Source organism: Miniopterus natalensis, chromosome 2 (assembly GCF_054644295.1).
Source record: "Miniopterus natalensis isolate mMinNat1 chromosome 2, mMinNat1.hap1, whole genome shotgun sequence".
Lineage (NCBI taxonomy): Eukaryota > Metazoa > Chordata > Mammalia > Chiroptera > Miniopteridae > Miniopterus > Miniopterus natalensis.
The window spans coordinates 123,195,567-123,250,591 of record NC_142082.1 but is presented as its reverse complement, the minus strand read 5'-3'; the positions used below and the strand labels follow the sequence as shown (position 1 = coordinate 123,250,591).

Genomic DNA, 55,025 nt, shown 5'->3' with positions numbered 1-55,025 from the left:
ATTTTCAATAACATCTATATCCCAAAGACTCCCAAATTAATATCCAACTACTTGTTGCCAAAGAATAAAACACAGGCTACCAAAGTTTTTTTAAAAAATACTAACATGCCAGGCAAGGGAACATGAAGACATTCACTGAGTGGTTCACTAGATCACAGAAAGCAGGTTTCGCAGTGCGTTTGCTAATAAAAAATGGAAAAATAGTGCTATAAATAGGATGGAGTCCATAAGTTTACATACGATGGGTTAAAAAAAATCCCTGGATGGAATTTGTTCAGTAAGGGTCTGGAGTCACTTAGAGTTCATGGTTTTTTAACAGCTTTAGCTGGTTAAAACGGTTGTAGTGAAAACAGCCTTGAGCCGTTTGATGTATTCCAGGCCAGTATTACCGTAAACTGAAAATTTCTCTTTCACCCTTATCTACTGTACTGTTTGGATGTCTAATGAGAACTCAGATATATGTGCTCCAAGCTTATCTCCTCACCCTGATCACCTGCAGCCCCCTTCTCGGTCGATGGCAATCCCATCTGTACGATTGTTCAGGCCAAAAACCTTGGAGCAGTATTGCCCTTAAAACAAGCCAGGAGAGCCCTTACCCAGAGCCCTGAGCTTTAGAAAAGTCAAAATGACATATCGGTCTGAGCTCACTCATTCTAGACCATACTCTGGGTACTCAGGATTCCAAAGGCCCTGCCTAAATGGCCTCGACTAGTCCAGAGTATGCATTATGTCACCAGTGTGTGCACCGGTGTGGAAGGAGGTGAATTTTGAACATGCAGCCTAGGGTGTCCACACAAACGTGCAGGAGACCTGCTGCCATACAATTCAGAGCCAGGGATGGGAAAAGAAGGAAGGTGAGGATGAGCTCTACTTGCAAGTGACGTTCTGGCACTGGGCTTTAAGAATCTGAAATTCAAACCTGACCCTGCAGGTAATTATGGAGGTGTATTTGTCAAGATAGGAGAATTGGATGCATTTTCATTTAACAGACTTTTAAATATTTAACCATTGGTGTGTCTCCATTGTACTCTTGCCCCAGAATTGCAAATGTTTAGAAGCATGCCTGCCTTGCAATTATCTTTTACTCATTTCTCTTGATATCAACAAATTGCCAGGAGATCCCATCAGTTAAGTCTTCAAACTACATCTGTATATCATTAATTTTGTTCTTTACCACCCTGATCCAAATCACCATTCTCTCTCTCCTGAATTACTGCAATGGGCTCCTAACTTGTCTCCCAGATCCTAACACTGTTGTCTTATAATCCGTTTTTCACACAGCAGTCAGGGTCATCCTAATCATTTTTTTCAAGTCTTTGCTCAAATCTCCCCTCAAATGAGGCCTATCCTAATCACTCTAAAAATTGCAACCACTCAATTCTCCTTAATTTCCCCCATAGCATGTATTACCTCCTAACATACTGCTGAGTTATGTCTATTGCTTATTTCTGTTCCCCTTACTATAGAATGTAAGTTCTTCAAGAGGGCAAGGATCATTGCTTTGATGTATCCCAATCACCTAGAACAATTCTTAGTACACAGTGGGGACTCAACATATGTAGAAATTTTAAATTGAATCAGAAGCCCTTACCATAAAATCAGTATCTTCACGTTTTCAACAGATTTTTCATAATGCATCCTACTTCAAAATTTTTTCAAACTGTCAAAGACTTCATGAAAAAAAACCCAAAACTTGCCATACCAATATGTATTTGGTATATTTTTTAAATGGATAACTCCTACACATGCTAGGCCCCTCTCTGAATTTAAATGCTATTTATTCTATAGATGCTATCTAAAATAAGTCCTACAAAACTTTCCTTTTCAAAGCCACATGCAATTTAATATTGTGATAGGTATTTATATAAATTATCATCCTATTGGTGTCTAGTAAGAGTAATCAAAGGATGAGAAACACAGTGAGGGAATGGAATTGGGTAGCAATTTCTCTTAGCAATTAAATGGCCAAATACTTGCTTAAAAATCCATTAATTAATACTGGCTTAAAAACATCTGATTCCATAGAACTTGAAAAGTTATTAGAAGTGCTTACTTTCATTTATAACTTGATTATATCATAAAAATCTTTAATCTACAAACTTACCAATTTTCAGTAAAATCTTATAGCAGATTATTATTAAAGATATGGATACAACAAAGTTCAAGTATCTTTCAAAAAATAGTTAAAAGCCAAATAATCTACAAAAATATCAAGTTACCCTCAGTGCATAAATGCCCACAATCAGACTGCAATTTAGACTACTTAGCCATTCATTTCATTTTAAATATTCACTAGAAATCCATCATAAAGATTATAATTTCCAAATGGCCAAGCTGAAAGGTTAAATGTTCTCTCCAACTGAATACTATCCAGACTTCTTAGGTGCATTGGCTTAGCACTTTCTTTTTGCCTCACTAGTTGATAAACTGATGCCTCCTAGTGATCAATTTGTATAACACAGCTTAGAGCAAGTCGGAATCGTGTTTAATGCTCTCTTCAAGTGTTTTCAAACTGTTATTACAACCCGTTTGTAGACCAAGCACTGTTAATTAGCCGTCTCTGTCCTTTCTATTCTGCCAATAGCCTAATTCACATTCTCATTTCTGTCATTTATGCTCTTGTAATAGCCCAACCACTGGATTCCACACTATCCTATATGTTCTGTTGCTACCAGTTCTATTCCTGAAATAAGACAGAGGACTTTCATTTGCCCCCCACTGTATGAGAGCATACCCTGGCATGGACACTCCCCCCACCCCCCAACCCCCACCCAGAACAACTCCAGGTATACTTTTACAACTTGGACTCCCCTTCCACTCAACCCTGAGTTTGTGCTCTTTGCTTTCCCAAATCCTCTGTAACATTTTGTTCTTCAAAGTCCAGTTCAAATCCCACCTCTTAGGTTTCTTTTGACTGAGTTAATTCCTTCCGATTCATAGTCCACTACTTTGAATCTGATTAGTAGTTAACGTCTTGGAAAACAGTGTTTTCATCGTTGTGCCTAGTGGCATGGAAGATCACGCTGCAGATTGCTGATGCTGATTGACAGCACTTAAGGTGAAGGAGACGAAATGTTAGTTCTGGCTGGAAATATATTGTGTTACTCAAAAACAGGGCAGGCAGGCTGAATAGACATTGTATCGAAGATGGTCAACAAATAACAGCTCCGGGAGTCTGGTGATGCTTTATTTGTTAGGGTAATATTAGCTTTGAAGTGACAAATGAAAATGAGCAGATAAAATGGAACAGGGTTTTGGCTCTCTCCTTTTGGCCCTAAGTTCAGCCACATAGACGATGTTACCTGTGAGCAAGGGGGAAAGTAGCCCAATGAAGGCGATGAAGAACCAATACCATGGCGTCTCAATACTATTACTCAAAAGTATTGATATTCTTGACTTATGGGTCTTCAGGGGTGGCAGTAGAGAACACCAGGTATTCCAGTGACTGACAGTGGAAGCCCTGAACTTAAGTTTTAAATTTACTTAAGAGCATTGCCCTGGCTGAATAGCATCCAAGCCTTCGCCCTCCATTACGAGCCCCAAGGCATCTAATATCCTTTCCGAAATCTTCTACTCAAATAGGTAAATGCTCCTGTTGTTCGCAACCCAGATACCTGGTGGCTAGCCGCTTGGGCAAATCTCTCCACTTAGGAACTAGGTCCCAAGGCCCTCTCCCCCTTGCAGCCTTCTATTACAGCACATTGCACAGTCAGAGAACAGACTGTTCCACTTAATCATTACTCACATCTGGGAGAAAAATCAGTAAATGAACAAGGCCCTTTTCTTGGCGCTAGAGGAAGAAAAGTAGAGGCAGTGAGTATAGATGATTCTTTCCGAAGGTTGGAGGACAAAGGAAGACAGGTGGTATGATAAACTTGCCTGGGTGCTACAGATGGCAAGTTTACTGTAGAAGAGGAACTGAAGCTTGCAGACCAGGATTGGAGGGTGGTGTCACAGGTGATGGGGTAACTGACCAAGGACCGAAGAATGAAAGGGATGAAAGAATTCTATCGGGCAGCCAGGCCCCAGAAGGCAGAGGGATGCTTTTACCAGAGAGCGCCCAGGAGACCTGTTTATGGCAAGCTTCCACAGTCACTGAAACTATCAGAAAAAGCAAATCCCGGGGTTAAAGGCAACAACAAAATCGCCGCACAATTCGTAACAACAAACGACCTTATTTAAATAAATCATTATTAGAGTAACTATTGGCACCTTTACCAGGTCAGAAACTGGAACTATTTCTTTTTTTAATTGAGATCACATTTACATGTATGCTTAGGTCACTGTCCCAACCTCCTTTGTAATGTGCACGGTTCTAGGAAAGGTATGCAAGATAAAGTGAAAAGCCTTGCCTGAAAACTAGGACTCCAGTCAGAAAGCATCCTTTGGGTTGTGTAACTCAATTACCTTTCCAGGGCTCATTTACTTATTTCTGGAATGGAGCTATTTGCCTCATGTGTTCCAGGATATATATCCTTGACCAAACAATCCTTTTGAAACCTGAAGCTCTTCAGCATATGTGGCCAATGCGGCTGTCACCCCAGCCTCCGTTCTCCAATTCCTAGCAAACTTGGCTTCAGCTCGAGGTCCAGTTCTACATTTACAGCTTTTTGGGTAACCAATCCCAAGCTCCTCTTTAAAGATGGTTGGATGCCAGGAGTCTTTTGCTTATTTTCACCCCACCTGCTGCTAGAATCTGGACATTATGCAGCATTTCAGACAGCAAACCAACTTTACCAAAGGAAGTCATGTGTCAAGGACAACAAAATGGAGGATGGAAGCCTTTTTTTTCCCTGATAGCTCTGGTCTCTAAAATATTTGATATTCTGAAATCTCTACCTTAAAGTGCCTATTTAACCACTACTTGTGCACAAGAAGGTGCAGGAATCTCTCCTAGCAGGGAGGAGCCCAGGCAGAGGTCATATACTGGTTCCAACACAGACCAACTTGTGGCATTGTTAAAGTTATTTAACTTCTGCCCTGCCTGGGTGGCTCAGTTGGTTGGAGGGTCATCTCATACACCAAAAAGGCTGCGGGTTTGCCCGGCCGGGTGTGGCTCAGTGGTTAAGCATCGACCTAGGATCCAGGCGATCAGGGTTCGATTCCCGGTCAGGGCACATGCCTGGGTTGCGGGCTGCAGCCGATCAATGACTCTCTCATCAGTGATGTTTCTCTCTCTCTCTCCCTCTCCCTTCCTCTCTCTGAAATCAATAAAGATATATTTAAAAAAAAAAAAAAGGCTGCGGGTTTGATTCCTGGCCAGGGCAAGTACGGGAGGCACCAGATTGATGTTTCTCCCTCCCTACTCCCTTCCTCCCTTCCTCTCTCTCTGAAATCAATGAAAACATATCCTCAGGTGAAGATTTTTAAAAAAAGTTATTTAACTTCTATCCTTATAAAGAGGGAATAATTTACCACCTATAAACAAGTATGAAGATTAAATAAGGGATTACTTCTATTGTGTTAAATGATTAAATACACATGGGTCTTTCAAAATGTTAAGATTTATAATGCTATAAAAGCAGAAGTCCCACCTATAGTTTAAAATATAGAGTATAGCAATGAAGTTTTTCTCTGAACCCCTCACTGTATATTACACCTCTCAGAAATCTGTACTTAATGGTCATCTTATACTTACCATTTGAGGTTCCCTTACTAATCAAACCTGGTATTTTTATGATTCACAGTAATTACATGTACAACAAATTCAAATGATTCCAATATGATAAAGCAGAACATTTTTCTCTGTAAACAGGCATACAACATATATTTTGTGATGTCTCTGGTTGTTTTGGAAAACAATTGTAGCTTTTGGTGTATCAACACTATTGTAACTAACAGTATTTTCCAAAAAAGACAATTTGTGGCCACTAGAAGATTCCAGTTCGCTTTTCCAAAATCTTATCATTCCTCCAGTGCCAGAGTCCCCTCCCATTAAACTTTGGTGGGTTTGTGACTGACTCTATAACCAATACAGTACAGAAGTGATGACTTCTCAGGGCAGGTCACAAAAAAGATACACTTTTGCCTAACTCTTGGAAACCAGCCATTGTCCTGTGAGGAAATGTCTAGATAGTTTCGGCCACATCCCAGATGAAGTTTCATTTAACATCAACCACCTATACATGAAGAGCCTTCAGATGATTCCATCCGCTCCCCTTCAAAAGCTGCCCCTGCTGATGCTAAGCAGAAATGAACTATCCAAGTGGTCAGTAAAACAAATCTTGTCAATGCTTTAAGTTTTGGTAGTGCTTTTGTTATGAAATACTAGGTAACTGCAACAACTATTGATGATACTGTCCACATTGTAGTCCCATTGAGTTTATGAACAGTATTCAGCCTAGCTCAGTTTTATTGGTGGTCTCAATAAAAGTGACTCAGTATGTAGGAATGTGACAACTACAAAGGACCTTGGAGTCTTGGTTGACTTATGAAATTGAACTAATGAGAATCAATCATTTAACTTTCTACATGGCCCCATGCAGTGTTATGGCTGGTACACTGGAAAGAGTGCAGATAAATCCTAAGTAATCTTCACATACTGGAAGTTAGGAAATCCAATAGTGAGCATGTATCCCTAGAGTACTTCTTGAATTGGTAGAAACGGTTCAGAACTAAAGACCCAAAAAGAGTGGGCATTAATTCAATGAAACAATGACTATGTTGAACTAATGATATGCACGACTGGTTGCAGAAAGTAAATGAAAAGGCAGCCAAGCAGAGCTGAAACAGTGCCAATGCAGGATAGGCTGGGTTGTTGCTGCCCCAGTTGCTCTAAAGGTCCTAAGTCCACTCACCAAGAACAGATCCAGCCTCTAGTTTTGAAACATGTATTGACTGGCCTGATCTAAGTCTAAAGCCACATGTGATCTCAAGAGAGACACTTCTCATTGTCCACCCCTAAATAGTCCAAGCCCAATATCCAGGGCTCCAGGTAGATGTTAGGAATGTACATGATAGGCTGACAAATTACAACTTCACTTAGTTTTACCCTAAATCATTTCCAGATTCAGCCAAAGGCAAAATAAAGCAGCATATGAAAACATGTATTTAAAAAAAAAGATTCTTAACTTTAGCGATAGAAATTTATTTTCAATTTCTTTTTACAACATCAAAAACCTTCAAAATGTTTAAGCAGTCTTAATCTCAGTGTTGTTTTGTACACCAAGTATGGCACCTCTTAGCCAGGAGTGATCTTACTTTTAGAACCAAAAAACAGCCCTCCCCCACTGCTTCTGAAATTAACTGCCAACATCAATTTAAAAGGCGATCCCAACCACAAACTCAAGTTTGTTAGAAATCACTTACTAAACTGCTCATTATGTATATATCATGTTCTAAGTACTATCCAAGTACTAGTATGTTCTCAGTGCTAACCAATCTTTCACAACTTATCAAAACATTGAGCCTGAATAAACAAGAGATGGACTCTAAAGGCTATTTAACTATTCTACTACCCAATGTATGAACTACCGTATTCCCATGTTCGTTAAATATGTATGGTCAGTCATTTGTTTAGGGGCTACAAGGTTAGTCATAAAATTAATTTTTTCCATTTTTTACTCATAATTTATTAACATAGAGCAACCTCATCTATAATCCCCAATTGAATCAGCTATCATCACCTATTTGAAGGTAGTTCTGGAGTGGGGCAAGGTTAGGAATCCCATTGTGTTGCAATAACTTTGAAGTATTCAGTGTGTGTTTAGTTTTTTATATAGTTTCTCAGTCTGTCGAAACAAGTACATCCCAGAAATCAGTACACCCAGCACACAGACTTGGTTTCTAAATACCATTCCTCATTAAAAGGTACCAGAGATCCTTGGAGAAATAGCCAGTTCCAGGACAGGGACAGAAAAAGCCTAAGATAAGCCCCCAGGCCTGGTGAGCTGAAGTATGTGAGTGCTCAGTTGATGCAAGACACACCAAAGGTGCAGGGGAACCAGCTTGGAAATACCACTGGTCAAATACCACTGGGATGATTTAAGCACCAAAATGAATTGTGATTGCAAAGTAAGATTTCCTAATTTTGATTAATTGTACTGTGATTCTCTAAGAATGTATCCAGTACCAAGAAAACACTGCATTTAGAGGGTAAGAGGGCATGTTTACAACTGTGTTAAAAAAACTATGCATGTTCAAGAATATAAATTTATGTAGCAAAATCAATATATGATTTGATTAAAGAACAAGAATTCTTTCAACTATGTTAGGAAAAAAGTTGAAACATTGATAAATGCCATGCCAACTTCCCCCCAAATCCTGGAATTTGACTTCATTGCAGATAACCCTGAATCCAATTTTTGTTTTTTTAAGGAAATTTGCTCTTTTGACAGGGTAGCTAGCCCAGAGGCCACTAGCAAAATGTCCTTATATTTTAGTTTAAAAATTACCTTCATGGAAGATAATTTCACTTTTGAAATACTTAGGTGGTTTTCAGTTTTAATCCTTTAAAGGCTGTCTTCCACGGCTTGGCTCCTTTTATCTCCATCCATTCCTTCAACACTCTGAATTGTCCTTCATTTATTTCTTCCAGTATCTTCACCTGAGCTGTTCTCTGTGCAGAGGCTCCGTTCCTCGCTACACAAATTCCTACTCATCCTTGAAATCATAGTTAAAAGCTCCCACACAAGTTTTGAGTAATCTGGCAGAAACTATTTTACCATCCATGAAAAGTTCAGAGCCACAACTGCCTAATTTCATTATAAATGACAAAATTATGTGTATTAGTATCAACTCTTACTGAGGCTCTGTCAGCTTCTGGCCCCTTTATTTTCCATCACTTGTCCACAGATCCTCGTTTTTGCTCTTAAGTTTAAAATATGTGAAGATCTAAAAGCACTGCTTTTATTTTAAGCAACATTTTATCCCAAGTTTCAAAATTAAACAACTGCATTAAGGACTTATTTCCTGCTGGCAATTTATTATTTCTAAATCGTTATATTCCATTTCTCATTTATTTTATACTTAAACACAAGATACAAAGCACGCTGTATTTTTTTAATATAATTAGCTGAATACATCAACCAAAATTTCTCATGGATAAACACTTATCCTTCAATAATTTCACACTCCAACAAAGATGTTTCCATTTCTCTGAAGTCACATAAGTGGTCCTTAATCAGTCCAAGAATTTGGCTAAAATTTTAACCAAGTTATAGTTTAATAACTGAACTTTTAAACCAGTAAACAAAAGTTACCACTATACAGCTAAAATTTAATCTGTTAATTTCACCACTTAATTTTCAGCTATTAGGGACTTAGTGCTTTAAGTAGCAAATTACCTAAATTATGAGTACATACTTTCAAAACAAAAACCCAGTTTACAATTACCAATACAGGCAGATTTAAAAAAACAAAACACTAAATTCACATTTTTCTTTCCCAAGGTTCCTAAAGAACGCATGCTTCCTCAGCTATCCATTTATTCTGTACACTTAACATCTGGTTTAAACAGTCTAAAAAATAGAAAATATAAAGGCTAAAATTTTTGTAAGATTAACCATAAAATGGACTCATTCTATACCATGCTCTGAAACCAAGTATTCAAAGAATACTTTGGTATTAAATAATTTAACACTCCTGTGAGGTACGGTGCTTCCCATAGAGTAACTCAAAGTTTTGTGTTTCTAACCATGGGAATAGCCTACAACTCAAACAAGCCCACAAATTCAGCCTTAAAAGCAGCAGTGCCATAAAGTCAATCCAGTTATCTTAAGAGGACTTATATACCAATTAATGTCATTAACCTATTCACAGAATAATGAAAAGACTTCTTCAAAGCCAATGGCTCCTTTTCAGGTGTATTTGTTATTAAATCAGCTAAAAAGGAAGCACATTTTTCTAAAGCACTACTCTTAAGCCAATTCCATACAATTAAGATATTTTTGTCACAGAAGTACTAATACTGCTTCAGTGAACTAGATAAAAGAATTCGGAGTAATTCCCTAAGTTTAATTTTCAGACATCCATGTTAAACTAAAAACTAATTGACTTATGGGGCTGTTGTTTTCTGTTTACTTACCAATTTGAATGACCGTAAAACGTCAAAAAATGTTTTCAAAGTATTACTTTATAGATGATCATATTGGGTTTTACCATTTATAGAGAGGAAAAATGAGAACTTGGCAACCTGAGCTAGAGAAAACTATAAACTGAAAACTTGGAAGTATCTCAAAAATGTCTATAGTTAATTCAGTAAAATCTGTAGTACTGTGGAATTCCTTTCTAGTCTTCTAATAACAAACTCTGTTCAGCAGGGTTTGGGAGGCTGCTCATAATTTAAAATTACACAAATTTACAAGCCACCATGGTCTAAGCACAGACTAGCCAACTCTAAACATCTCTACTCTCTATTCTTACAAAAAAAGTAGTTATGTTTATTTAAAAACCACCCAAAACATCACCAGTACATTTTATAAAATTAAATGCAAATTTTATTAAGGACTTCCAATTACATGTTTCAAATTTCTTGAATGGAATAGAACCATTTTGGAACTGGAGAAATGGCATAGATGAACACTGATATCCCCTGAAACCCCAATTTTATTAAGAGAACAATTCCCCTGCAAACCACATTAAACCACATTACCCTTATATAACAAGATGAAATAGTATCTATCCCTCACTTTGGCAATAGCTATTTCCTAAAGAAAAAAAGAAAATAGTGGTTTTGCTACTTTAAAGTTCATTAAAAATGGGATCCTATCTTTAGATTAACATTTTTTAAAGTTCAGCTTTGTTAAAATGAGTTATGGGTACCAAAAAATATTAGTACAGAATGTCTAATCAAAGCAACCAAAATCATTTTGAAAATGAAGAGGAAAAACATTAAGGTGTTTTCATGGCATTTTCCCCCCTATAAACTATTGCAATTGGTTAAGGATTTCCAGTAGTTAATTAAAATCTCAGGAGCGAAATAGATAGTACTATACAAATAACAAAATGTATTCACATTCCAAGACTTTAATACTAAATTTTCAAAATGGAAGCTCTTATCACTTCTAAAAATGAACCTAATGTTATTTTATTACAAGCAGAAACTCTTAACTACTCTCCAATTACAATCCAATTAGTCCGCCTTGCCAAAACTTTTAAGTTCACCACAAAAAATTAACAGTAATTAGCCGGAGGTACTTTAAATGTGGCTCTACAATCTCAGATTTAATGGCACCTCCCCTCCCTCAATGCATCTTACTTCTATTTTAGTACCATGATCTCTATGGTCATAACTAAAATACCCAAAAACAATCCTTGGACCTTTTGAAATAGTTGGTTATCCATCCACTTCTATTAAAAAAGGAGCCACAATAAGAGCATTGCCTGACCAGATCCCAAGTAAAGTACTTAACTTTTGTCTTCCGGTTTATTTATCAAATCATGGCAGAATAAAAGGCCGAATATACTTGTGGTGCAAATAGGTCCAACTTTTTAAGCTTTTAATAAGGTTGAGAAGCATTTCATATACTTTAACTTAATATGCCTAACACATGTGAGGTAGTTAAGTAAACAGTACTACCCATTTTAATACATAGTAAACAGAAGCATGGGTAAACAACATACTCATACTTTAAACAATAAGAATTGGAATTAACCAGAGGTTTGGGGCCCTCTCATTCTAACCACAAAGAAAACTAAACTTAACTTAAACTTTCTTTAAAAAAAAAAAAAAAAAAATTACATCATTTGTCTTTGTTTTATTTGCACTTTCTCATTAGATGCAGTACACTGCTTCCAAAGTTGGCACCCTTTCCTTCAATATGATGATAACTGGGTACAATACTTAATTCAAGCTAGGGCTCCACTTCTGCCTGAATTAGTACAAAATTATAAGACATTATCTTGTAAGAATTAAAATTATATTTGACATTTTTTATTTTAGACTGCAAAAACAAAAACAAGGAAGCAAACAAACAACAAAAAACTTGAAATGAACTTGTCAAATGATGAATATTCATCCTTTCCAGGGAAGCAGAAGGTAGACCCTACCACAAAGAAGAGATGCTTAGTTAATGGAGGTTAAATGTAAAAGTACAGTTAAAAAAATAAAGCTTAGCTTCTGAAAATACTGTTTTATTCACCTCCCTGTGGTAACCAATAACCATATAATTGAGTTAGGATTCTTTATAGTTAACTATGTCATCCAAAATATTAAAAATCCATCGAACAATCTAAATTAATGAATGTGGTCTTACTGGAAATTCTTAACCATAGACTTGTCTTAACCAGTTTGTTTTTTAAAATGATGAATTGTTTTAGTTAGTATAGGCACTGCATTTCTAAAACAAAGTAATGAAAGGCAAAACTAGTGGAAGCAAACTTAAATCCACTTAAGTATCGGATGAAAAAATATTTTGGTTCTTCAGGAAAAAAATTAGCAAAACAAAAAATCTGTTTCATTTAACAGTTCTGTTTATTTTCATAGCTGTATCTAATAGTTACATGATAAAAATACCCCAGAAGAACCAAACTACGTAGCAATGAATGAAAATGTGTGAGAGAATTGCTGCATTCAACATATCTGGCAGAAAAACTAAAGTTAAAATGCTAGGTAGAACAAAATTGTCTTTAAAATATCAATTCCTTTCCTTTTAAAAAAATTACTGAGTCTACCAAGAAAATACAAAAACATAAGGCTGTAAGTAAATAATAGTTGTGTTTAGGCTATTACAGTGCAGGTTATCCTCAAGGCCACATACATCCTGCTTCACTGCTGCTTGCACTCTGCTGGGTTTTGATCCTTCTGTTAAAGGAAAACAACAAGTCAATCTATCTTTTTCTACCTGCGTCAGTTAATTTCTCATTAGTAATTCACTACCTTATCACATTATCTCACCGCTGTCAAAATTTTTGCCAAATTAAAGAAAGGGTATAGCAATGATAACAAATTACTTATTCAAACATTAGCAGATCACAAAAATGCTAAAATAAAATACCAAGTTTACATTGTAGAATTCCATAAAATGAGACAGTGAACCATAATCTTGAAAAATTAAATAACCAAACAATTTATGTTGGTTATATTACCCATTATTTTTGCCTTTTTATAAATCAGTTACAAAAATACTAATGCCATTAATAATCTAGCTGTTAGGAGTAAATCATACCTGTCAGAATATTTAATTTGATTTTTAACTATTCCCTCTTATCTGGCTCACTAGGTTAAAGTATCTGCTGGATATTTTGTACTATTTAGCAAATAAATGAATTAAAGAGAAACCAGAGTTTCAAATGAATCCTGATAAAATGTACAATGTGTTTTGTAAGAAAATAAAGGCCCTTACTAACCCTGATGTGACAAATTCCTGGACTCAGATGAAGAAGAGAGGTAGTTAGAAGAACCTAACAAACAGTACTTTCCCCTATTCCCAAGCACTCCTGCATTCAGGTGATTTAAAAGCTGACCTTTGTTTATAAGCTTTCCTTTAGAGGGAAAACAACATAAAACCACAAGCTGTAATTTCAAAAGCTTCTAAAAAACTATAAAAACTAAAAATAAAAAATGTACATGATATTTTGACATTAAAATAGAATCCTACAGCTTACTTAGCCCAAAACTATGAAAAAAATAAATAAGGTCAGAACCAAAAGCAGAAGTTTCTTAAGAGAGATGTATTGGAATTATGTGCACTGCTGAAATGCCATAGTCAATAGGCTAGACATTGATAGACAAAATTAAACTTTATATTGAGATACACCAACTCTTATTTAACCTGCCTTAAATTTAACAGGAAACAGCACTAATTTTGCTCACCTTTGAGTCATAGTCTGGATCATTTTCTTCATCTTCTTCTTCCCCTTCCTATATTAAAGTTCAAAATGCATCCATGAAGTAGGTACATAGTAGCAAGAAATGGCTCATAATGTAGGAAGAATTTAATACAAGTTACTCTATAAGTCAATAGAATTTCATTACAGAGTTTGGTGACAATGCAATTTAATCTGAAAGCTTCTAATAAGAAAAATTTCCCAACACAACTTGAGACATCCAGACAGCTTTTATTGAAAAGATTTACTGCAGCCAACGTGGAAAAAGTTTACTGCAGCTTTTGACTTCTTCAAAGAGCTGATAACCCTGCAGCAGAACAGAATTATTTGAAATAAAAAAAATGTTCTGAGTTTTGCAATTTATTTATTGAAACCTTATACATACATTGTTTGGCTGTAGATTCTAAAATCATAATTTTTCCAAAAATGTTTTTATCCCATATCACAGAATAATGATTATAGCAAAGGAATACATAAGTCATTCAATTTGCTTCTCAATGTGTTAAACAGAGTATTATTTGCTCATTTGGTAAACATTACCTCATCCGCTTCTTCACCTTCTTCGTCATACTAAAAAAGGAAAAAAGGGTCAAGTTTGATGAATCTAACAGATTTTTGAGAATAGCATTATTTACATCCATCACTGTACACACTAATAACTAAAGAGAGGAAAAATACTTTCCCCTAAAGTGACTGATTATAAGTTAAAACAAGAACAATAGCTGTAGGAATCACTCAGCTCAGTGCCACTATATAAACCTGACAATTTCAAAAATTAGAGCACAGTACAGTTGTGGATGAAGTGTGATCAGACAGCTATTAGTGTAAATATTACTTTCCTGTACTGATGTGTGGAACATACTGCACAAAAAGTCTATTTGAATTATTGCCATTTAGCAATAAAAGACACCCAAACCTTTGAAGGCAGCCTAATTTTACCTTAATCTTTACTTAATATTCCTTGGAATAAAAATTCTGTGCTTCCTAATATTGTTATCTTAAGCAGTAAAAAAGTTCTTGGTATGTTTTATTTGGTCAAAGACGAGCATAATAGATCTACAGTACTAACCAAACACAGTGAAGTTTCACTTACTCAGAGTAGTCTTCCTATTAGCGGAAAAATAAAAATTTAATAAATGAACCCAAAGAGGACCTATTAAAATTCAGGAAAGTTTGTCTATTACAGGACACCAGTAATTATACTAATTGTAGTATTCTGCCATGCTTTCTAAAAATTATATCCATTCATTAAACCTCTCACCAATTCTGACTATCCTACCCTCACCAAATGATTTTATTACAGGACTCAGATCCACTCACATCATCATCATCATCTTCAATAGCTTCTCCAGTAAAGTACAACACTGATCTTGGGATTATACGCTCACGTAAAAAGTGACCAATTTCAAAGTCTGCAGCAAGGATAGCTTCAGCATCATCATCCTATTTAAGAAAAAACAAAAACACAAAATTTAATAACTTTGTTACTTAATTTGGCACATGCAAGACTCTTGGGTTTAAATCATGAAGAAAAACTCTCAACTTCACTTTTAACTTCCTGTCATTTTAAAACTTGCTTACATGTGGCGTGATCCAATAGTCATTTGCAGGTTTTTAATAAAAAGAAAGTTAGCAAGCCAGTGTATATACTCAGGGAAATTTTGGGAAATAAAAATTAGAACTGGTTATTGTTGGTTTTTTTATGGCTTAAAAGTAAAATATAAATAAGCAACTTTATTATATGATTGCAGTTTTCCTTTTAAAATTAGTTACTGAAAACACCAAGTGGAATAATAGAAAGACTCTCAGGCTTTCATAAATAAATTCTAGTTTCAATAAGGAAGAAAACTACAGTCTTGAAAACTCAAACCCTTCAAAGCAATATTTGCCAAGTCTCAAAAAGAAAAAAAAGAATATCTTTAGCATTTTAGCACTTCTCAGTGAAAACACTATGAGCATTTTGAACGGAATTTTTCAGATGCATCAAGGTCTTCCCCATGCACTACAAGCCTCAGAACAAAATCCTAATAGTAACTACTCCAGTCCCCACTTCTGAGAACCAGTCCTTTAATTTCATACACAGTAAACAATTCAACAAAGAAATAACAATTCAGCTTACCAGATCTCCACTCTCAGGAACTGCAAAATTGAGAAGAGAAACTCAAATGAATAAAAAAAATTTAACAAAGCTTATAATAAAACAACCATCAATACTCAAACTAAAACACTATTTACCTTCAGGAGGGGCAAAGAAATTAAAGAATGAGTCATTGGAAACTGTTTTGGTCACAGTACGAACTGTCCCACGTCCCTTGTGTTTCTGTTTCTTTTTAATGGTTTTCAAAGTGACATTCTTCCCTTTTTTCCAATCTATCTGGCACCTTCCAAAACAAAGGGGAAAAATATTCTATCACAATTAACACATTACTTTTAAATGCAAGGAGAGCTAAGATTTTTCTAAATAAAAGGTATGTTTAATTTCAAATCTTAGAGGGCAATATTGGTCCAAATGTTTTCTGTAGCAGTATAAAGAGAAAAATTTTGTTTCTAAACAAATTTTTTCAATAAATGTACTTACTATTACCACAAACTCACAATATAATAAATTTAAACGTGCACTTCCTTTGGAGAAATATCTGTAATGGTCCACAGACCAAGAAGTATTCTAGGAAAATGGCTAAATTCTCAAGTGTTTGGAGATAAACTATGTATGTATGTATCTAGCACACAGACTAGGAAATACCAGTATCACAAATCATAAGTATGACAAATACAGATATAACATTCTGTTAATATAGTAAAATTAAACTCACCCTGTACAACCCATAATTTCTGGTCCATCAAAAGAAAAGGGATCAGAATCATCTGGTTCTGACCTCATCCTGTATGTCTTTGTCAACACTTCATTTGTGAAATATTCATTGGGTTCAAAGTGAAATTCTAAAACAAAACTCTTTAAAAAGAAGTACAAAAACTAATTAAATTCCTACATGATCAATTTCAATGCTTTCATAAGTAAAGCTTAATTTTCAGTTTTCATAAACATAAAATTCTAAGTGGTAGTTTTTCCCACTCTTGGAAGCAGTCAGACAAATCCCAGTTATGTTAAAAACAAAATGAGGTACAAAATAAACTGAATAAAACTTAGTTCAGCATACAATACTATTTAGTAATATGTTTATGAAATAGGTTAGGCATGTCTAAATAAACTGACCAAGTCCCCCTTTCTCTCTCCATCCCCACAAAGAGGACTTTTAAATCTTAGACTAGAACCTGAGCTTGACAGAGTAAAAGCCCAACCTTATTACAGGCCAATATAAAAACCTACAGCCTACAGTAGCTTTGCCCATACTTTACATTATACTAATGATGGTTTTCGGGAGAAGCTGCTGGTTGATCTCTCATAATGGGGAATTAAGGGCCCTCTAGCATCTTCTATTTTATGTAATTCCCAGACACATGCCTTTTATTACAGAATAAGTATTTTCCTATTCATGTTTCCTTGGTATTATTTTTTTTTATCCATTTTTAATCCAGGATCAAGAATAGACTATATTTTGAAAGTAGTTAAGAAGGAGGGAAAAGAAATGTTGCATCACATTATTAACATCTAAACATTTATTTCCTACTAATAATTAAGTATACCAAAAATCACCTTCCCCACCCCCATTTTTAACCCTTGAATGACACACCTCTTTGTAGAAAGTCTCATTTATTTATCTGTAAACATCTATCTAATGTTACAAAATTGAAAATATTTCAAAGTTTTTACCATAGGCTGGCCAGCATCTGAGAACTTCACTTTAATATCTTTCAAGTGCTTCAGAATAGGTTCATCGTGTTCCTTGAAATTAAAAATATATATATAAATGAGTAATGTGGCATTTTAGGATTAGTGTTCTCTTACTGGACAATGAACACTTAGATGGCTGACGTTTTATAGTGAAGTTTTATGTAGCAATAACTACATCATTATCCAGACTGAATGGGCTAAAGGGTACAAAATCAAGTCTAAAATAGGCATGTTTGCTTTAAAAATGTTTCCTGATTGATTGTAACTGCTGCTCTTAGCTGCTCTTGTTCCTTACATTCTTTCTGCTTGATGGTTTCCTATTCAGCTAAAGTAGAATTTCAATAAGTAGTCATTGTTTTAATTTTTCTTGACACTAACTTCCAACAATCACAATATCAGGAAACAAGTACTATAATGCAGATGGTAGTGGCTCAAGAAATGCTTCTGATTAGGAGGCAATGTCTCCCGGAGAAAGTGACAAATGTAAAAAAGTTAGATATTTACAAATGTCCCTTGGAATAGCTGTTTCAGGCTGAAAAGATCTTTTGGGTAAGACAACTGAAACTGTTAAGTCTGTCACATCCTACCTCCACACTAAGCATCTGAGACAGAAGGCACAGAGCTGAGAAAGCACCAGACAATAACGAGCAATTATCAAAGGGACTATTTCATTATCTAACTTTTGAAAATGAATCATAATTTGGTTACATTAATCAAAGCTGCAATTTTCCCTCTACAGACAACAGCTGTTTGAAAAGAAAGCAATCATTCTACAAATGACAACAATTAAAAGACTAGTCATCAAACATTTAAATTTCAAAGGTTTACTCCCTAAGGTAACCTGGTATTTTTATGAATAATATTACCTGAACCATATCGCTGAGCAAGTCCACATTCTTAAAAACAGTCAGCCAAAATTCAGGAATTCCCTTGGGGTCTTGTTTTTCTTCATCCTTTTTCTCATCTTCAATCTTGGCCTTTTCTTTCAGCTCCTCCTTGATAAATAACAGCACACATTACTGAATACCTACATGAGGCCTCTTGAAAAAATCTTATACATCCCTTTAAATTAAATGTAGTGGCATAAGTATAGAAACCAACAAACCCTCAATCACTAGCTGTAACTTTCAGCCCAAACAGTTCTAGTCCAATTGTGTAAACACTGCTGTTACCCATATCAAACCTTATTTTTATAAATATTGCTACTACCATACCTCTCCCAAAGAGAACCACTATAACCATGAGCTTTAGGAAAATAATTTTTAAATTCATGAAAAATAATGACTTTTAAGCATAGTAAACAGGAAAAGCAAAAGAAATATAAACCTTAGCCAATGCTTCACCCCTTGATGTTTTCTTATCAAAATATTATATTCTCTTAATCAACCAACATTAAAATAGCAATTCTGGAGAAAGAGGGTCATGTAACAGAGCAGCGGATTTGTGTATCAGCTCTGCCATTATTAGTTGTGGGCAAGTCTCATTAGAAGCCTCCATTTCTTCACTTGAAAAAAACTGGAACAATCCTTCTATGTCATCATGAAGTTCAAAGGAAATGTTTATATTTCCAAGGCATAAAACACACTAAATTAAAGTTGGTACCAACCGAAATTTCATCTTCCTCATCTGGTTTCCATTCACATTCTTCTTCCGTAGGTTCATAAATCGCATTAATGATCTCAAATCGCTAAAATGATTGAAGAAGAAAAAAACTTACATGTCATCCAAGCTAAAAACTAGCTGTTTCTCATTAAGAACCCATAGATTGAATCAATGCATACCACAACTTGAACTGCTATTACTGATAGTTTTCCCAAATACATCTAATAATCACTTTGCTGAGAGGTCTAAAGAAAGTTGTTTCAGGCCTGGCTGGTATGGCTGAGTTGGTTGGGCACCACCGGTTCGCCTCCCTGTCAGGGCACACACCCAAGTTGTAGGCTCAAACTCCAGTAAAGGGGGCGTACAGGAGGCAGCTAATCAATGTTCTGCTCTTACACAGATGTTTCTCTCTCTCCCTTCCTGTCTAAAAATCAGTAAGAAATCTTTTACAAAAAGGAGAAAGTTCTCAAATTTTAGATAAGTAAAACAAAGTAATAGAAAGTATTACCTTATCAAATAAAGGCTGATAGAGAACAGCATACTTTCTTTCAAGATCATGAACTTCCTCATAAAACTTGGCTTCTATCTGTGCACATTTAACTTGAAGGTTTTTGAGAGCATTCACTCGTCTTTTAACTACCTTAGGCAAGCTGAAAGGTTAGAAAGCACCAGTTATATAGCATCACAGTAAGATACAAGTCACACTTCTTTTATCATATTGAAATTGAAGCATAACAGTTAGTAAATGACAGGTTTCCTATTTGAAGCAAAAATATACTAATTCAAAACAATTAAACTTTAGGAGATATAAATACATAGGCCTCTGGACTATAAAAGAGTTCAAAAGTAGAAATTTAGCCAGGTACAGTAAACTGATAGGAAAATGTAAATCATATTTTCAACCTGACCTTTCAATGTATTCAAGTTCAGCTTTGTTCTTATGTATTAGCATCTCAGCTGTAATATACAGTCTATCTTATAGAGTTAAAAAGCCATGGAATGACAATGCTAACTCTAAGAATAACAATGATAACCTGAATTTTCTTTAAAAAAAAGAAAAAGAAAAAAAAATGGAAGGGAGCATATATATACTGGGAAAAAGGACAGTACCCTACACCATTATTTTCTATTATAGTCTCTATTTCATTTGGAATTTGAAATTATATTAAATAAGAATGTATTATTTTATGGAGAGGGGACATGGGTTTTATAAACTAACAGCTTTGCTAGATATAATTCATGTATCATACAATTTAACTATGGCACATAGGTTTTTAAAAGGTTATACACACCTAGTCTGTGAGCCCCTCAAAGAATGCTTCTACTATAAACCCCCTCTACCTCCCAAAATATACTCACATTCAAAATTTACCTAACTTCAGGATATCTGTGCAACAGATCCAGAATCCAGGATAGAATTTCAATAGACAGACTGTTGCAAATCAAGTAATTACCTTACTTAACCACAACTTTAGTTAAGACAATCAAAAGCAAAAAATAATAATAACAAAAGATTATGAACTTTTTGTTTCTTACAAATAAAAATAAAAAAGCTTAATGTTCTGGTAATGGGCTGCTGGCCTCGACTCCCACTCCCATGTGCATGTGTACACATACATATACCATATACATGTGCACACGTACACATACACAAGTACACCACAAGCAACTTCTGAGTAAGGCTGAAGGCTGTCTTTGACTGGTACAGGGTGGGCTACCACCTGGGAAAAAGCATCCTGGGATGACCAGAGTGAGTAGCAGTGAGGACAGGTTGGAAGAAAGCCTTTAAGTTCTGCACTTGCGCTGCAACACTCATTTCCTGTCCCCTTCACAGCCCAGTGACAGTATTCCTAGGATAACAAGAAGTTGATGAAAGCTGGACTTGGCCACAAGCACTGACTCCGCCACCCTCGCTAATCCAGGTTGCCCAGAACTGTCAGAAAACTTTAAACCTGAGGTCACTAAAACTCTCCTTAGCCTCATCCCATCCCCTTCTCCTTACACTCCACCGGATTGTCACAAACCAGAATCCGATATTCATTCCTCCCCTAAATACTCATCACTGGAGTAACTCTTATAGCTCTTAGTATCCCTACACTCTAAGGCCAAAATAACTAGACACTTGAGTACAGAAAGAATGAAATACTTATCACCTGAAGCAGCATTAGACTAAGAATTTCAACAGATTATAAATATACTTAGATATGAAGGAAGATATTAACAGTATGAGACAAGAACAAGAAATCTAAAACAAGGTAGGAATATTATGGAAAATGCAGTAACTAAAATGACCAACAAACAGGATAAACAAGACAGGTTCAACTGAAGAAAAAGTCCATAAGGTTGAAAAGCTCTCCAGATAGGGGACAGAAAGGCTATGAGATAGAAATGACAAATTCAACAATAGTTAAAAGGAAGTGAATATCTTAAAAAATGAGAATCCCTTGAGTTAAAGCAATATGAAAATCCTTACTCTAACCCCAGACATGTTAACAAAATTTATGAATATCAAAGACAAAAGAAAATTCTGAGTCCAATGAAGAAAGCAAAGGACCTACAAAAGAAACCAGACTGACATAAGGCTTCAAAAGAAAATATTGTATATATACAAGAAGTAATAAAGTGAAATTTTAAGATAATTGAGAACTTTAAACTTACAATTTTATAGCCAAACTATTAATCAGATATGAAGGCAAAATAAAAATGTACGAGGTTTATCAGGCTTCAGAAAGTATGCCAGATACTCACTACATTCATTAAAGATAATTTTTAAGTTAAAAAAAAAAATCCAGGAGAAGCTACAGATGGGTGGTCAAATACTTTGGTAAATTTTACTGTTGCCTTAAAGGAAAGAAAAAGAGAACTAGAGAAGTTGTTTATAAACAATATAGATATTGGTAAACTTAAAAAAAAAAATCAACAGGGGTAAATAAAATTAGGTATTAGGTTATGAGCCACTTTACCATAAGAACAACAAAAATGCATCCAACTCTGAAACCAGCAGAAGAAAATTTGATCTATTCAATGGAAAGAAGAAAACCCAAATATAATGAATTTAAAAATAAGGAAAAGATGGTAGCAATTGAGTCTAAACCCATGACTACTTTTAAGAAATGTAAAGAGTTGAGATTACTAATAAAGAAACAAACATTCTCATTAGAGTAAGATACAAGGATGGAAAAAGACATGCCAAGTAAATAAAACCTGAAAGAAAGCTATCTTAACATCAGACAACAGAATTTACGACATAATCCACAACTGATGGATTTACAGGGAAAAACAGGTAAATTAAGTAGAGATTTTAAACACATCCTTCCCAGACATTGTTAGATCACGTAGACAATAATGAGAAGAAACTGAACAACATAATGAATAAGCTTAGGCTATTAATTTCAGCATATACATCTTCATACTTAACATTCAAAGAACATTTCTAAAAAGAGAATATTAAAGTCACAAAGATACAAATCAATCTTTTTAAAAAAATTAAATGAACTAAGCATTCAATTAAAGAAACTGGAAACAGGAATGGGAAAAATGGAAAAAAGAAGGAAATAATAACATTAAAGCCACAGAAAGAGCAGCAATTTATATATGTAAATAAAAAATCAAAAGCTGGTTCTAAAAAACATTAAGATTGAGGCAACTGGAAAAACTAATGAAGATGCAAAATACAGAATACAAAGGGAAAATAACCACAGATTTTAAAAATATCATGAATTATACACTAATCAATTTTAAACCTAGTAAAAGGCATACATTTTTTAGAAGAATATAAACTTTGAAATTGGCACAAGAAAACTTGGAGATTAGGTTAAAAAAAAAGAAAAGAAAAAATTCCCCAAAGGTCCAAGCCAATATTTAGAAGAGTTCTACCAACTGTTCAAGAATCAGTTAATTTCTATCTTATACAAGTCATTCCAGAAAATAGGAAAAAAAGTAAAAGCAGCCATGTTCATTTCATTAGGCAGTCAAAATCTTGACTCTAAAACCAGGAGATAGAATTACCACCCCTGAAAGTTTTTTTATTGTACATACATACATGCATACATGTATATATTCACTTCGCTAATGAATAAGGACCCTGAATAAAAGTATTAACTACTCAACTCAATGGTGTAACAATACATCATGATTAAGCTTATTCTAGGAATGCAAGGTTAGTATATCCAAAATATGTATTTCCAAATATATTTAATATGTACTTAGTAGATTTAAAAAAAAAGTCAAAAGACCATCTAAACTGATATAGAAAAAAAAAGTCATAAAAATCATAAAGACAGATTTTACTGGAGATTTTATATTCATTCCTGGTTAAGATTAGAAAGAAGACAAAGATGCCCATTTTAACACTGATGCTCACTGTAATACTGGCCAGTGTTACAAAGAAAGAAAAACACACATGTGGTATAGTGTAACGTGGAAGATTAGAGTCAAACTGCCATTATTTGCAGATAAGATCTTTTACCCATGGGAGAAAATACAGAATAAATTACTATAGTAAGTGTAGCAAGATTTCTAGATACAAAATCAACTTTAAAAAAAAATCAAGAGCCCTCCTTCTCTACATCAAGAACAGTCAACCACAAAATACATTAAAAAAATTAAGACACTATTCACAACCAGCAACACAACTAAGGTATACAGGAATTAACCAAGAACAGACTACATAGAACACTGTAATAAAAGACACAGAATCTGATCTGAATAAATACAAAGATATGGATGAAACAATTTAATATTAAAAATGACATAATTCTCTGTTAATCTACATATATATTCAATGTAATCACTATCAAAATTTTAGTTTAGTTTGTTTTTTGAAAAAACCTTGATAAAGTTACTGTCAAGGATCAATGAAACAGCAGAGTCCTGCTCAAAGACAAGCACAGTTGTTTATAAAAAAGGGATATGTAACAAAGGTGCTAGCTCACTAAAAAAGAAAGAAAAAAGAAAAAATTGAATGCCTATTTACACCAAATACAAAGGTGTACTCTAGAGGAATTAAGGACCTACAAGTAAAAGGTAAAACTAGTCAACAGGAAATAGAGAAGAAACTAGGAAGGACTTCAAAAGAACCATAGGTAAAAAATTTAACATAAAAAGTAATAATTTCTGTTTAATAAAGGATGCTATGTGTAAAGTAAATAAAAATGACACAACAGATTTACAAAGTCTAAAACTGATATGGGATTAAAACCTAGAATAGATAAGAAATCCTGCAAAACAAGAAAAAGACAGTAAGCCCCAATAGGAAAAAGGGCAATGGGTACAAATGAGCAACCTAAAAGCCTTGGAATCATGAAGAGAAAACTCATCAGATCAGGAAATACAAATAAAATAAGCCTGCACCTCTTCAATTGTTAAAAGTATAAAACTATAAAGTTGAATGATACAAACTGTTGGAAAGGACACACAGGTAAAGTGACCTTCATTGCATTGGATACAGTCGTTCTAAAATGCAATCTAAAAGTACTTAAGGCTTGCAAACCCCCAAGCCCCATAACTAGCAATCCCACTATAAGTACATATCATATAGTTCCTTAAGAGGAAACATACAATGATGACCATTACAATGGACTGTGTTGATGGAGCTTGGAGGCTATTTAGGTATCCATCAAAGAAAACGCATATAATAAAACACGGTAGACAAACATGACAGAGACCTAGGCAACTTTTAGACCGGAAGCTAAGAGATACATATAGATAGTAACATGGATGGATCTTAAAATCATAAAGCCATGTAAAAAAAACTACAAGCAAAACAGGATATTTGGGCTATTATTATTTTATCACCATCAAAATGGATAAGAAATCTGTTATTTTTTCTAATTCTGTGCATTTCTAACAAACCTCTAAACAAATCTCAGAAATGATTAAGATCAGTATACTTCTTATGGAGATGAAAATAAACTTTAAAAAGAACTCTAAATTGGTGGTACTTAGCAAAACCTTCAACTCCAAAAAATCCTATACTAGATATTAACAAATGTTAGCTTTCCACTATTACATACATAAGTCCCCGATGGTCTTAAAAATAGATACACCTGCAATGTTGATTATAGAAAGAAAAATAAGGACTATGAAAAAGAACTTGTACCTTTCAATGTATCCTGTTGGTGTTTCTACCAGACCATCAAGTCTTTCTTGGAGGGCTGCAAGAATCTGAGGATTTTGCATCATCTGAACAGTCAGCTGACGCGCTTTAAAAAAAAAAGGGCATCGAAAGAAGGATTTTATGACAACGTATTATGCTATTTTAATAGGACAATCCAATCATGAGGTTTCCCTAACTAGCCCATAAATCGTGGGTATGAGTAGAGATGAGCAGCAAACTAAAGAAAATTCACTCTAGGAAAACCTAATGTGCAAGAAAAGTTCAGATTCCTAATGATCTCTAATGCACACCATTTCTCAAGGCCATTTACACAACTACTATCAACAGCTTTCTCTTCCTACTATCTTGTATTTCAGCCATCTTGCTTTGGGAGCTCAAAGCTTCATCCAGATGCCTAACTATGACTCTTCATGATTCTTTGAAGGCAGACAACACATACCAGAAAACTGCAAATATAGTGGGTTTCAAGCCTGGGAAAGAGCAGAATGAGTGACCTGAATGTTTATTTGATGTCTGTATAATGTGCCTGTTTATGTCTTAATAGAGAAAGTTAACAGCTGAGATAGTCAAAGGTTGCAACTAAAGTCAAACAAAATTTGGTTATCAACAGTGTCTCAAAATTATACTCAATCCAAAAATAAGCTAGATTTATGCAAAAATTATTTTGCTATCTTCTTCATCAATAGACATTACCCAAAGTTGCCATTTAATTTTCCCAATTATGGTTTCAATTTACTTCTAATATTAATTTGATTATTAGATGGTGTCCAGTTGTGATAACTCATGCTTTAGAATATCAATATTGGTCACTGAGGACACAGTCTGTTATCTTTTAAGAAAATGTTGCAAGATGAAAGCTAAAACTGGAAGTTCACTAGTCTTAACAAGTAACCTCATTCTGGCTTAAAGATGAAAAGTTGAGTCATCTGTTACCTTAATATTCTTGCCGCATATCTACAGGACAAAACTTAAAGAATATTCCCCACCACCATCACTAACCCCTTTTAATGTCTTTTTGTTTTTTGGTTGGAATAGATTAAAAAAGACACAAACACACACACAGTAAATTGTCTACATTATTAAATATGAAATATTTTCAAGTCTAAGCTAGTGGTTATTTGTTTAGAAGCACCACCAAAAACAACTCCCACTGCCACCACTTCTAACATTTCTAAATTCATACAAAACTCATGGGTAGCTAAGCTGTTTGACAGAGCTATGCCATGTCCTTCTAGCAGTAGAGGACACACAGTGACTTCTGAGGGGTCACTATACCCACACCTTCCTCCCTTACTATCATTTCAGCCCCATCTCCCTCTTACACTCCTTTCCTCCTTCCCTCCCGCAACAACACACATACATACACAAACTGTTCTGAACTGAGGTACGGCCAGTGATGAAGTGGACAAGGATCAGAAAGAGCATGGTACTTATTACTACCCTCTAGAAGACGCACCAGTAATCACTGGGTCCTGAAAAAATTTAAAAGAATACCTTTGATTTTTGTTTCTTCACCAGCTTCTTCTTCTTCTACTTCTTCAACATCATCCAAATCTTGATCAAGTTCAGACTGTTCTTTGCTACAATATCATAGTATTACACCAAGGTTCAAATGTACCAAATTACCAAAAATAAGAAAAAATATATAGAAAAACTTCAATTCATTTTCTAGGTTAATATGCCTTTCAAAAATATGAAACAGAAAATTCAAAAGGTAATTCAATTTTCTAACTTCATAAGTGAACAAGTACAAATACTTAAAATTTCATTTAAAAGCATGTGGTCAAATATAAAGTTTATACTTCGAGTTTTAAAAATGTGCTTTTGCAGGTTTTGGTTCAGAGAAGGTGATATCAGAAAGTATGTGTTTTCCACCCAATATCTATTGCTTTTTCTTGGTAACAGCATCCTGTTGTATATGAGATGGCAACTCACAAAGCTAGAAAATCTACATTTCCCAGCCTACCTTTTAGCTAGATGTGGCTATAAGACTATGTTTCAGCAGTGAGAGAGAAAGTGCCAGTACAGAACTTTGAGAAAGCATCCTTTATAGGATGGTAAACAGCTGAGAGGCCTTTTTGACCTTGCTTCCTCCCTAGAATATGAATGTGAAGGCTAGAGACCTGGCAGCCACACTGGACCATGAGGCAACCCTAGAGCATGGAAGTCACCAGCTAAGGATGAAGGAGTTTGGAAAAACAGAAGGATCCTGGATCCCTGATGGCTGTGGAACAACCATATCAGCCTGTACTATCTTTGTGGACTTTCTTCTTTTTCTTTACTTCACAGTGAAGATGGGAAAGAGGAGTAAAAGTTAAGGAGAACGCCTAAGACTACTTCATGCTTAGAACAAAGCCAGGAGGATGGCCCCATTGAAAGAGAAGGTAAAAAGTAGTAAGATAACATTCTTCCCATTTCATCTTAAAAAATCTTTCTGAACATGAGATTATAATCAGCATTAAAAAGGGAAATAAGAATATCTAAGTCAATATATAGATTATCATGTAATTCCTTTTATGATTTTACATTTTAATATTTGGTTTAGAGATTTCGTTGCTTTACGTATTTAGAAACAGCATTTGAAAAAGTTTCATATATGGACAAATACTATCTAGTTTTTGTATGGGGAAAAGTACAGAAAAAGTCAACTGTATTCTGTTAGCAAAATTTACATTCCTGTCAACTAAGGGGGGAAAAAAAATCAGCCTTCTCATCAAAAACAAAGTAATCATTTCTGGAATATCTCTGATGTAGTATAAACTTAAGCATACTTAAGAGTTAAGGGTAACTAAAGATAACATGAAACAACTCTTCCTCCAGTGTCATTTCATTCAACCATTTATAAAACATCTAAATCTTAAAGCTTTAAAACTGGGATCCACAAACTATGTCACATGGCCAAATCCAGCCCATTCTTATTTTTGTAAGTAAAGTTTTATTGGAATACAGCCATGCTAACTGATTTATGTATTGTCTATGGCTGTTTTCACACTGCAACAGCAGAGTTGAGTAGTTGCAAAAGACCGTATGGCCCAAAATGCCTAAAATTTTTACTATCAGATCCTTTACAGAGAAAGTTCACTAACTTCTGCTTTAAAGAACAAGAATCTCCTCTTCCTTTCCATCTCTGAAGCCTCACAGGCATCCATAGTTAAATAATGAAAGAGGGAATCAAGTTAATTCTTTTCTTTTTCAAAACTGAAAAAATGAAGGTTAAGATGGCAGATTGCACATGCTCGAGTATCTGATCTCAATCCTTCCAGAATCCCCACTAAGATTATGATAAAGGCGTTTTTAAACAGACACACACTGAAGGACAAGGAGACAAGAGCAGGAACAGAACTAAAATCTAAGAAGTGGGGAAAGCTGAGAACCATCTCAAACACAGAATCTTAAAAAAGAACACCTTGCCCGGGAGGTGTGGCGCAGTGGTTGAGCGCCGACACATGAACCAGGAAGTCACAGTTCAATTCCTGGTCAGGGCACATGCAGGGGGTGTGCAGGAGGCAGCCAATTGATGATTCTTTCTCATCATTGATGTTTCTCTCTCTTTCTCCCTTTCCCTCTCTCTGAAGTCAATAAAAACATTTAAAAAAAAAGAAAAAAAAGAACACTTAATCTGGTTAAGACAGGGAGGACAAAGCAAAACCTGACAAGCAGTGTGATCCATAGATTCTCTCCCTCATTTTAACAGAATGCCAGTTTCTTCTCTGGAAAGGGTTAAAACTGAGAAGCTGGACCAGACGATTACAGTTATGATAATCTAAGATATGATAATATGAATGCAGAGACCCCTCCCTAGCAGTCTTGTCCCAATTTGGCTCCCAGAATACCCACCCTTCACTGAAGTATATCTGACCAGCCCAGGAAACAAAAACATAAAATTTTTTTTAAAAATTCTGACACTGGGGATTCGCCCACCCTGACAACTTCACATTAAAATCCCAAATTGATAAGCATCCCCCTCCCCAACATTCATATTTTCTAGTCAGCTTTTAAAAACATCTGCCTGTCCCGCCCCACCCCAATCTTAATGAGCAGTCAACCAAGTATTACCTCCTTTTGAGGAAAGCCTCTTACATTGAGACCAAAACAGAGGAAAGAAAAATTTAAGAGCAAACAAGACTATACAGGGGAAAGAAATTTCCGGAGAAAATGTTACAATCAATAAAAGAAGCAGAACAAGATGATATAAAAACAGGAAGAGAGAGCAAAGGAGCCCTTGAAAACTACTAGAATTTTAGCACTTAATATAAGAGTTGAAAGATAAAGTTTATTCAGCTTTCCTTTAGAAAGAGCAGAGAAACAAAGATGGAAAATACAAAAGGTAATTAGAAGAACCAGTTCAACACACAACATAACAGGAGATCCAGAAAGAGAAAACAGACAATCAAAATAAGAATATTCCCCAGTACTTAAGAGATAACAACAACAAAAACAGTGCCACATACAAATGATCAAGAATTATAACTTTGAATTTCAAAATAGCAACACTGGAAGTCAGGTGACAATGGATCAATGCCTTCAAAATTCTTAAGAAAAATTATTCCCAAATTAGAATTCTACACACAAAGTATCATGCATAAGAGTAGAAATGTCATTTTCATTCATGCCATCTAAAATAATTTACTTCCCTCGTACTCTTCCAAGAAGGTACTAAAGAATCAAAAAAGAAAACATGGAAATAACAGCAAACCCAAGAGAGGAGGGAAACAAAAGGAAACCCCTGTAAGATAGAAATAGATCCACAATTTCTTAGGTAAGGCTAAGAAATCCAGATTGGAGGAATGTGATTGAGGGGACAATACTTTGAAAGCCATGATCACAAAAATACCTGCTGCCACTTTTCTTTTTATGCTGAAGATAGCTTACCCAAGAAAATTAGTCAGATGCTTATATATACAGTACTTCAATGTGTTATCCTTGTGCTAAAATTTTCCTGCCTTCTCATCTCTATGCTCTGTTGCCTATAACAGCTGTAGATAATCATATCATGCCTCCCCATCCCCAAGTATTCTGTTTTAACCTGTCCTCTAAGTTGGCAGGCTACTGTAAAATTACAAGCAACACATGGTGCAGCTTACCCCATTTTCCCTGACCATATTTCTTTAAGACACCCACCTACAGTATAATCTCACCAGATGCCAACTTCATTAACCCTGTTTGCAGGATGCATGACCTTGCCCAATGACTTCTCCAAAATAAGCCCTTGAAAAGCCTCAGTAAAGCTGAAGCCAGACTATGACCCAGACAGGCTCTTTTGCCTTTTATTTTCCTACCTTGGAGCCTTCGACTAATAGTGGTAATATTGCCTTTTTCTTTATATATCTAAGTGTGTGACTGCTATTCAGATTTTCAAAATTAAAAATTAAGAATTTGTAGGTGATAAAACTCTAAAGAAAAACAAAGAAATGAATTAGACAAAAGCCAAGACAGTGCTTATACCTCTGGAGAGAAAAGGTGGAGGATGCAATTGAGAAGGGACACACAGGGATTCTAATAGCAACGTTCTATTTTTAAAAGCTTGTACACAGTGTCCTAGTATTATTTAAACTCTACATATACATTTTATACACTTTTTATCTTGTATGTATGATACATTACAATGTAAGTCATAAAAATCTTTGGGAAATACATACAGGGTAAAAGTGGACTCTGCAAGTATTTATGATTCATTATTGTGCTCAGCACTTTCCCAAGAATAAACACTGAAAATGATTAACTATATTTAAGACAGTGATTATATATACTTTTTGTCTTGGATCCACGGTATGCAACTTTTCTAAGAGTAGGCATTAAACATTAGTCATTATCATACAATTTCTAATACATAACTAGTACTGCTGTTAACTGTATCACAGTACTAATCTCTGAAAAGTAAACCAACTTACTTGTCAATGTCTGCCATGTTGTTAAGAACTCCAAATATCTATGGAGAGAAACATCAAAGTTAAAAAACACATACAATTTATGTAAAACAAATAAAAACATTTAAAACCAAAACCCTTTAAATCAATACCACGTTGAGGCCCGCTAGTGTGGCTCAGTGGTTGAGCGCCGACCCATGAACCAAGAGGTCACAGGTTCAATTCCTGGTCAGGGCACATGCCCGGGGTTTTGGTTTTGGGCTCAATCCCCAGGAGGGGGCGTGCAGGAGGCAGTACATCCATTTCCTGTCGAATCTATGTTTTTCTCCCTCCCTCACCCTTCTTCTCTCTAAAATCAATAAAAACATATTTGATTATGTTTTTTTAAAAAATCAATACCACGTTGAAAACCATCCCAAAAGAAACGTATACTCCCATTAAAAAAGCATCAGTGTTAAGAAAAACCATGGAACATTGAGACTTTCATGTAGTCCAAGAAATTTTTCAGAGGATGCTATTTAAAATAAGTTACTAGTAGGCATTTAGAATCTATTATGTAAGGACTTTTATAATGGCACTGTTGGTAAAGAATCTAATGTATGTTAGAATCACAGAAAAGGAACACTACAAAGGCTCTTTATTCAATGTCCTGCGACATCTACAGTCAATTTTTGCTTAAATTTTTAGGCTACTTAGTACCTCACAGGAGAAATTCACTTCATTTTTAACAGCATTAATCATCAAATTCATGTTAAAAAAAAATTTGCCACCTACTATACTTACTATGACCCCCTCAAAGATCTTTTTGTTTTCTTATTAAAGTTTAATAATCCTTGTTTCAAATGTCAGGGATTTAAATTATTTAATGACAGGTATAAAGTTCTGGGTCCCAATCCATGTCAACTAAACCTTCCCCGTCTCTTCAAATGTATTTCATATGTCACATCACTGATAACCACCACACCCCCTAGCCTACCCTAGACATGTTTGCTGGTACATTGTCAACAATGCTCTTGGTTAGCAAACCTGAATACTGTTAGAACTGATCAAAACACATCCTAAGTTCTTTTTCACTGTAAGATTAGTATTAAAGAACACTGCTTTTAGAAAACTAAAACTAAGGTAAAGTGTGTTACATTCAGGCAGAAAAACGGCTGAATGCCATTGGTAATGCAGATTAGTAAGAAAAAAAGAATTTTCATTAAGCTTAGAATGCCACATTAAAATCAAGTTTTTAATCTTATAAATATTAAAACCTTCGTCTTTAACTCATAAAATGACATGGTTCCTAATAGCAGGGGTAGGGAACCATACCAAGGGCCATTTGGATATTTGTAACATCATTCTCGGGCCATACAAAATTATCAACTTAAAAATTAGCTATGAGCCAGGCTGGCATGGCTGCGTTTGAGCCTTGACCTATGAACCATGAGTTGAGGATCTGATTCCCAGTCAGGGCACGTGCCCACATTGCAGGCGCCATCCCCAGTAGGAGGGGCATGCAGGAGGCAGGCGATCAATGACTCTCATCACTGATGTTTTTCTCTCTCCCTTCCTCTCTCTGAAATCAATAAAAACATATTTTTAAAAGTTAGCTATGAAAAAAGCTCCTAGATTTACTGAATTTCTATTCCAGCCTGCAGATGCCTTGGCAGGGCCAGACCAAATGATTTCTCAGGCCATATACCTCCCACAGGCCAGACTTTCCCCACCCCTACCTTGCATCAACATGCTTAATATGCTTATCATTTAGTGTCAAGAAGAGGTGCTGATTTTAGCAGTCAAGTGCTAATATTTGGAGGAGTATCATTACACTTACACTGCTAATCCTCAGTGTCAAATTTGTGGCACTACATTTACAATTCAAACTCCCACAACAAAATTATTTTGATTCTTGATTAAAGAGGATTCAAAACATAACAGGATGGCATTTACTTATTAAGAGATGCCTTCTCCAATCTGTCTGTTCTGGATAAATGAGATTTCTTGGTGGTACACACTTTTTGTTTTTTAAAGGAAGCCTAATTTTGAAGTCAGATCATTTGGGTTGACATCAACTTTGTAGCAATCTCACTTAGGAAGAAAACTTCTGGCCTTATTTAATCATCTACAAAATTAGAAGAAAAAAAAAACTGTTTCCTCATTGAACTTATCTTATTAAGAAGCAAGTTCATGTAAAAAGACAATTAGCTGGGACAAGTTTTAAAAAACAGATTACTTTAGTTCTGACAAATGTAAAGAATGAGTAAATGTACCACAGTAATGTAACATGCTAACATTAAGGGAAACTGGTTAAGGGGTATACATGGGAATTCTCTGAACTCTCTCTCTAACTTCTCTGTAAATATAAATTACAAAGAGTTTACTTTTTACAAGAGAGATCCCTGCACACAGATTATGAACCATCAAGTCTGATGGAACAGACCCCAAAATTTGCATTCTAAACAAGAAACTTAGCTTCTAAAGTAGGTAGTCTTAAGACAATCAGATCACACTGAGAAACACAAGTTTAGGTTAACACCTACATTAATTATTTTACTGCAGCCAATAATTAAAATCAATGAAAATTTTATTAATCCCACATGAAAATGCTTTCTAAGAAATCTGAAGAATTTCCATTTCTGGTAGTGACAAATTAGATTATCAATGAAAAACAAATTTGAATGTACACAGTATTTGTTAAAATCTTGAAAGCAAGGAAAATGCTAATAAAAGGAATTCCTAACCCCAAACTAAAGGCACAAGAGGAAGCAAAAAGATAAGCAGAAGGAAGTCACTTTTGCCATGAGGGCAACTGCCAACCTCAAATGTAAACTACTGTGCATAAAATCAAAAGCTCTGGACCTATCCAAGGTGAGAAATTTTTATGGCAACCCTCCCAAATTAAGCAGTAAACCCAAATGCTAAATTCTCAGGGATAATAAACCAGCTCTCCTGGACAAAAGCCCAAATTCACCTCATCAGTGTTGCCCTCAAAACCCCAAACTTTGAGCTTAAAGTGGTCTGACAGTGTTCCTAGACACCTGCATATCCAAATATAAGTGAAAGGCACCTTAATCCTAGACCTCAAATAATTCATGAAAGTAATTTTCAAGAGCAATAGGGGCAAAAGAAAAGAACACAACAAAAAACAGTCTACAAAGACTTTAAAATATTTGTCAAAAAGGCTACAAACTTATAACTATAAACATAGACAAAAACGACCATGCTAACTATATTTGAAAATACGTTTGCAGCCATATCTTAAGGAACAGTCATCTATTAAAGGTGATATAGCTAATTTGGCAAAAAAACTAAATAGAACTTCTAAGAAGAAAAAAAAAGGCAGGTTTAACAGTAGGCTAAACACAGATAGGGAGAGAATTATGTGAGCCAGAAGCAAGCTTAGAAGAAATCTCCCCAAAATATGGCAGAAACTAAAGGATGGAAAATACTGAAGTTAAAAGGCATTTTAGTATACAATAAAGTCTAACAAAGGTTTAATACAAGTTCTAGGAGTAGAGAATGGGTAGAATGTTTTAAAAAATTAAGAGCAAAGAATTTTTCAGAACTAATGAATGATAGCCCTACAAATCCCAATCAGGATAAATAAAAAAAGAAATCTGCACTTATAACAGATATATTAGTGAAAAGGAAAGACCCTAAAAACAGAAGTCACCTCAAAAGCAGAGAAAAGACTTAGATAACTTCAAAGGCACAAAAGACAGCTCTTTTCTCTTCAGTAATAAATACCAAAGGACAATAGAATGTGCTGTTGTGCTTAACATGCTGAAAATAACAGAGGATTTTAGAATATTATACCCAACCAAAACATCCTTTAAGTATGAAGATAAAATGCTTTCAGGCAAAAATATCTCCAGCACTCTAATAAACTCTATCAGGACTTTCTTCAGGCAGAAGGCAAGTGATCCCAAATGGAAGGTCTAAGATATAAGAAATGAGGGGCAAAAACAATATCCATATGCATCTAAATAAGTATTTTAAAAAGAATAATATCACCACTGTGTAACCCGTTAAAAAATTTAAACTACCACAACATGAAATCAGTGGCGAGGGTAAAACAGGAGGGAATGGATCCAAGTATTCTAATGTTCTTATGCATGCATATTGTATAATTTCTAGGGTGACTCCCCCCAAAGATTAGAAAGACATGTAAGTTCTAGAACAGAAGAACAATTAAAATATATGTATTTTTATATAAACCTAAAAGAAAAATTGGATGACCAAACAGAAGGCATACACACAAAAAGATCAGACTTAAACCTAAACATCATAGCGATTACATTAAATGTAAATCAACTAAAGGCTCCCATTAAAAACTGTCAGTGAAATACAATCCTAACCAAAAGAAAGCTGGTATCACTGTATTAACATCAGAAAAATGACTTTAAGGAAAAGCATTGCTAAAGATAAAAAGGTGAAAGGTTCAACCTGACATATGTAATATATAAGACCTCAGTGGAAAGAAAGTTCATCATGACTGAAGGCATACCTTAACCTGAGAACTTGAACACAAAAAAAACCTTTCAGTGCAGGAAGAGGGCAACAAGTGATTAAATCAAACCATAAACTGATTATTTTTGTGATCTTATAGCTAGATGTCTAGACATGAGCTATCAAGTAATTTATCACTGCAGTAAACCTGATTCTGAATAAGTTCTTACTTTTAATGAGAAGGAAAGAAAGCTAACATTTACAGAGCCTACTCTGTAGTGGACTATTATAAGTTTTCCTCTTATTTGCAGATAAAGTATTAAGCAACATGCTCAGCAACACACCAGAGGTTAAGTAAAGAAACTAGGAATTAAAAGCTGACTTCTAAAACCCATGCCCAGCCCATCATTCCAAAAACCAAGGCACCTCCTCTACTGGCCTACTGCCCCATAGATTATACAATAACAAACTAGTTATTATTCTTTTATGAAAAGTTACTCCTCCATGGTGAAACAGCCAATTATTACAAACTACACGTTTTAAAGCAAAAGAGTTAATAAACAGAACCTGTAATATCCCAAGGATTAAGATTTCCCTTCACCTCAGAACTCATTTAATTCCAAATGCACTTCAACAAATCTGTTGTTCAAGTAGCTGTTCCATTAACATTTTCAGTAGTCCAGGGGCTCAGTACTTTATTTGGCTCCAAACACAACTTCAGTCAGAATATCATATTCTTTATGTTCACTATTTCAGTCTACTTAGTCCCAAGCAAAATGGACTCCTATTTGAGAACATTATCTTCTGTTCAAAAGATCTCATTATCTAAAGTATTATCTTATCCAATGCTAAAGAAACAATACTGGGTTGGACTGATGTTTGAAAATACACTCAAGCATAAACAAACAAAAAATTTATTCATCTGAAATATGACATGTTGGAAGACAACTTCATAACCATTAAGCACTGTAGCTTTCCCTTGGAGCATAGTGAAAGCCAAGCAAGAGTGCTTTTGAAACTTATGTACAGCATAACAATTTAAGTCAAAGAAACTGTCCCTTTAAAAGCAATACAAAATCTAATCATAAATCCTCAGTTTAGTTATGCATCCTTGGGTAAGTTCTGTAACTACTGTGTACCTCAATTTCCTCAATAAAATGGTTATACTACCTACACCTCCAGGAGCACTAAATCAGTTAATACATGTAGAATAATTTAAAACGTAAGTGCTGTTACAGTTACCTGTTGTGCTCTTCTGTATCCTCTTTACCTTAGAAAATAATCCAATAAACTCTTCAAACCTTCTGAACATGTATGTAGCAGTAAAAGGCAAGTAGGTAACCACAAGTAAACAGGCTACCTTCTGTGGCAAGCCCAGTACTGTGATCTAGTGGTCTGCTGTAAATGTACTAACAATTTACAAGGATGAGTGAAAACAACAGCACTCACTTTCTAACCCCTACTCTGCCCAACATGGAAGAACTTCTTATTCAGATGAAATTAGTATGAAATGGGACTTATCATCACTGTAACAGGTTCCTTTCATGTAAAGAATGTTAAATTAGGCCATTCTCCACTCTTTTTCTTCACACCATCATCACAACTCTAAACAACCAATTTGCCTTTTTGGTTTGTAATGTAAGATATATATCCAAATAGGAGCTAAAATATTTACTCAAAGAATCAACTAAGAATATAAGTAATCACAGATTTTATCAGGATTGAGGATCTGAAAAATCATTAGTTTTCTAAACTGATCAGGATTCTCTCCCTCTAATCCTCTTTCATTAGTATTTCAAATTTACAATCAAGCAAAAAAAGGAACAGAGTAAGCCAAGTATTATTCTGACATTGTTAAAGAGAAAACCACAGGCCCAAAATGGAGTCACTCATGCTAAAAGCCCACGATACCAAACCTAAATTTAATGCCTGATCTGTGGTTTCAACCTCTCCCAGAAACAGTCTTAATCAAGCTGGAATTTTTTGCTCAACACCAATGAAGAATCTGTCACCTGGACCACCTCCACCCCTTCCACCTCGCCCCCAAGAAAGAGGCAATTGCAAGATAGAAACCTCCCTGCTGAAAACAATCCTTTCTTTTCTTCTGTTAATAGCAAGCTTGACCTACCCTCCTTCCTATAAAAAGCTTCCGTTTGATACAACCCCTCAGAGGGGTGGATGGGATGCTGCCCATCGCTTAAAAAAGTCAATTGGATCTTCAAATTTACTCGGCTTAATTTTGTTCTTCAACATCTTCATACCTTGAAGCCAAACAGATTCTGCTGCTTTTAGCCCCTTCCTACAAAAGGACTATGTATCGAATATATTTTGGGTTTAGATTCAAATCAATCATCTGGAGACAATATGGACAAGTTAAATAAGTAATAATAAAATGAGCAATAGAACTTTGGATTGTTAGTTTTGGTACAGGCAAAATTTGCTAAGATTTTCAAACCAGTATGGTGAATTTCTTAAATGCTATTTATGAAATTAACATAACATTGACCTAAAAAAAACAATCTATGAAGTCAAGGTTATTAGATGTCCAAGCCCGATCTACCAATCAATGTTAGTTCCATCTACCCTCCAGGCTTCCTAAAAAATAAACTGCACATTTTAGATTTGGCCCATTTGAACTCAGACAACTTTGAACAAGCACTTGAGACTTACTTAATACTCCCTGAGGATCACTGTAAATCTTTTACCTCCTGTCAGTTTTTTAAAAAATTGATTGATTTTTAGAGAGGGAGAAATACTGATTCTGTTCTTCCACCTATTTATGCATTTATTGATTGATTCCTTTATTTGCCCTGACATGGATAAACCCCAAATCGTGGAGTATCAGGTCTAACCAACTGAGCTACCTGGCCAGGGCGTCGTCAGTTTTAAATAATTTTATATACAGCAGGTTGTCGAATATTGTGGTTTCATTCAAAGTTGTTTCATTAAAAAGTCGATTAGGTGATGTAGGAACTTAACTCTTGTTTATATTGATTAGCCTAGGGTAAATTGGTTTCCTTATACATCATTTTGCTTAAAGTCAAAGAACCTATCCATGAGGTTGAGTACTTAAGAGAATAAGGTTTTCCTCTTACCCAAGGTAATGGGTATTACTTCCTAAGTAAAATAACTGTAATAGTATTAAAACTGACAAGAAAATAGGACCTAAATGTTATTTTGATGCTACCTTTGTTCAAAAATGGCAAATTTCATTTTACAACTCAGCTCTCCCAAAACCAGGCAATTAGTACTGTAGTTTTTAAAGTGCAGTCCTTACAATGGTAACTAATCAGACAGTGATAGTCTAAAATAGGGGCTCCTTGAGGACATCCTGTACCCAGTTCATTTTTTGTACTCTGAAAGTCTTTGCCCCCAAGATAGGACCTCATTCCCTGCCTCCTTTTATGAAGTGGGGGGCCGCCTTGACAAGGCAGGCTACAAACCTGGCGCACTAAGTTTACATTAACTCCTCATTCCACTCCATAGCTCCTCCACCATACCCCTTCATCTTAAAAACAAAACAGCCAGTTAAGGATCTTTTCTGGGAACTTCAATAAAGGAACAAATTTGTAAGAAAGCAAAAAACAGAAGTCCTAGAATTAAAGACATCGCAAGCCTTTAGTATTGCCACCTTAGAACAGTTAAAGGATTAATTAGGATCCATTCTCCCCCAATAAAAGAGCCTGGTCAAGACACCCATCTGTACTTGAGGTACACAAAAATATTCTAGCCATGGAGGCCCTGCTTCATCATCCATCACCTAGCATTCATACTTCCCTCCTGTGCCAATAAAAAGACTAAGACCAAAGAGAAGCAGATTAAGAGTTTGACACCCAAGAGCTGGACTTACTGTTCACTATTCATTCTCACATCCCACTGTTTCTACAACTTCCAGTAATGGCAACTGAACCTGGGGTCTCCAATCGGTCCCAGGTGGCGGCCACGTGTGCGTGGGAAGCCGCTGGGGGTTTCCCCGCCCAGCAAGGTCGCCACCTCCAGTGGGCGGAGAGCCCCGGAGCCTCACAGCCTCCCCGCCCCCTCCCCGCCCCGGGGCCTCGTCCCTTCACAGCCCCTCCCTCCCATCGGAATTCGCAGCCTCCGCCGTTCTTTCCATCCCCCAGCGGCCTCCTCCGGGTATTAATCTTGAGGAAACGGGGAAATCGAGGCGGCAGCAGGCTATGCACTCGAGCCCGGCCGGCGTAGCCGTGGCCTCCGCAGCGCGCCCGACCGACGCCGTGGCCTCGCCCCGGTCCACGCGGAGAAGCCGGTGGGGCTCAGGGTACCTCGGCAAAGACTGGCACGGTCCCCGGCCTCCCAGGCCGCACCAACCCCCGCGTCTCCTCAGCCGTTCCTGAAAGAGGGCGATGGCCGATCCCGGGCGCCTCTAAGGCTATGGGGGTCGAAACTCCGCGGACGGCTCCGGTTCTGGCCTCTAAGAACCAGCCAAGAGGCCTTCGGCGGCCCGCGACCCCAGCTTTCGGTTCCCTGTTCCTCCGTCCCTCCCCTCCGCGGCGACCGCCCGGCCGACATTACGTTCCCCTTTCTGTTTCAGGCCCCCATCCGTTACCGATGGCCAGCACGGGGAGCCAGGCGGCCGGAGCTGCGCAGTCAGTGACTCAGGGCAGCGGCGGGAGGAGCAGGAGGCGGCGCCGCGAGCAGATGGCGCTAAAAAAGACCCAAGAGCCCGCCGCTCGCGCTCATATACAATTAGCGTCAGCACGTAGGGCCAGCTCCGCCGCCCTCCCCCTGGCCTCGCGGTCTCCTAGCAACGCGAGCGGGAGGCGGGCCCAGGGCGGGTTGCATAGCAACAGAACCGTCCTTCTTCCCTGAAGACCTCCGCAGCCTCTGCGCGCAGCTCGGCTTCCCCGATTCCCGCTTCCGCCCCCTACTACGCGCCCGGCCATCTCTTTTTTTTACCCGCTGCTTTGGAGAGGAAATTTCAACCCCTTTCTTTCTCGGGAAGGGCCCTCAACTTCGCGTCTCGCCCCTGCGCGCCTCGCTCCCCTCGGCGTGATGCAGAGGGAGGGTGAAGGTGGGGGCGCCAGCCGCCTGGTCCAGGCTGGCCCCAACCCGGAGTGATGGGGAGCGCTCTTTAGTTCCTAATTCCTGTAACTTCCTTTCCCGGGTAACCATTTTCTCTCCCCGCCCATTTCCCCCCAAAGAACAACAGTTCCTTCCTCCTGACCACCTCAGTGGCGGCTTCTACCGGTTTTGCTTCTCCTGAGCGTGGATCTCCGTGGCTTCCAGGGGCGCTCCTCATCCGGACCCCAACATCCTTTTACTTGACTTGTGGGCCCTCATCTTTGCTTTAGTTCTTTTGATGGATGAAAGTGCTGTATTTGTGTATTCTCTGGATGCTTTATAATGAGGATAGTCTTGTTTCATATTTCTGAAAATGTAAATCCTCAAGACTGCCAAACGGCTTGGCTGTTTTTCAATTGATGCTTGATTCACTAATATTCACTATAAAATGGTGGTTCTCAAAGTGTGGTCCGGGTTCCCGGACGCTTTCGAGGGGAAGGTCAAAAGTATTTGTAAAAATACTGACTAAACACTTACTTGCTTTTAGCACGTTCGTTCACAATGGAGTTTTCCAGAGGCTCCATGACGTGTGATACGGAAACATTGAAAAGAGAAGCAGATGTTAGGGTGCAGTCATCTGCTGTTAAATCAGACATTAGATTTGCAAAAATGTTTTGTAAAGCAGTTACTTTTGTCAACCAATGATAGTTGGGGCTAATTCAAACCAACAGAAACGCCAATTTGGGGTTCCTTGCAGAAGGAAACTGCACCCAGCTCAATTGTGACAGCATGTGGACAGCTCATCGTGCGGAGCAGCTCGACATTGTTACAGCTCAATTATGAAACAGCGCAGGGGAGGCCTCTCTCCGGCAGATAGCGCTGGTCTGGATCTGAAAGATGGGTCTGCTCCTCTCTGCTAGTATCCTCAGTGTTTCAGCTCCAGCCAGAGAACCAGTTTTCTGTCTTTGGTGGGAAGAAAGGTGTGCTACCCAAGCCACAGGGGATCTGACATATAATGAGAAGTCCCTTGCCCCTGGTCCCTCGTTAGGCCACCCTCATGCAAATGAGGACTCCAAATCCTCGGCTTGATCCGCCCCAAAAACACTGTCCTGATTGGCCAGAATGGAGCTGCTCTGATTGGTCAGTGAAGATGCTAATTGGGGGGGAGGGGAGGACATAGCTGCACAGCTCTGACCGTGGCGGAAAGTCTCAGTCCTGTTCATTGAAGTAGGATTCCAGGAACTTCTTTAAGGGTTGCCTCGAACTCCAGGCATTTCAGTGCTGGAGGCAGGTAGTGCGGCAGGGGTTTGCCTGAGAGGGCCCCTGTTTAGAAACTGCTGCTAGGCCCTGTTTTTAAATTTGAGCAGGCAGCCACCAGAAGCCCTTAGTAGATACCTTGTTTTTCAGGGTCAACACTTTTCATATGAAAGATTCTTTTATGTTACTATTTAATTGGTTTATTGTAACAAAAACTACTCTTAAAATTTCCTTCTTTTAATTTCTAATGTAACAAATATCAGTATCTGTAATGCACATACAAGTTCTTTGCAGTCCTCGATCTTTAAGTGTAAAGGGGTCCTGAGACCGAAAAGGTTGAGAACCTCTTCTCTAAATGCTGCATTCCTTGAGACTTCAAACTGCCTAGAGTCATCTATTGTAAGCCTCCATGTTTAGCAGCTATCTCTATTCCATTTTAGAGGATATAGTTTTTTTCCCTTGATACTCCCCAATCTCATTGAAATTAGTTGCCTTTCCCACTCTATGCTACAGATGCCTCAGCTTACTGATTCACTTTGGTTCTTCACATGTGATCCTTTTGTTTTTTCTCAGCCTTCTTTATCTTATCTTTATTTTTTAATCTTTTCCCCACCAAACTTCTTTATATACATCCTGCTCAACAATGATGTAAGGCTATAAAGGTTTATAACATCAGTAATGACTCCTCATGAAAAATCCATAATACATAAACTAGGTGGACCAGTGCCCAACATGTACATACACTTGGCACTAATTTCAGTGGAGGCCTCAAGAGCACGGCATTCTAATGAAAGTTATGCACAATGCGAGGTAATTCACATATTTAAAATGAACTAAATAGCTTTCTTTTCCTTTCCATAAGTCTTTTTTGGTAGTAGAACTTCTGAGACCAAATTGAGAAGTTAGCCTTCATGATGGTTTCTATCCCACTCCAGCCGCTCCCCCCCCCCCCCCAGTTTCAGGCACTGACCTAGGGCTCCAAATTATTTTATTTATTTATTTAAAATATAGCTTTATTGATTTCAGAGAGGAAGAGAGAGAGATAGAAACATCAATGATGAGAGAGTCATTGATCGGCTACAGCCCGCAACCCGGGCATGTGCCCTGACAGGGAATCGAACCCCGATCTCCTGGATCCTAGGTCCATGCTCAACAGCTGAGCCATGCCCGGCTGGGCTCCAAATTATTGATGCTTCAACTCCCAACCCCAGATTTAAGGGCTTATCATTACTGGTTTATATATATATTTTCCCCTCTTCTCCAGCATTCTCCCCCAGCTTCCTCCTCCCTTTCTTTCAATGTATCCTAGACAATCTAAAAAATTAAACAGTAATAAATTGCTAATCATGCCTTTTAATGCGATCTTTTGAGCTACCGTTTGTAAGTCTAAACCTCTGCTATTTAAGCCCAGGGAAGGCGAATCATTTATACATTCATTAAATAAATACTTATATGTCAGGAACAACTTGAGACACTGGAAATTCAGCATTGAACAAGAAAGACAAGATTCTTGATTCTGTTGAACTTATGTTCTAGTGAGGCTGGGCAAGTAACAGACAAGTAATGAAATAATTGCAGATATCAGTAAATGAAAAAGCTATGAAGAAAATAAAATGAGACAAAGGGGTAGAAGATGACTGACCTGAAGAAACCACTGAGCTTTGCACATGGATCCCTCTTAGATCCCCAAGTCACACAATGTAGTTAACTCATCTAACTACTATAAATGGTGGCCTTGGTCACTTACCTTGGACCATGCTAAACTTTTGGTTAAAGTTCCATTTTCCTTCATCCCCCATTATTTTCATTTGATAGATTTTTATAGCATTGTAGCCTAGTGGTTTAGAAGTATAGCTTTGGAAGCCAAAGAGCCCAGGTTTGTCCCTATTTTGTTGTGAAATTTTAAACAATGTGTAAGTTGAATAACATAGTATTTGACATATAGTAAACACTCAATAAAAGTTAAACATTATAAGACTTACTAAGGTTTGTGTATTTGTTTTTGCTTTATTTATTCCCTGAAGCCTTCTAATAGTATCTAACACTATTTTTGTGAAATATTTTATCAAAACCTGTCTTGTCGCAAATTTTTAAACATGTTTTCCTGAGATGAAATAAGCCACACCAATTACTACCAAAATACTAATCCCAAATTTCTAAATATTGGATACAGACACTGTAGAGATCCACCAGACAAACCATTGACAGAGACAATATTTTAAGTGTGCTTGTGTTTGTATTTCAGCCATAAGTAGTAGGTAAGTACATAGGCTTGAAAGTCAGGCATAGATGTATCCAACAGTCTGTGACCTTGCACAAGTACTTATGCACTCTGACCTTTAGGTTTCCCCATTTGTAAAATGCATTAATAATTCTAATAACACCTGCCTCCTCATTAACATGAAACAGAGAAATACATAAGCCCCCAGAGCAATGACTTGCACTTTAAGTACTGGATAAACGCTTTTGTTTCCTCCCAATAAATAAGCATGCAAAATGTCTAGTGGCACAAATAATAATTGTAACCTAAAAACTGCATAAGTGTATTTAAATAACTGCTATCTTAGCTTTGAATCTGGTTGGTTTTATTTTTTCCAAGTTATTATATAAATGCAGTCAACCTAAATTCATAAAATTATAAAATCTATCTAAATTCCAGTGGAGAATTGTGAAAAAAGTTGCCTTTAATTTTTCCCTCTGACCTGAGCCAGTTTGGCTCAGTGGTTAGAGTATCAGCCCACGGACTGAAGGGTCTCGGGTTCAATTCCAGACAAGGGCATGTACCTCAGTTGCAGGCATGATCCCTGGGCCTGGTCCGGGCCTGCGCGGGAGGCAACCAATCGCTGTGTCTCTCTCACATCGATGTTTCCCTCATTCTCTCTCTCTCTCTCTCTCTCTCTCTCTCTCTCTCTCTCTCTCCCCCTTCCACTCTTTCTGAAAAGCAATGGAAAAAATATCCTCAGGTGAGGATTAAAAAAAAAAAATTTCTCCCTCTACATCCAAAGAGGGATTAATCTTTTTTGTTTGAAGATACCTTTATTTTGCTGTCATTTTTTATTGAAATTTTTATTTCAATGATTGTAGATTCACATGTGGTTGTACAAAATAACACAGATCCACATAAATGTTACCCAATTTATAGTGGTGACAATAATCCACCTTATTCAGATTTCCCCAGTTTCACTTTGATCCACATATGTGTTTGTGTGCCTGGTTCTATACAATGTTATCACATGGTAAGTCTGTGTATCTGTCACCCCAAGAATCCCTGATGTTGCCCTTTTATGATGATTGGGGGTTTTTCCCTAATTTACATGCCAAATATGGTTCTACCATCCCAGATTTTACTTTTTTTTCTTGTTTCTCATAAATGGGCCACTTAGGTGGAGAATAGGTCATTCCTTAGTGTGGGTTTTCAGTATTTCTTACCTGAACTATTTGCAATAGCCTTGCCTTTAGTCTCCCTAATATCAGTCTCTCATTCCTCTCTGATCTATATTGCCAAAGTTATGGTTCTAAAATACAAGTCTAATCAAGTCTACTTTTTTATAAAACCTACAATGACACTTTATGTCTATAAGACAAATAAGGTCTACAAGGCCCATTCCAATCTGAAGCCATCTTATTTTTCTAGCCATACATCCCACTACCCATTGTCATGAACCCACTTTTTATGACTTTGAACTACTCACCAGACCCTCAATATGCCAAGTGTTTTTATGCTCACTGCTCTTCCCTCTACTTATCCTTCAAGACCTACTTCCAATTTTTATCTTCTCTGGGGACCCTTCCCTAACACATAAAGGCATATGTGGCTGCACACTTTTGTTTGTTTTCAGACAACTTTTTTCTGTATGTATGTATTTTTTTATGCTTCCTTTTCCTTCAAAATACACTGTACTAGATCATTAATTGCTATAGGTAAGTGTCCTTGTTTTGGTATACCCCTGGCTTGGACAATGACTAGCAGGGCAAGGCCTTCAATAAATATTTATTTGAGAGAAGGAAATGAAAGGAAAAAAGCAAGGAAGAAAGCATGGGGCGGGGGAGCGAGAAAGGGAAGTAGAAGTCATTGAAAATAAACCAGAAGTCATAATACTTTGTGAAATAATCCTCTGTTGAAGACAATACTACATTTGTCATGGAGTCTATGTTTCATAGAGAAATATTTTCATAGAGAAAATTAGACAATCTAGTCTATGTAAGAAGATTTTTAGGTATAGTTTGGATATTGTTTGGGTATTTGTTTAGATATTATTTGTCTTAATCCATGAAACAACTTGCTGGTAAAAAGGAAGTAAACAAATATTGAAATCCTTGAGATTATAATGAATAAAGAAAATAAATTACATGCTATTATTGGGAGACAATTGGAGTGTCCGTTATTGGGAGAATTGACAGTGAAATGTGGCGAATGCACACCATAGAGTGTTATGCAGCAGAAACAGTGATTGCAATACGGCAACAGGGATGAATCTGAAAAATGCAGAGCCTGCAAAGTAAAATTAGAGATCATTACACACCCATTAGAACTGCTCAAATTAAAAAAATAACACTTGATGGTACAAAATGTTGGTAAAATGTGGATCAACAGGAACGCTCATTCATTGCTGGCATTTGTGCAAAATGTACAGCCATTTTGGAAGAGTTTGGCAGTGTCTTATATTCAGAGATCTCACTCCTGTATATTTACCCAAGTGAATTAAAAACTTACGTTCACACACACACACACACACACACGTGCACACCTGAAAGTGAATATTTATAGCAACTTTATTCCAAATTGCTGAAAACTGGAAGCAATAAAGAGGTCATTCCACAGGTGAATAAATAAACAGCGGTACAATGGAATACTACTCAGAAATTAAAAAAACAAAACAACATCAACAAAAAAACACGCTACTAATTCATTCAACAACATGGATGAATCTCAAATAGATTTTTCTCAGTATGGTAAGTCAAATTAAAAAGGCTTCATAATGTATAATTCCATTTATATGACATATCAAAAAGGCAAGATTATAAGAACGAAAAACTTATCAGTGGTCTCCAGGGTTTCAAGGGGAATGAAGAGTTGACTTCAAAGGCCCTGCAGAGGGAGGAGATTTTTTAGAGTAATGGAACTATTCTATACTCTATAGATAGTGGATATCTATACACTTTATCAATTTGTTAAAATCCATTTGCTATAGTCAAATTATAAAGAATCAACCAGGATATTGAGGGATCTTAGGATCAAATGCAAACTGTAACAAATTACATAGAGTGTATTGTGCATGTATTACAAATGTACAATATAACCTCATTGAAAGGGTGGGGTAAAAGAGAAATGACTTCAGAAATCAGTGTGTTGACTAGAGGCTATAAGGCTAAAGAAAAAGAGCTTTTCATAAACACTGTACACTATTTAGGAAATTTGTTTCTCATAGGAGTATTAGGAATTATGAACTAATTTACCTGGATACTATGAAATGTTTTAGTTTGCTAACAAATTACCAAACTGGGTGGCTTAAGCAATAGAAATTTATTGTCTCACAGTTCTGGAGAATAGCAGTCTGAAATCAAGGTGTTGGTAGAGTTGGTCCCTTCTGAAGGCTGTGGGGGATCTGCTCCAGGCCTTTCTGTTTGGCACGTAGATGTCCATCTTCTCTCTGTGCCTTCAAGTCCTCTTGCCTCTATGTATGTGTCTGTGTCCAAATTTCCTTTTTTTATAAGGACATCGGTCATATTGGATTGGGGCCAACCTTAACAACCTCATTTTAATTTGCTTACCCCTTACCTCTGTAAAGACTATCTCCAAATAAGGTCACATCATGCCATACTGGAGGGTAGGACTTCAGCATGTAAACTTTGGGAGGGCACAATTCAACCACTAATCCTAGGGTCAAACAAATAAGTAAATAATTGTAAATAATGGGAGCCAGGTCTCTCATTACCAGAGAAAAAGTCATAAATAAGCAAGGAAAGAAGGCTAACATGAGCCCTGTGGTACTGAATCGGGGCCCCAGATATCAGTATGAATTCATGTTTATAGATAGATGGATGTGTGCATATATAGGTTAGTATATATACATATATTTCCTAGCTCTGTCCATTGAGTGGGCCTAGAAACGGTGACGCAATAAGCAATAAGCAGGCCCAGCATCCAGATTTTTATTTCTATATACCATTTACATACAATGTACTAACTAAATACAAACAAATATATATTAAGTACATTGTAATGGGGGTAGAAGGGAATGAGAGCAGAGTACAGAAAAAAGAAGGGAATCAACTTATTTCTCTAGAAGGGTCTTACCAGAGAGTGGGGAGGAGTTACAAAATAAGTTTTTTTTAAATGAAATGTGACTATGTACCTTTTTCTAATACTAGACATTCAATATATTTCATTTCTCAGTGTTCTATCTTTATAGATCAAATTGTGGTTCATATTTTGAAAGATGAGCTTTTTAATCAGAAGAGGCAAAGAGCAGTAAAATCAGATTTATCATAAGTTGTAGCAGAGTAAATTTGAACAATCAAAGGAAACTAGAGATAAAATATGGAAATAAAAATTTAAAAATCAAGTCAACAGCAACAACAATAATAATCACTAATATTTATTAAATGTCTTCTGTGTGCCAGAAATTGTTCTATATGGAGTTTTACAAATACTAGCTCATATTCAAGGTCATTTCCCCACAATTTATCAACCCTTGAGGCCAAAATTCTCTCCCTTATTTAAGAAGGGTATAAAAGCTCCTAAGTATAACTCTCTCTTTGAATTTCACTTATTTTCTATAAACTCCTGTGCATGTAAATATTAATAAAAATTGTGTGCCTTTTCTCCTGTTAATATCTTTTGTTAGTTTCATTTCCAGGCGAGCATGAACTGAACTTAAGAGAGTAGAGGAAAAGTTTTTCCTCCCGATAACTTCCCTCTGAATTTGTGAATAATGATATGTTCTTTACCTCATAGGGTTTTGTGAAAATTATATAAAGGGCCTATCCCTCAATTTACAGATCAGCTAGGTTGGAGAGCGTGGCTTCGTGTTTGTAGTGGACTTCACCTCTGACTAACAGCACAGGCCTCCCCATGGACACGGACTCCTCCGTATCCACAGCAAGGCAGAATGCAGACCTGGACAGGCGCCCAGGTCTCTCTCCCAAATGCCCCAATCAGATACACCACGCATTCTGCCCTGGGGATAAACAATCCAGATGGAAAGAGTAAAGCAGGTTTTTCTGGTGGAGGTGATTCCATACAGAAACCTGTGGTCAGGGAAATGGAGGCCCCTCTTTAATATTCTCTGCTGCCTTATCTCCTTTCCAGCTCCCCCCACAAGGCGGGTCCTACTACCCCACATAGCCAAACCTGGACTCAGACCCAGGTCATAGGATTTCAGAACAGTGACCTTCACACTACCCTGAGAGGCTATGCCCCAGACCTCTGTGGTTAAATGAAATAATGAAATAGCCTCCCCCCCCCAAAAAAAAGCATCTTTTTGGGATTTAGGAGACTTAGACAAGGTTACAACAGTATTACCAATTGGTTGCTTGGCCATGGTCAAGTTGCTAAATTCTTTGTTACTTAGTGTTTCATCTGTAAAGCCAATTTAGCAAATACTCTAGGTAGTAACCTAGAAGATCAAATGAGCTAATTCATAAAAGCACTTTGAATCAGCGTCATGTTATAGTAAAAAAAAAATGACAATTATTTTTGGGATGAAACTATTATTTCGATAATCTTAAATAAAGTGGGGAAACCAGGCTGTTTTGCTGAATGTTTACATTTAAAAAGCAGATGCTTTAGAGCCCAGCAGAGGTGGATTTAAATCTCAGAGTCATCCGCTCACTACCTGAGTAAACCTGGACAAGTAGTTAATCTTTCCTAACCTTGAGGAGGATCAGAATATGCCACGCCAAAATATGCCACTTTGGCATAAAGGTTATTTTGAGGTGAAGGCAATTGAAAGTCAACAAATGCAGGATGAGTTATCTGCCTTCCCCTCATTGCCTAAAAGCAGAATATAAATTTCCTCTTGAGGAAGATGTTCCCCCTCCCCCCATTAATGAGAAGAGAGGAACTCCTATCATCAAAGACGGGCAAGACCAGCTCATTTAATTCTCACAGCAACCCTATGTGATATTATTATTATCCTATGTTGTAGATGAGGAAATCGAGGTTCAGAGAGATCCAGGATCTGTCCCTAGACCACATAGCCCATAAGTGGCAGAGACAGGATTTGAATCCAAGCAGCTTGGCATCAGAGCCTGAGCCTGTAATTATATCCTTTCTGGTTAACTGCACAAGATGGCTCAGTATTCAAGGAATTCACTTCAAGAAAAACAGGCATGTAAATAAGCAGTTACAGCTCAATGTAAGTGCTAATAGAGAAAAGGGTATCAGAAAAGATGTCATAGAAGTGACACTGAAAACAAATCTTGAAGGGGAAGTAAGAACTTGCTGTGTGACCAGAGCAGGACAGCATTCCTGGCAAGAGAACAGCCATATGGAAAAAATTTTGGTCTAGTTGTCCAAGGTCACGTAGGAGATACATGTGGGATACAAAACCATTCAAACAATGACTTCCGCCTTTGGCTGGGCATGAATTTCATATGCAGAAAACCTCTAGTCATGCCATGAAATGTTTTGGTATCAAGTGTTGGTTAGTTCAGTTTGAGCAGTCTCCAGAACTATTGTTTAAGTCACATGGTATATGGTGTTCTTGTTCCAGCAGCCTGAACAGACTAAGACAGACATCACCAACCCCACCCCACAGACATACACCTATGGGACTTGGAGTGACAAAGGCCATCATCGGAGGCCAAAGGCAGTTCCTGAATGCTCTTTCGTACTGAATAACTGAAACTCAGGGGAAGAAATAAAGATCCTGGGACAAACTCTGTAGATAGAGGATGCGTATGCCCATGTGTAGACCTAAGAAGAGGGGAAACAGATGAAGAACTAAAAATACCTGCCAGGTGTCTGGAGCTGCTCCACCCAATGCAGTAGTTACTGCCTGCATGCTGCTATTGAGCACTTAAAATGCGGCTGGTCTGCTGTAAGTGTAAATACACATCAGATTCCAAGGACGGCACAAAGAAAGAATTTAAGATATTTTATTAATATTTTTAAATGTTAATTACATGTTGAAATGATATTTTGGATAGACTGAGTTAAATAAAATATATTATTAAAATTAATTTCACCTGTTTCTTTTTACTTTTTTTAACTGTGGCTGCTAAAAATTTTTAAATAATATTTCTAGCTTGCATTACATTTTAATGGAGAGCACTGATCTAGACCAGGGGTCTGAAAACTTTAGTCCACAGGCCAAACACAGCCCATGCCTATTTTTGTAAACAGTTTTGTTGGAACACAGCCAAGTCTGTTTGTTTGCCTATTGTCTCTGGCAGTTTTCCCTACAATGGCAGAGTTGAATTGTTGCGAAAGAGACAAACTATTCAAAACCTAAACTATTTACTATATGGCCATTAACAGAAAAAGGTTGCCAACCTCTGGTTTAGACTACAAGAAAAGCCATATTTAACACACAGTTTAAAATTATTTTCCCTTGAATCCTACAGTTTCTTTTAGTAATCCCAACTTCAGATAAAGCCTAAAACAACTATACAGGCTTAGACAATAGAGAATGTGAGGCCTGTCGCCTGCCATTTACCCTTCCGCAGGCATTTGTGTAGAAGCAGCTGCATCCTATCAAGGAATTTAGGTGGAGACTAACATCAAAGTGTGTGTGTGTGTGTGTGTGTGTGTGTGTGTGTGTGTGTAGGTGATGTGAGTCCTGTTTGAACTGAAAATGATAGGGAGGAACCCCATGCTGACAAAGAGTTCAAAAGAAAAATCTTCAAAAGCAAACTTTCAATTCTTTATGGTAGAGGTTCTCAGTGAGGCTAGTAATCTGGGCGGGGGGGGGGGGGGCGCGGGGAGGGCACTTTCACTAATGGATTACACACTACACTCAGGACAGAATAGTATCCTGGTTAAGGTGGAGAGATGTGGATGTGCAATCCTGGTTCTGCCACTTCCTCGAAGTCCTGCTCAGGAGTTGTAGGATGAGATGAAATCATGCTTAAGTGGCTTGCATACTATCTGGCATATATCAAGCATGTAGAAGCTTATTATTGTTTTCTTTTATAAACAAAATACAGGTCAATTTAGAGAGAAAGAACTAGAAATAGTCTTAATTTTTATTTTTATTATTTATTTATTTATTTTTTTAAAATATCTTTATTGATTTCAGAGAGAGGAAGGGAGAGGGAGAGAGAAAGATAGAAACATCAATGATGAGAGAGTCATTGATCGAGCCCGCAATCCGGACATGTGCCCTGACCCGGAATCGAACCCTGATCACCTGGATTCTAGGTCAACGCTCAACCGCTGAGCCATGCCTGGCCGGGCAATAGTCTTAATTTTTAAAAATAATAGCAGCTTTGGAGAAAACTAGGAAGGCAATAAGGGGGAAAGGTAGTTTGCCTTTTTGTTCCTAAATCCTATCTGACTTAATAATAAATTAAATGTGACTGTGCAATAACAGATGGTTCCTTTGCTATTGACTGATATTGTTGATCCTGTCTCTCTGTCCTTCTGCCTGAGACACCTAGGTCTGCAGAAGTTACGATGAGGATGAGCCCTACGTGAAAATGAAACACTGCTTTGGATTTTCCAAAAGATTCCCACTTTCTGAAATTCTCCCTCTCCTCCACTGGCCTCCTGTGAGAGGTTATTCCATTTCTGCTGGGCCTGAAATCCATGCCCCTCCCTCCACCCCCAGAATTATTCTGAGTTGGACAGTGTTCTAGACTCCAGAGGGTCACTGCTGCAATACATCTGAGGAGAAGGAAAGGAGAGGCCCAGATATTTATTTTGTTGTATGTGTTTGGGGATTTTTTTGGTGGTGGTTTGTTTTCCTGCTATTGAAACTTGATTTATTTCCTATTTCTAGTTAAAAGAATGGTTCAGAACCCTCTTCCTTGAGGCGTGGGCTATTGCTGTTGTCTCTGTCTCTCTGTCTCTGTCTTTCCTCTCTCTGTCTCTGTCTCTGTCTCTCTGTCTCTCTTCCTCTCTGTCTCTCACTGTGTGTGTGTGTGTGTGTGGCCATTGCTGTTAGAAGTGTCAGTAACATGCAAAGTTTGTTTCAACCTTCTTTCTAGGTATAAAATGTACAGTCTTCTGTCCTGAGTGGCAAAGGGTGCTCAGCTTTGACATTTTGTTTTTCTGTCCCAGTTCATGAAAAATATTGTCAGGGAAACCCATAAGGTTTACGGGTTTATGTTTATGAGTCCTGAATCTTGTCTCCCAGGAGCCAATGAGAAAGGCTGTCTTATAATCTTCTGAGATTCAAGTGCAGAATTAATGACCCTAAGTAAGGCCTGCATTTCACAGCACATGGCCCCTTATCTGATAATATTCTTTCCACCCAAAGTTCACATTCTTCTGTCCTTAAGTGAAAATAGACTGTCTAGGATTCGGGTAAACCTCCTGAGCTCTGAGGATTTTCTGCTCTTGTCCTCAGGCTTTTTGGAGAAGCTTCTCATTTTGCAGTAGGTAACTCAGTAGACTGGCTAAAGCCAGCCATCTTTTGGTGTTGGAGAGGAGGGAAGGCTTGGTCATCCAATCTCTTTGTTTGATTATCTTAAAAAACAGATACCATTTAAAAAGAGTTTTCAGACCTGGTTATAAATAATTAGCAATTGAAACTACTAAAATCTCTTTTCTCAGTCTTTTTTAAAAACACTGAAACAGAGAATAATATCAAACATTTATTGAGCTCTTACCATGTACCAGGCACTGTACCAAATGTTTCACATACGCTTGCTTAATTTTCATAACCTTTTAAGATAGCTACCATTGTTATCATGCTTGTTTTACAGATGAGTAAACTGAAGCAGGAAGATGTTAAATTGTTTGCTCAAGGTCACAGTTACTACATAAGAAAGGCTGGGTCAATAATCTAAAGTGGCTTATATACAGGAAGCACTATTACGATTTTTCGTAGTAGAAAGGCTGTAGAGTATGGTGAACAGTGTATAGGGCTTTGGAGTTAGACAGCATAGGATTTAAATTCCTATCATCCCCTTACCAACCAAAAGATTTGGGACAAGTAAATTCATCACTCTGAGCTTTACTTTATTCATCTGCATTTTGCAAATAATAATTCCTTCCTCATGGAAGGCATTATTGTGTGTGTAGGTTTAATAAAACCTGTGTTTAGTAGAGACCCTGGTAACATAGCATTATTTTGGGAATGAGAAGCTATTCTTAGCTCTCAGGGCAGAATTACTTACAGCATGACATTTCCTTTGATAGTTGTGGTATCTGTGGGTGCCTCTGCATCCCTAGCTGTTATCGATGGAAGTTGAGTTCTTAGGGTGCTGTTAGGAAAATAATTTCCTGAGGCCCCCATGGGAGGATGGGATTTTGTGGAAAGCTTTATTGATGATGTAAAATTAAGGGGGTTCCCTTCCAAGGTCCCATCTTCCTCCATTTCGCCTTTCAGCAGGGCTAGGATTAAGGCCACGGCCCAGAGTCTCTGCTCCATACTAAAGCCCAGCATCTGGCTGGCTTAGCTGGTGTTCTCAGCTGCAGTCTATTGTGTGTGGAGTCCGCATGGCCATAGGCCACGTGGCTGCTAAGGTCACATGGCAGGCTAGTGCACAGGCAAGTGTGGGTCAGACAGCAAGCGAGAAGCAGGAGCAAAAGAGCTAACAAGAGTATAAAAAGAGAAAACTCTTTGTCTGGGGGTTATAACTAGGAGCTTAAGCAATTAACAAAAAAATTCAGGATTTTGCACACTTGCAATGCCTTCACCTCTGTAGCTGATTATCTTTTACCCAGATCAGACTGACAAGAAAGCACCTTCCCTACGACACCCTGACCTTGAATGTGCTCATCCCCCCCTTTGTTTGATCTCTTTCTTCAGTGGTTTGCAGGGAATGGATCCGTCATTTCCTGGGGAGTGTAAAGTTGCAGCTTCCTGGTGAAGCTGCCCAGGTTACCATGTTCATAATGTCTGGCCTCCCCTCTGTTCTTTTCTTATTATTAACATTAACTAGCTAGTATGATAACAGTTAGACAAATGACTTCCCTCAACTCTACAACCTTAGAATAATCTTGGTATTTGTTAAGGTTTTAGGAACCATCCTAAATTGGCAGCCAGTAATT

The 55,025-nt window shown here is 37.0% G+C and overlaps 1 protein-coding gene across 6 annotated transcripts; it reads right to left on the bottom strand.

Annotated features, from left to right (window-relative positions):
• Window positions 1–8,979: 8,979 nt before the first annotated feature.
• NAP1L1 (nucleosome assembly protein 1 like 1) lies at window positions 8,980–40,212 on the bottom strand. 6 transcript variants are annotated; one of them, XM_016199397.2, is made up of 16 exons: window positions 40,149–40,211; window positions 31,172–31,209; window positions 26,775–26,860; window positions 25,263–25,365; window positions 19,671–19,812; window positions 19,167–19,247; window positions 18,427–18,555; window positions 17,540–17,611; window positions 16,581–16,720; window positions 16,003–16,148; window positions 15,887–15,906; window positions 15,088–15,210; window positions 14,308–14,337; window positions 13,754–13,801; window positions 12,671–12,742; window positions 8,980–11,984 (listed from the first exon to the last, which is right to left on the bottom strand). In XM_016199397.2, the coding sequence occupies exons 2-15, from the start codon at window positions 31,186–31,188 to the stop codon at window positions 12,707–12,709; spliced, it is 1,173 nt and encodes a 390-aa protein (XP_016054883.1). In that variant the 5' UTR covers window positions 31,189–31,209; window positions 40,149–40,211; the 3' UTR covers window positions 8,980–11,984; window positions 12,671–12,706. The 6 variants fall into 6 exon arrangements, with proteins under 6 accessions (XP_016054883.1, XP_016054884.1, XP_016054885.1 ...); XM_016199398.2 differs by having other exon boundaries at window positions 12,699–12,742; XM_016199399.2 differs by having other exon boundaries at window positions 8,980–12,742; window positions 18,427–18,552; window positions 40,149–40,212.
• Between the last annotated feature and the right edge of the window lie 14,813 nt (window positions 40,213–55,025).

Coding starts and splice junctions, on each gene's coding strand:
- NAP1L1 (XM_016199396.2), bottom strand. Junction 18,556..19,166: donor ATGAGGAAGATGAAATTTCG/GTTGGTACCAAC, acceptor TTATTTATCAAG/GAGGAGCTGAAAGAAAAGGC. Junction 15,907..16,002: donor TTTCTTTGCCCCTCCTGAAG/GTAAATAGTGTT, acceptor TCAATTTTGCAG/TTCCTGAGAGTGGAGATCTG.